General features: G+C 45.6%; 3 protein-coding genes across 12 annotated transcripts; 2 read left to right on the top strand and 1 right to left on the bottom strand.

Moving 5' to 3' along the window:
- Positions 1-3,340: 3,340 nt before the first annotated feature.
- Positions 3,341-15,263, bottom strand: LOC118081355 (uncharacterized). Of its 10 annotated transcripts, none has more exons than XM_088664216.1 (5): positions 14,896-15,263; positions 8,227-8,353; positions 7,774-7,851; positions 7,211-7,294; positions 3,341-5,122 (listed from the first exon to the last, which is right to left on the bottom strand). In XM_088664216.1, the coding sequence occupies exons 2-5, from the start codon at positions 8,297-8,299 to the stop codon at positions 4,452-4,454; spliced, it is 906 nt and encodes a 301-aa protein (XP_088520342.1). In that variant the 5' UTR covers positions 8,300-8,353; positions 14,896-15,263; the 3' UTR covers positions 3,341-4,451. The 10 variants fall into 10 exon arrangements, with proteins under 10 accessions (XP_088520342.1, XP_060125340.2, XP_060125343.2 ...); XM_060269357.2 differs by having other exon boundaries at positions 3,341-5,125; positions 14,896-15,261; XM_060269360.2 differs by lacking the exon at positions 14,896-15,263 and adding an exon at positions 11,700-11,831.
- A 68-nt stretch (positions 15,264-15,331) lies between these two features.
- LOC118081148 (uncharacterized) lies at positions 15,332-42,654 on the top strand. Its single transcript, XM_088662549.1, has 10 exons — positions 15,332-15,388; positions 16,084-16,163; positions 17,052-17,204; positions 18,655-18,708; positions 20,983-21,840; positions 29,955-30,137; positions 31,798-31,970; positions 35,057-35,183; positions 38,223-38,294; positions 39,265-42,654. The coding sequence occupies exons 3-10, from the start codon at positions 17,171-17,173 to the stop codon at positions 41,256-41,258; spliced, it is 3,495 nt and encodes a 1,164-aa protein (XP_088518675.1). The 5' UTR covers positions 15,332-15,388; positions 16,084-16,163; positions 17,052-17,170; the 3' UTR covers positions 41,259-42,654.
- Positions 42,655-45,409: 2,755 nt separating this feature from the next.
- LOC148687192 (uncharacterized) lies at positions 45,410-53,318 on the top strand. Its single transcript, XM_088664133.1, has 4 exons — positions 45,410-45,517; positions 47,026-47,163; positions 48,362-48,465; positions 49,667-53,318. The coding sequence occupies exons 3-4, from the start codon at positions 48,402-48,404 to the stop codon at positions 50,956-50,958; spliced, it is 1,356 nt and encodes a 451-aa protein (XP_088520259.1). The 5' UTR covers positions 45,410-45,517; positions 47,026-47,163; positions 48,362-48,401; the 3' UTR covers positions 50,959-53,318.
- The last annotated feature ends 923 nt before the right edge of the window (positions 53,319-54,241 follow it).

Below are 54,241 nucleotides of genomic sequence, written 5' to 3'. Positions count from 1 at the left end.
TAATTAAAAAATTATTTTTTAAAAAAATCACCACTTTGATTTTGTTGTTTACTTTAAGAATGCAGTACATAACCAATTCCCCGCTCCCCAGGCTATAAATGGCTGCGGATAATACAATAAAATAGGAATACATGCACAGCTTCATGAGCGGAGGTTCAGTGGAAATGCAGCTACGCTATTCCCTCTGGAAATGGTGGTCTTGTATTTTTATAGTGAATGATGATATATAATCTGGCTCTGGACTGACCACCCCACAGGTATCTGGTTGGCAACTGTGAGAATAGGATGCTAGACAAAATGGCCCATTGGCATACCTGCCAAGTTGCTGTCAGAGAAATAAGGGACCGGGCCGGAAATAGCAGACCGGAAGTAGCGCTGCCGCCATTTTGGAACTGGGCGGGGCATGCTCAGAAGTGACTTTTGATGCTGCTTTGCCCACTTCCAAAATGGCCGTCGCGCCAGAATAACTGGGGAAAAACAAAAAAATCCGTTTTTTCAGCTGGAAAAACGGGGATTTCCCAGGGAAAACGGGAGACTTGGCAGCTATGGCCATTGGCCTGATCCAGCAGGTTCTTCTCGTGTTATTATGCTGTTAAATCTCTGAGAAATTATATTTGTATACTACCCTTCATCGATAGCTATAGATATCTATAGATCTCAGGACAGTAGATCTCAGAACGAGCCTCTAAACCTACAATTTAATTCCTGTGTCCAGTGCTTTGTTTTTGGGGGGACATATTAACCCATATTTTAGAGCTCTTCAAATATGAGGCATAGGTCACTGAAATGTCTTGATTTGTTATTATGGAAGGAGTGACCTTTCAGGAGAAAGTCTTGGATTAAATATTATTTCATTTTGCTTCAGATTTACAAGTGATCGTAGAATTGTAGATTTGGAAGGGACCCTGAGGGTCATCTAGTCCAGCCCCCCGCAAAGCAGGAATATGCATGTGGCCTGTACAGGGATGAAACCCACAACCTTGCTGTTATCAACACCACGCTCTAAGCAACTGATCTGGGAAGAAATCCAGATGGGAGGTTGGCATCAGTGAAGAAGTCAGCAGTGAATGGGCTTGGCAAGCCCTGTTGCAAATCGGACCTTTTCCTTACCTTTCCGCACCAAAACGGAACTTCCTTTCTTCAGTGCAGGCTACGATTCTGATAGCAAAAGCTGTGTTTAAGAGGGGTGCTTTGTAACTCACATTAAATGAAGTGTGACAGGTTTTTCTTTTTCTTGGCAAAAGAGTTCCCTTGGTATGCTGCATGTTTTAAGGACCCACCTTATTTCTGTCATTTTAAGTTGTTTCAAACTGTTTCGAATATTGTGTAATATTGTATCTCAGTACAGTGGAACCTTGGTTCTCGATCTTAATTCGTTCCGGAAGTCCATTCGACTCCCAAAACCGTTCAAGAAGCAAAGCGCGGATTCCAATTGGCTGCATGAGCTTCCTGCACTCAAGCGGAAGCCGCGTCAGACGTTCGGCTTCCAAAAAACGCTGAAAAACTGGAACACTGAAATGACCATCTTCCCCGAGTGGAAAGGATTGCTGTTCCACAACCTTTGGCAAACAGGATTTATTGAAATCTGGAGAGTAGCTACTTGGCTTCTCCTGGTAGTACCTTTGTTACACGCAACCAGATGCGTCCTGCAGAGAGTAGCAGCCTTGGGTTAAAACTGTTTTGTCCATCCTATATGGCCAGCTTGGGTGAGTCCCATCATGATAGCAGATTAATCTGCACATGAGATAGTCATTATGACACTCTGGCACCCTATTTGCAAAATTTAATAGTTCCAAAATACAGGCGCACTTTCACTTTCACAAGATTAAACATACAGCCTTCAGCTGAACTTGAGGGTCGATTGCAAAAAATTCTGCTGGAAAAACGGTTATGGACCTGTGGAGACGGGACCTGTGGAACCGGACGCAGGTGGCGCTGTCGGTTAAACCAGAGCCTAGGGCTTGCCGATCAGAAGGTCGGCGGTTTGAATCCCCGCCACGGGGTGAGCTCCTGTGGCTCAGTCCCAGCTCCTGCCAACCTAGCAGTTCGAAAGCACATCAAAGTGCAAGTAGACAAATAGGTACCGCTCTGGCGGGAAGGTAAACGGCGTTTCCGTGTGCTGCTCTGGTTCGCCAGAAGCTGCTTAGTCATGCTGGCCACATGACCTGGAAGTTGTACGTCGGCTACCTTGGCCAACAGAGCGAGATGAGCGCGCAACCCCAGAGTCGGTCACGACTGGACCTAATGGTCAGGGGTCCCTCTACCTTTACCTTACCTGTGGAGATGGTAGTATTGAGTCAGTAGCTCATGTGCTTCTGGCTTGCACTTTTATAAAGATTGAGGAGTGAGCTTATTACCCCTCTATTATCGTCCATGCCAGGTCGCTCAACCATTGCTGCTGTGTCCTTTCTTTTAGCAGATCAAGATGATCAAGTGACAGCAAAACTTGCAAGGATTTTAGCAGGAGCAATTAGAATTAAGATCTATTATTTAATTATTGATGTAAACCCCCAAAATGTATTTTCTATAGTTAAGCTTTTACCTCTATCTTCAGTACATTTTATCTTATTTTATTGCTATGGCTAGTGGCTGATGCAAATAAAGAGTCTTCTTCTGAGATAGAACTATTAATCGTACCTGCGAAGGGGATTGTCTGTGCGCATGTATGTCTCCTGTCATACTTCTCCCATTTTCATTTTTACCGGTCTGCCTACTGGTCCATTGTTAAGCCACACACAGTTCTTGTCATCCGAGTCTGTCATTGTCCCCCCCCCCCCCGGATTTCACTTCTCTTTGCAATCGAAACAAATCCTCATGGGAGAGTGTGGCAAAAACCTTCATCTGAGCAGCAATTTTGTAAGTCCCACTGCTTCTTTGCCACAAAATTTGTCTCAAATGCTGCACAGCGTTTGCAACAGAGGATGGTGACTATCATGCAGAAAGCCTCCACAGATACACAAGGACCTTTTGTGTGGTGGCCCTTCCATTACCTATTAGTCAGGTACTACTGTCTCTATTGGGACATGGGTGGCGCTTTGGGTTAAACCACAGGGCCTAGGGCTTGTTTCCGTGCGCTGCTCTGGTTCACCAGAAGCGGCTTAGGTCATGCTGGCCACATGACCCGGAAGCTGTACGCCGGCTCCCTTGGCCAGCAAAGCGAGATGAGCGCTGCAACCCCAGAGTCGTCCGCGACTGGACCTAAAGGTCAGGGGTCCCTTTACCTTTACTGTCTCTGATACAGTCTTCACGGCATCTACCAAACACTTTCCAATGTAAACAAACCTTTTAAATTGCAGCTTTTTATTCCCAGCCTGCCCCTGTATGGCAACCGTTAAAACTCTTTTTTTAATATATATTTATTTATTTTATTTACATATCGCCTTTCTCCCAATGCAGGACCCAAGGCGTCTCACAGCGGAAATTGAAACAGATACAACAAAAAGCACACTATATGGATATTTAAAAGCAATTCAGTAAGTGACCCTATTAAAAACAGCGATGAAAACCATTTAAAAGCATTGCTTTCCCCCCAAAGGTCTGTTTCTTCTTAAAATATGGAATTGGTTTTAATCGTTTTATCTATAACGTTTTTACACTTCTCATGTGTAATTATTTCATGTAATTATTGTTGTAATTATTGTTTTGTTGTTATTTTCTGTAAGCCTGCCAGGGAGCTTATGGTAAAAGGTGGGTAATAAATCTAACGAATAAACAAATGAAACAAAGCCCCTCCCCCAACCTTGCAGAAGAAACCCCGTTATGTCCAAGAGGAGCTTTTGCCACGCTCCAGGAATTTACATCATTTGTCCTTTGCAGGCTCTTTGATATGAAGCTCTTTTCATATTCTAGGCAATTTCAATCCCGACGTGAAATCCAGATGTGGATTCTTTCATGGGAAGGAAGGTTGCAACTCCCAAGACTTTTTCCACACTCCGTGCACTGAAAACGGCTTCTCCCCTGTGTGCCTTCTTTGAAGTACTGTAAGGCAGTCATTTACAGTACAACTTGCACTGAAGCTTTTCCCCACACATTTAAACCATTTAAAAGGGTTTCACCCCTTTGTGAGTTCTTTGATGTACATTAAGGGCGGTGGTGCAGCTGAAGATATTCTTGGGGTTGGTTCAGAGGATGCAGCCAACTTCAAGGTGTTGGTACTAACATATAAGACCCTATACAATTCGGGACCAGGTGACTCAAGAGACCACCTTATCCCTTACACACCCAGCAGATTGCTGTGGTCTGCAGGAGTTTCTCCTGTTGAGTCCCAAAAATCCCAGAAGTTTGTTGTTGTTTTTTTGGTGGTTTTAACTGTTTGCCATTATCTTATGTGTAAATTGCCTTGAGACGGTGGTTTAGAAAGCGATTAATAAATCAACAGTGGCGGTAGTAATAATAATACTAAGAAGAAGAAGAAAAAGTGTAATTAAATGCTTTCTCCCCTGCGTGGATTCTTAGATGGCCAGTAAGGCCACCACTCTGGCCGAAGCTTTTTCACTCTCCATGCATTTAAATGGTTTCTCTCCCGTGTGGGTTCTTTGATGTACTGTAAGGCTGCTGCGCACACTGAAGCTCTTCCCACACTCCATGCACTTGAACGGCTTCTCCCCAGTGTGGGTTCTTCGATGTTTAGTAAGGTGATGACTCCGCCTGAAGTTCTTCCCACATTCCAGGCATTTGAACGGTTTCTCCCCTGTGTGAGTTCTTTGATGAGAGGCAAGGTTACCGCACTGGCTAAAACACATCCCGCACTCCATACACTTGAAGGGCTTCTCCCCTGTGTGAGTTCTCCGATGAGCAGTAAGGTTGCCGCTTTGACTGAAGGTCTTCCCGCATTCCATGCATTTAAAGGGCTTCTTGCCGGTGTGTGTCCTTTCGTGCAAAGCAAGGCTGCTGCTCACTCTAAATCCCTTTCCACATTGCATGCATTTAAAGGATTTATCCCCACTGTGCGTTCTTTGATGTAAACCCTGAGAAGAAGAGGGTTTCTTCATCCCGTGCTTTGTCAGGTTTCTTTCAGGCGTTTTTGGCCCCTCGCTTTCCCCACACATCTCTTTTTCTGCTTCGCACTTGACAGTTGCTGCCATCTGTTGTTCCCTGTAAATTTCATTGGCCTGCCCGGCATCTGCTGGGGGTGGGAAGGGGAAGGGGAAACACATTTGAAAAGCAAAGGATCTCATCATTGACCAAGTCCAATTAGATGTTTCTTGGATTTTTGCATCTCTACAATTTCCCCTCTTTTCCCCTGCTGAAATCAAGGCTGCTTTCCGTATATGTTACAGTCTCAGACAGCCACCTCAGTTCCTTTCCGATCCATAGATCACTTGATGTCACTAATCTGCCTGCCCTCGACCCCTTCTGCCCTGCAGGAGTGGTATACCGATACTCGGGTTTTTGTGTAGTCCAGCAAGGCCAAATTTCAAACCCTCATAACTCAAAAATGGGATGAGATAAAAAAAAATTAAGATTTAAACTTAGTTTTGATCGTTCAACAACTGTACAAAATATTAAGAAAACTGGATGACATGGGGTAACAAAATTGGATCACTTGATATTCATATAAAACATCTGAGCGGTTTACAATTGTACATAAAACCGGGCAATTAAAAAGAAATAAAGAAGTTAGAAACAGGCATCAATTAACCATTTTGCGAAGATGTATTCTCAATCACTCGCCTAGGCCTGGTGGAATAGAAAAGTTTTCAGCAGCCATTTAAAAGCTGAAACAGAAGGCACCTGCTGAATCTCTATTGGCAGAGTATCCCACAATGAAGGCTCAGTTTCTTTTCGTTGTCATGTGACCCTCGCCAATTTGAGGAACGGCTAATGACACTTCTGCTGATGATCTCAGAGAATGAGGCGAGATACAAGGATTCAAGCGGTCCCTGAGGTAACCGGGACTTAAGTTGTTTTGGGCTTTGTAAAATAATACAAGGACCTTGAACCTGGCAGCCACTGCAGATGTTTTAACCATGGTGCCACATGTTCTTGGCCACATGCCTCCATCAACAGTCTGCCTGCCTCTTTTTGCACCAGCCAGAGCTTCTAAACCAGGGGTAGGTAACCTAAGGCCCGTGGGCCGGATGCGGCCCAATCGCCTTCTCAATCCGGCCCACGGACGGTCCAGGAATCAGCGTGTTTTTACATGAGTAGAATGTGTCCTTTTATTAAAAATGCATCTCTGGGTTATTTGCGGGGCCTGCCTGGTGTTTTTACTTGAGTAGAATACTGTATGTCCTTTTATTTAAAATGCATCTCTGGGTTATTTGTGTGGCATAGGAATTCGTTCTTTTTTTTTCTTCAAAATATAGTCCGGCCCCCTACAAGGTCTGAGGGACAGTGGACTGGCTCACGGCTGGAAAAGGTTGCTGACCCCTGTTCTAAACCAGTCTCAAAGCAAGCCCCATATAGGGCACATTGCAGTAATTCAGGCTTGAGGCTATCTAAGCACAGACCACAGTGGTCAGGCTACCCCTGTCCAAGAATGGCTCTAGCTGGCAAACCTGAGGGATCTGGTAAAAGGCACTCCTAGCCACAAAGGGCACTTGATCCTCTAGTGACAGAAATGCAATAAGAAGAGGGTTTGAGGGGAAATATAAAGTGCAGCAAGGCTGTGGAAGAGGCCATAGGGGGCACAGCTCACGGCTCCATGGTTCCTATAAATTTTGGCTGCAGTCAAAACAGCTGGCTGGATACAAATAAAGGAACACAGGAAGCTGACATGCATGGTCCAGGGAACTCAGTACTGGCTACCCTGACTGGCAGCTGCTCTGAAGGGTTTCAGACAAACACCCTTCCCAGCTCTACTTGAAGATTATAGGGATTAATCCTAGGAACATCTTCATGCAAATCAAGTGCTTTACCATTGAGCTATGGCCTTGCCCCCAGGGCAAGGATGGTCCAAGTCGAACACTGTGCAGATTTACAATGTTGCTCTAAACCAGGCATAGGCAAACTCGGCCCTCCAGATGTTTTGGGACTACAACTCCCATGATCCCTAGCTAACAGGACCAGTGGTCAGGGATGATGGGAATTGTAGTCCCAAAACATCTGGAGGGCCAAGTTTGCCTATGCCTGCTCTAAACTATATGGGGAATTCCTCACCGGTTAACTAACAGCTGGCTTTGCATTTCACTGGCAACCTTTGAATTTAGCCACAGATATGGAATCACGGTTTTCTTCCCAAGGTATCTCCTGTTTTCAAAATCCGTACCTGCAGACCTCTCCCCTTCATTAGAGCCCCGTCCAAGTGGATCTCGTCCTTGCAGCCAGGAGATGAAGTGCGGCTTGGAAATTTCTTTAAAATAAACAGACAGGCTTGTTGGTCCATCCGACACTTCTCACAGGTGCTCCCTATACAGCCGCGGCGCTGTGGAAGCCAATCTAGCTAGTTTAATTTTGGGGATATCTCAGCAGATGGAGGGGAAAGTTCAGCCTGGGGACTATCCCTTCTCTTTTATCAAAAGAGCCCTGGCTGGATTAGACCAAAGGCCTATGGCCCAGCTTCCTCATCACCCCTCTGTAACTTTTGCTCCCTTGATTCCAAAGACAGCGTATAGCCATCATGGCACCCTGGGAGAAAGGATGGGATTGAAATTTAATAAATGAATGGTAGCCGCCATTGAGAACTTTGTTCTTAAACCCCTTTTAAAGCCATCCACTAGGAGAACACACAGCCTGATGGGACAATCGCTCCTGGATGATTATTACTCAGGAATGGAGAAAATGCTTCAATTCCCAGACCAAAAAAAGGGAATTGCACAGCTAAGTATCTACCTGCCGATGTCTCCCTGTTTTTTGGTTCCTGGATAAATGGATATTCTCCTCCTCCCCAACAGGAAGTGAAGTTTGGTTCTACCAAGGAAACAGACAAGACTAGTTAGTTCGATTCGCACTCAGCCATTCCAGATCGAGCCTTCTGAAGGTTAAGAAGAGTTATAATTCTTCACCACCTGAAGAGGGCTGTATAGTCCCAGCAGCACTGGTCAGGCACGGGCTGTCTCAAGACAGACGGATGCCAACAAAATCACACTAGGATTAAATCACAGAGTATTGTTATGTTAGCTAGGACCAATGGGGCATGAATCAATAGCACCACCAGTTTAGAGGGGTCACTCAAATTCTGCAAGGTGAGATGATAACCAAAAAAAGAGCACAGGGATGAATGGCACCAATAGTAAATTTGTACCTTCGCCATCAATGGGTCAAGAGGGAAAATGGTGCCCTTACCTAGAGAGGCCACCGTCTCATAACTCCTCTCCATGACTTCCCGCTGCAGAGCTCTTTGGCCGGGATCCATCATAGCCCATTCCCCCACCGTGAAGCACACAGCCACCTCCCTGAAGGTCGCCAGACCCTGGAGGAAGAGCAGAAAATGTACGACATTCGTCAACGTGCACAATTCTCCAGATTCAAATGGGGAATTGCTTATTCAAGAGCTTGGAAGAGGCTGCGGCTTATTAGAAACCTGCAGTTCCCCAAACCAAGAGCAGGCATGGCAACTGGACTCCCGGCAGATGGATGTAGATGGATGCATTTTACTGGTTAGTGGTGTGTGTGTGTGTGTGTGTGGAATTGACAAACACCTGGAAATGTAAGGAAAAAGAAGGCACCTTTTATCATATGTGGTGGAAGTGTAAGGTAATAAAAGAATTTTGGGAAATGATACATAAAGAGTTGAAAAAATGTTTAAAATAATTTTTTCTTAAAAACCCGAAGCCTTCCCTTTAGGTGCCAAAATCCCAAGGGAGCAGAAAAGACTATTTATGTATGCGACCACAGCTGCGTGGATGTTATTGGCCCAGAGATGGAAAGAAGATAAAGTTCCTACCAGAGAATAACGGAACAATCAGAAATCAGGAAGACCAAAATGTTAATAAGGAATGGGGAAAATTTATCTTAAAAACCATTGTAAACAGTTAAAACCGTTAGCAGGATTGGAATAACGCTCGTTTAGTGGTGAATTTTGGACACAATGGAGGGGTAAAAGATTTGGATTATTAAAAAATATGCAGGAGGAAAGGACTAACAATAGGATCCACAAAGGGGAGGAGGGAAGCCCAGGAGGTTCTTTGGAATCTTGTTTCTATGTTGTATATGTGACTGTAAAACTTCAGTCTGAAAAACCAAATAAATAAATCGACAAACAGCCTTCTCACAGCACACATTTAAAAATATGGAAGTTACTCCCCCAGGAGGCAGAGATGGCTACCAAGTTGGACATCTTTAAAAGAGGATTAGATAAATTCACGGAGGTTAAAGTAGATATTAGCCACGATGGCTATGCTCTGCCCCCATCATGGGAGGTAATAATAATAATAATTCATACCCCGCCCATCTGGCTGAGTCTCCCCAGCCACTCTGGGCAGCTCCCAATTTAATATTAAAACAATACAGCATTAAATGTAAGGTAGTAATGTTCTGAATAGCATTTGCTGGAAGCCGCAGGAGGGGAAAGGTGTCCCACAGGTATCTGGTTGGCCACTGTGAGAAGAGGATGCCGGACTAGAGGGGCCACTGGCCAGATCCACCAGGGATCCTGGAAACTTACAGGTTAGATATTTCAAAACTCTGAAGGTGGGACTCAAAAGAGAAGACATCTTCTTGTGCTTAAGACATGTCTTTTATAGGTTCAAAACTCTTTTAGATCCAGCCTCTATACTGCCAAGCTTTTAGGCTTTGTGATTATCATCATCATCATCATCATCATTAATTGAATTTATATACCACCCTATACCTGGGGGTCTCAGGGCAGCTCAAAGAATAAAATCCATATCTATGAAGTCATGTAAACCCTCATTTCTCATGATCTCAGCTAAGTCCATGTCTCCTAGGTCCTACTCCTGGTCTGAAACTAATTCTCTGACACCTGAATTTAAATTTTAACCTATTTTACCTTATCCATCCCAGGAGGGAGATTTGTTCCGAACCAGACCCACCACAGCTCCTCTTGACTCCCCCCCCCGGCACCTGTTTGAAAACCACCTTTTTATTTTAAGTGCCAGCTGTCTGGTTCCATCCCGGTTCAAGTGGATAGTGCATATTTTTATGAAAACTGCTTAGAGGCTTTTACACAGCAATTCTGTTTAATACAATAAAATGGAATTGTTTTACCCAGGCCTGTGGTCTGACCCCCTCCCTCCACCAGCACCTTTTCCTTCACAACAAGTCTGTAACTGGGCCCAGATCACCGACTGAGATCCATTCCCCAGCAGAGATTTGGACCCAAGTCCCTTGGGAGACACACGTTTAAGAGGCCCTCCTGTAAACATGGATATGCCCAAAGGAGAGCCTGGCAGCTCAGCACCCCTCTGCCTGGGCCAATCCTGCAAGAATAAGCCAAGATTCCCCACCCCAAACAAATATCATAGTTGACACCTAGAAAAAAACGCCCCTTCCCTTCACCAAATCCAGCTGAGGAGGCATTTCATGGATCACAGAATCACACAGTTGCAAGTGAAACCAAGGGTCATCCAGCCCAACCCCCTGCGATGCAAGAATCCCAGCTAAATAATCCCTGGCAGACAGCTATCCAACCTCTGTTTAAAAACCTCTAGTGTGGCAGAGCCCACAACCTCTGGAGGGAGGTTTGATGTTGGAGGCAGCAGAGGTTGTTTTCTGCTGCTCCAGAGAAGCGGACACGGAGCAATGGAGTCAAACTACAAGAAAGAAGATCCCACCTAAACATTAGGAAGAACTTCCTGATAGTAAGAGCTGTTCGGCAGTGGAATTTGCTGCCAAGGAGTGTGGTGGAGTCTCCTTCTTTGGAGGTCTTTTTAAGCAGAGGCTTGACAGGCATATGTCAAGAATGCTTGGATGGTGTTTCCTGATTGGCAGGGGGTTGGACTGGATGGCCCTTGTGGTCTCTTCCAACTCTATGATTCTATGAAATCCCCTCCGGCCCAGGCAGAGGGAAACGGTCCGTGCATTTTTTCAGCGGGGGAGGGGGGCGGAGGAACCCGGAAGGCACCTCCCGCCACCCTCTCCTCCTCTCTTTGGGGTGCAAACAAAACCAGCACTGCCCTTCCCGGCAGCCTGCAACCTGCCCACCTCCTGAAAGGCTGTTTCCTAGGAAAACAGGAAGCTGCTTTATGGACCGCGGGTCCATTTCGCTCAGTGCTGTCAGCAGCAGCCCCGGGTTTCAGGAAGGGAGTCTCCCCCACCCCCGGGATGGAAGTGGGGGCCTCCTGAAAGCAAAAGTCTTGGCTCCCCAACCTCCCCTCTTCCTTACCCTTTGAGGAATCTGGCGCCGCCGACTTCCTCCCCCCGCTGCCTATCCTATCCTAACCTCCCCCGCCTTTTTAGCAACCTCCTTCCTCTCCCTAGGAGCCCATAGGCGTCTGCCTCTTGCAGCTCGCAAAACCAGCACAGCAACACACACGCACTATGCACAACCCCACCCACCGCAAAGCTGCTTCCTCTGCACCAAGAGCTTCCCCGCCCCCCCCCGCCCCGCAAAATAATAATGATAATAAAAATAAAATAGCCCCAGCTGCACGTTCCCTTGTTTGGACCTGCAAGGGAGAAGCTTGCAAAGGCGCTTTTTTGCAACGGGATCAATGCCGCGGATCCGGCCTGGCTGCCTGCGGATTCCCGGCGAGGAGGAAGCGGGCAGGGCGGATCTCTTCCTCTCCTCGACGCCCCCGCACCCAAAAGCAAATCCCCACCCGCAGCAAGATATCCCCCCCTCTAAGATTTTGCACCTCTTTGTCCTCCCGACTCTCCAGGACTATTTCTCTTCCCGGAATATGCAAGGGAAATGGGGGTGTCCTCTTCCCCCTTCGAGGCTGCTGCCTGTCCTCCTCCTTTTTTAATATAAAAAAATAATAATTTAAAAAAATTCCCAACTTCCTGCCTTTCTAGGAAGCACAGCTCGACTCGTTTTTACCATTGGGAGGACTGAGTGGCAGAAGGCGCCTCCCCCACCCCTCCCTTCCCTCTCCGCCCGCCCCCGCCAGTTCTTGCAAGGCAAGGGGGTGCCCAGAAGTTTCTTTCTCCGCACCCCATTGTTAAATGCATAGAATCACAGAACTGGGTTCCCTGGAGATCATCTGGTCCAACCCCCTGCAATGCAAAAAGATGCAGCTTTCTCATTTGGGGATCGAACCCTCGACTGTCAGCAGCACGCTCTAACCAATTGAGCTATCCAGCAGGCACCATCTGTGCTGCTGTTGTTTCTATATATATATTTTTTAAGTAATTCGATTTTGCAAATTGCAGTAAAGGACATCAAGAACAAGCCTTCCCAGATCTCTAGTGTGTCCTTGTTAAAGAATATGGTTGGAAAGAAGGGATCTGTAGCTCAGTGACACAGCGTCTGCCTTGCATGCAGAAAGTCTCAGGTTGAATTCTCAACAGCATCCCCAAGAAGGGCTGGGAAAGATCCCCCTGCCTAAAAGATCCCCCTGCCTAAAGTCCTGCTGAGTTGCTGCCAGTCAGGGCTCATCCAGACTTGCCCTTGCCCTGTGCCAAGGGTCCGAATGGTTTTCAGTTTGTCCTACGATTCCTAGGCATGGGTCCGAGTGGCTTTGCCCTTGCCCCTCCGCTTTCCCCAGGAAAACCTGCTCTTTAGTGGTAAATCTGATGGCAGAAAGCGAGGAGGAATTAAAGAACCTTTTAATGAGGGTGAAAGAGGAGAGCGCAAAATATGGTCTGAAGCTCAACATCAAAAAAACCAAGATCATGGCCACTGGTCCCATCACCTCCTGGCAAATAGAAGGGGAAGAAATGGAGGCAGTGAGAGATTTTACTTTCTTGGGCTCCTTGATCACTGCAGATGGTGACAGCAGTCACGAAATTAAAAGACGCCTGCTTCTTGGGAGAAAAGCAATGACAAACCTAGACAGCATCTTAAAAAGCAGAGACATCACCTTGCCGACAAAGGTCCGTATAGTTAAAGCTATGGTTTTCCCAGTAGTGATGTATGGAAGTGAGAGCTGGACCATAAAGAAGGCTGATCGCCGAAGAATTGATGCTTTTGAATTATGGTGCTGGAGGAGACTCTTGAGAGTCCCATGGACTGCAAGAAGATCAAACCTATCCATTCTTAAGGAAATCAGCCCTGAGTGCTCCCTGGAAGGACAGATCGTGAAGCTCAGGCTCCAATACTTTGGCCACCTCATGAGAAGAGAAGAATCCTTGGAAAAGACCCTGATGTTGGGAAAGATTGAGGGCACTAGGAGAAGGGGACGACAGAGGACAAGATGGTTGGACAGTGTTCTCGAAGCTACGAACATGAGTTTGACCAAATTGCGGGAGGCAGTGCAAGACAGGAGTGCCTGGCGTGCTATGGTCCATGGGGTCACGAAGAGTCGGACACGACTAAACGACTAAACAACAACATAGTGGTAAATCGGAACAAATATCAATCATGATTGACATCGGCTCCGATTCGGCAGTAAAGATTAGGTTTCCCCAGGGGGAAGGCTAGTCTGGAGATGAGTTCTTAGTGTAACCAGGGTTTCCCAAACTTGGGTCTCCAACTGTTTTTGGACAACAATTCCCACCATCCCTGACCACTGGTCCTGCTAGCTAGGGATAATGGGAGTTGTAGTTCAAAAAGCAGCAGAAGTGTAAAAATACTGAGCTAGATTGACCAAAGTTATAAGGCAGCTCCCTATGTTCGTTGAAATCAAATAAACAATAAATAAAACAACGATATAATATGGATCCTCGCAAAACCCAGCGTGGGTAGTTGGGGGGCTGCGAACTGAGCAGATGTGACGTGGCCCCTCGCTTTCCACATACTGTGCATTATTTTATTTTCTGCATGACAGTGAGAAGCAGAACATGCTAATACCAATTAGCAAATAAAGCCGCCACCCCCAACTTTTCCAGCCTCCAGCTATTGACCTGGCTCCAATCAAGAGGAAATTGATAAGACCTTTACGGAGGAGTTTTGGGCCAGTGAAAATAGAGAGAAGAGCTAAGGGGGTCTACTTTTGGGAACAATGCAGTTATTTATTTACATTTAAATTTGCGGCACACCCCTTCATCCGCAGGTCTTGGGGGCACTTCGCAGCGAGAAAATGCACAGCATAAACCACAAAACACAAGAACAAACCAATAACCCCACTCTCCACACACCATCGTATTTTAGAAACACAACCGAAGATCAAATCCCAAACGCTAGATATGTGTGTAAGTGGGAACATCCTTCTGAGCTACTCTTAGGGGCCTCTGGGAAGAGTGTGTGTGTGTGTGTGTGTGTGTGTGTGTGTGTGTGTGCAAATTTGCCCATATCTGACCAGTCTGGAATTTCCAGCTTTTCCTGTTCTGGGGAATCCCCTGTGCAAACACATTTTCCTGGGAAAACAGGGGCTCTGGCGGGGGATCCTAAGAGGCTCCTTGATCAACCCAATGGCCCATCTTGTCTAGCATCCTGTTCTCACAGCTGTCAAGCAGATGCCCCAATGGGAATCCCATGAGCAGGACATGCTATCTCTCTCCTCCTGTGGTTCCCAGCAACTGCAATCGGTCAGCATGAGTGTTATCACGGTTGGCAGCCATTGATAGGCCTCTCCTCCATGTATCTCTCCAATCCTCTTTTAAAGCCCACCAGGACGGGTGGCCTGGCCATTTTCACCTCCTGCGGAAGCGAGTTCCACAGTTAAACCAAGCACTGCGTGGAACAGTCCTTTTTTATATATATAATCTGTCCTCAATCTCCCAACATCCAGCTTCGTTGGAGGTCCGCGAATCATGGAATTGGAAGACACCCTACGGGTCATCTAGTCCAACCCCCTGCAACGCAGGAATCTTTTGCCCGACGCTTGACCCGCAGAGCTCTCTGGTGTTGTGAAGAAGAGGGCAGGGGAACTGTGCAACGCCTTGCACCCACTTTTCCCGCGCCACGATGCGTGATTCTGCAAACTTCCACCGTGTCGCCTCTCAACTCACCTTTCCTCTGAACGGAAAAGTCCCAAGCGCTGCAAACCTTTCTTCGCAGGGGAGTTCCGCGTCTGCAAAAGCTCGGCCTGCCCTCCGCGCAGCGGTTGGGGGGCGAGGGAGAGAGGGGTTTCTCCCCCCCCCCTTGCAGAAGGGAATAAGAGGGTGGGAATCCGGGAGATCCCACAAATTCTACACCCCCCTCCCAGCCCCTTCCCTCGGAGCAGAGGACCAAGCGGAGGAAAAGCTTGCAAAAGGAAGAGGAGGAGGAGGAGGAGAAGAAACCTTCAGGCTTGCACAGAGTGGGGGCTCAGCTCCTGCCACTCAGTCCTCCGGGGTGAGGGGTGGGGTGGGGTGGGCAAAGGAACCGAGTCCTGGTTCCTAGAGAGGCAGGAAGCTGTCATCAAAGTAAGGGAGGGTGGCATTCTCTCCATACCCCCCCCCCCGGAAGAGATAGGCAATAGGCAAGGAGAGAAGGAGGCTAGACCGGGCAAAGGTCAAAGAGGTGACTACAGGTGGGGTGGGTGTGCAAAGGATAGGGAGAAAGATTTGCGGGGGGGGGGTCAGGATTGAGAGGGGGAAATCCCCCACTTCCTGGTCCATAATAGGATGCTGGATCCACATATATATTGGCCTGTTCCAACCTCTTTTCCTTAATGGCTCCTGCTGTTGCTCAAGCTGCACAGAAAAAGCAGTTTGGCTCCAGAAATTCATTCCGGTTGTGCAGATAAAATATAACTGATAGAATTCTACAAGATGGGGGGGGGGTTGTGTGTGAAAACAGTCCAGATTCAATGATTCCCATCCTGGCACCAAAGCATCTTCTTTTTGTGCCATCCTTGGCGCCAGGATGGCACCTGGCAACTCCACTTGGTCGCAAGTGGTTGAAAGCCAGGTGCAAAATGCAAAATTAACCTGGTTAATTTCGAACACTGGGAAGGGGCAGTCTCTCCTCCCCTGCCTCTGGTACACTGTTTTCCAGATCCCCCAGAGCGGATTTGGGGAGAGCACGAGGACAATGTGGGGGGAAGATTAGAGAAGCCTCCTTGCGCTTGTGCTGGATTCCACTAGTCCAATTGGGCAATAGATTACCTCCCATATTTTTTAAAGTTACCGTGTTTCTCTGAAAATAAGATACCGTCTTATATTTATTTTTCCTAAAATAATAATAATAATAATAATAATATGGTTTATTTTCAGGGGATGTCTTATTTTTTTTCCTCCTCCTCCTGCCACGGCCGGCATTGCTGCTGCACCTATCACTATGTCTTATTTTCGGGGTATGGCTTATATTCCTTGAATGCTTAAAAATCCCACTATGGCTTATTTAAAATAGGGGAAGCAGGGTATGTCCTAGACTTGACGAAAAGGGTTCACTTACAAAGCCTGAAATTGTTGACAAGCTGGAGGAGAAACTCTATTGTGGGCAGGAAGGAAAGGCTTTGTGGAAGCAGGAAGTGGAGATGAGATGGAAGGGGAGTTGAGATGGTTGGACTGAGTGCAGGGTTGGCGAAGAAGGAAGGACCTTTCCAAGAATGTAGGACAGTCTAGAACTACTGTTTGATCGCGGGCTGTCCCCGGTCGATCTTAGGACCCTTAGCGATCTCTAAGCATAAAATAAAGCTCATCAACTCTGGCGCCCTAAAAAAAGCCCAACAACTCTGGTCAATCGCAGTCTCTTGGGAGTCGGACATGCCTAGTCTAGAAGAAACAGGGGAGAGATTTAGGTCGTAGATGTTAAGGGAGGCCAGCCATCCTGAAGTCACATGCCATCTGTTTATTTAAAGCAGCTACCCCAAAGATTGAGGCAGGCTTTGATAGTTAAACTCCTGGAACCCCCCAAGCTGAACAAATTCTTCCCATGCCCTTTCTGTCCTCTGCAGGCAGTGCAGTGACCCCGCTTGAGAGCTAGGAACCCCAGAAGTGGCTGAGTTTACATCTCCTTGTTCCGGCACAATGGCCTCAGAGGCAAATACCTGGGTCCTCTCTTCTCTTGGGTGGAGTAGAAACAGCTGCCAGGCATCTGCCTCAAGTAGGGGGCGGAGAATCAGTCTGCATACCTCCCTCTCTGTTCAGTGATTATCTGTTTTGCATTTGGCCCTGCAAGATGTCGAAATCACCTAATAAATGAAACCACACATATGACTACCCTGCTATTCTTCTTCCAGGATCTGTTGACCGTCCAGGCTCTCTTGACCTTTGAGGAGGTGGCTGTTGTTGTTCTTTTTTCACGGAGGAGGAGTGGGCCCTGCTGGATCCCAGCCAAAGAGCTCTGCACAGGGAAGTCATGGAAGAAAATTATGAGACTGTCACCTCTCTTGGTAAGGACATATATGTTTGACTGATAAATGTCAAAGGTATTAATTTAGTGCAGGTGACACCCCACTTCTAAGGGGGTTATATTCCCTGGAACCAGGCATATATGTGAAATCACGTATACCAAGAAAAGAGACTTGATTTGAATGGAAATGTTTTATTGAATACATGAAAACTGATCGTATACATTTACAATTAGCAGGATGGAAGTAAAAATGCAGTGAGAAGCTATATAGAATTATAAGGGTAAATAATAAACAGGTTTAACTTAAAGATGCGATAGGAAAAAAGATATAACATATGTAACCTCAGAAAAGAGGGGAAGGAAGTTGATGTGGGGAGGCGAGCTCTTTTCCTTTTGATTGTATAATATAAAATTTGGTAGGATGATATAAAATGTAAGTTGAAAAATCAAAATTAAAATGGGGAGGAATTCCCAGATTCGCACCCCTATTCCATCCCCTATTTATTTTTATTTTTTGCCAAGCACATTAATCTGAATGCAGAAAAGTCGGGGGGGGGGGAGTGCCTGTATTTGCAAATTTACTCCTGTGCTGTTTGGATGTTATGATAGAAATGGGTGTCTGGACCATGTGTCCTGGATCAGAGCTCTGCTTTGCAAGCAGAAGATTCTTGGTTCAATCCATGACATCTCCAGAAGGGGGTGTTCATTTTTTGTTTCCCCAAATTGTGATGGAAAAGCACAAAACAAGTTTTGACATGTTTCAATATTTTCAAAAATATACTGCATAGTAGTTATATTCCGGTCCTGGGCAGTTTGCAGTTACACGCGTAAGAACATTTTGCACAATTTTTGTTCCTTTTGCAGCTAAGCAGTCAGTTCACTTTTTGTACCACGTCATCCTGCTTTCCATTTTTTACTGGGGCAGGGTTCAGTATCTTTAATCCTCAGTCCTAAACGAAACCTTTGGATTTCTCTGACATGTATGACATTAAAGTCATGTGCACATGTGATGCATCGAATCCACTTAAAAGTGTCATGTGTTGGGCAGGGAATTTTGAGATATGCACATACCGGTATGTTACACTGGCTTAATTTCCATGAATGATGATTTCCCCCATAATTTTTAAATGGAAATACATTCCCAGATAACTTTTGGAGGTGGAAAGGCCACTCGCAGGCTGGGCTTTTTACTTTTGGTGTGATAAAATGATGAGGCCCAAATCAAAACAGCTACTTTTACTAAGTTCTAGCAGTATAACCCCCAGGAGATGGTTTGAGCCAAGCTCCAGATCCAGTGAGCGGGTTCATATTTACAAGTGCCAGGCTGAACCTCCGTGGGACCACACATTTGTCTCCTTTTTCTCTGGTGCAGAAGTTATAAAATCAGAACAACTCTACTCATCAACCTTGAGGTCATAGAAATGACTCCGTCTGAAGTGGCTGAATATTTTGTGGTCAAAAGTAACCAGGGTTGTCTGTTTCCTTCAAAGGACCAGCCCTGAATTACTGTTCAGAAGATCCCAAAGAAGAAGAAAGTGCAGCAGGTAAATGTTTAGCTGTGTCGTGGAGCTCCTTTTGGTCTGGGAGTAGTAAGAGTTTGTCCATTCCTGTGTAAAATCATCTGGGGCAAAGGGTGGGTGGGATTTGACCCATCAGGATTTTACCCAAGTTCTCCTGGTTGACATCTTCAAGGGTTTATAAAAGAGAATGGGCAAATTCATGTAAGATCTGAATGAAAGTACAGTGGTACCTGGTTCTCAAACTTAATTCATTCCGGAATTCTGTTCCAAAACCAAGGCGCGCTTTCCCATAGAAAGCAATGCAAAATGGATTAATCCGTTCCAGACTTTTAAAAACAACTCCTAAAATTTAACATGAATTTTGCTATCTAACAAGGCCACTGATCCATAAAATGAAAGCAATAATCAATCAATCAATCAGTAGCTGAACTTGGGTTCCACATAATCACAAAAACAAAACAAAAAAGAGCTACAAAAACGCAAAATAAATAGCAAAAACAGACAGATCTCAGTGTAACACTCAAAACAGAAGTGTAGCATTCAAAAGGGAAGTATGGCACTCGAATTGGAAGCGTGACACTCAAAATGAAGCACGTTCAGCTTCTGAAAAATGTTAGGATTTAAATAATCTTGCTGTTAACCATCTTTTTTTGCTTTTTTTCTTCTTTTTCTTTCTATATCTTTTACTCAAATTTTCTAAATTATCTCTTTTTCCTTTCTTTATATCTTATGACTTTTTTAATTTTCATTGTCTATTCTTTTATTTTTCTATCTAATTATCAATAATAAATTTGCTTAACAGTTTAATTAGCCATTGTACATTAAGATTAAATATGTAAGGTATATAAGAAACAATGCAATGTACAATGAATGTAAGTTTTATCTTTATTTTATTTTTATTTTTTCCAATGTATTTGTTGTGAATTCTGTGATTGAAAACTTTAACAATTTTTTTTAATTTTTTTAAAAACAAACAGAAGTGTAGCATTCAAAAGGGAAGTGTGGCACTCAAATTGGAAGCGTGACACTCAAAACGAAGCACATTCAGCTTCTGAAAAATGTTTGCAAACCGGAACACTTACTTCCGGGTTTGCAGTGTTTGGGTTCCAAGTTGTTTGAGTACCAAGGTGTTTGAGAACCAAGGTACCACTGTAGTTCTGGTTGACATCTTCAGGAGTTTATAAAAGAGATTGGACAAAATCATGTAAGATCTTAATGGTTATTAGTTATGATGACTATGTGCTAAAAGCTCTGGAATCAAGGGAGGAGGAGGAGAAGTCATCTGCTGTCTTTATGTAGCAATGATAATCCAATAACGAGTTGTGAGACAAGGCTGAGTTCCCCAAAGGCCAACCCCAGGCGGAGCTCGGGAGCCTGTATTTATTGACAGCAATTTTGACAGCTAATGATTAACTTGTGATGCAGCTTCCAACCAATTACAGAGTACAACCTCATGCATAGTAATGTACAGGTACATGTCACTTCCTGCCAACACCCCAAACTTTCCGCCATTAAGGAAGTGGTGAACTGCACATCCCACACATCATGTACCTGTCACATGCCTTGCTCTTTAAACATCCCCCTCCTCTCAATCTTGTGACTCTTCGTACTTTTCCATGCTATTACCTGCTTGCATTGTTTTCTCCCTAACCCAAGTGTGACCCATCCTGGTCTTCTCTTGTCAAGCCTGCTTCAACCAGATCTATCCCAATCTTTCCAGATCCACCAAGCCTCACCCAGTACAACTGACCTGTGCCTTCACCTCCTGACCTGTCATTGTACTGGCTTGCCAGTATTACACTTCCTAATCCTAAAGGACCGGCGGGTGTGCCACGCCATCTAAATCAACCCCACACTTTAAGTTCTGCTAGCAGGGTAGGCTACTGTGGGGATCCTGAACTAAATAGACATTTTTGGTCCGATCCAGAAGGGCATTTGTTAAAAAGAGGAGGGATGGCTTCCCTGTTCAACGTTTCCCTTCAATGTAGTAAGGTATACCCTAAATTAAACATTACGAAGAACTTCCTGACAGTAAGAGCTGTTCGGCAGTGGAATTTGCTACCAAGGAGTGTGGTGGAGTCTCCTTCTTTGGAGGTCTTTAAGCAGAGGCTTGACAGGCATATGCCAGGAATGCTTTGATGGCGTTTCCTGCTTGGCAGGGGGTTGGACTGGATGGCCCTTGTGGTCTCTTCCAACTCTATGATTCTATGAAAATAGCTCACTAGGCATCCTGAGTGCCACTGAACTTGACTTAATATACATTGAGTTCATGATTTTCTTCTCCCTCCCCTCTACCAGATGAGGGGCAGAACACTGGGAATTATGGAGTGCCATCTGCGGTGTCGTTGGAAACATCTGTGCGTGAAGCAGGAAAAGAATTGTTTGGGAAGTTAAGAGGACAAAAAAGGGACGAAGGAAAACAATCAAAGAATGGGAAGAAGAAATCTGCAGGTTCTTGGGGTACTGATGTCCGTGAATTCCTGATCTTACAAAAAGATCTCAAAGGAAACAACACAGGGGGAAATAGATATAAATCAACATTAAGAACATGTAGCAGAACCCACACAGGGGCAAAGCCATTTAAATGCATGAAGTGTGGAAAGAGCTTCAGCAGGAGCTATAGCCTTACTTTGCATCGAAGAAGCCACACAGGGGAGAAGCCTTTTAAATGCAAGGAGTGTGGAAAGAGTTTCAGTCAGAGCAGTAGCCTTAGTACACATCAGAGAACACACACAGGGGAGAAACCATTCAAATGCGTGGAATGTGGAAAGAGCTTCAGTGTTAGCAACAGGCTTTCTTTGCATCAAAGAACACACACAGGGGAGAAGCCATATACATGCACAGAGTGTGGAAAGAGCTTCAGTGACAGCTGTAGCCTCAGTAGACACCAGAGAACACACACAGGGAATAAACCATTCAAATGCATGGAATGTGGAAAGAGCTTCAGTGATAGCAACAGTCTTTCCTTACATCAAAGAACACACACAGGGGAGAAACCATTTAAATGCAAGGACTGTGGAAAGAGATTCAGTGAGAACAGGGCTCGTATTGTGCATGAAAGAATACACACGGGGGAGAAACCACTTAAATGCAAGGAGTGTGGAAAGCGCTTCCGGTCTCACAGTAACCTTACTGTACATCGAAGAACCCATACGTGAGAGAGGCCGTTCTCGATATAGCTGTCCATGGAGGCGCAGGTTAATTCTGTATCCAGGGCAGCTGTTTATCAGGTCCATCTGGTACGCAGGCTGAGACCCTACCTGCCCGCGGACTGTCTCACCAGAGTGGTGCATGCTCTAAGTTATCTCTCGCTTGGACTACTGCAATGCACTCTACGTGGGGCTACCTTTGAAGGTGACCCGGAAACTACAACTTATCCAGAATGCGGCAGCTAGACTGGTGACTGGGAGCGGCCACATAACACCGGTCTTGAAAGACTTGCATTGGCTCCCAGTACGTTTCCGAGCACAATTCAAAGTGTTGGTGCTGACCTTTAAAGCCCTAAACGGCCTCGGCCCAGTATACATGAAGGAGCGTCTCCACCCCCGTTGCTCAGCCTGGTGGTTCCCTCACTGCGGTTCAGAAGGCGGTTCCCTTCTGGCGGTTCCCTCACTGCGAGAAGCAAAGCTACAGGGAACCAGGCAGAGGGCCTTCTCAGTAGTGGCACCCGCCCTGTGGAATGCCCTCCCACCAGATGTCAAAAAGAAAAACAACTACCAGAATTTTAGAGGACATCTGAAGGCAGCCCTGTTTAGGGAAGCTTTTAATCTTTAAGAAATTAGTGTATTTTAATATTTCTGTTGGAAGCCGCCCAGAGTGACTGGGGAAACCCAGCCAGATGGGCGGGGTATAAATAAATCATTGTTATTATTATTATTATTATAGCCTCCATAAAAGCTCCACCACGCCCTTTTTTGGTGCGATTTTGCCAAAAACTTTGGGCAAAAAAAAGGAAAAGGAAAAAGGGAAGCTCAACAACATTGCCCAAGAAAATCTCAACAACTTTTCTGTTCAGATTTTCACTGTTGGAAATATGGCAACCCTAGAGTGGCACAAACATCAGAGAGGGCACATCAAGAAAGAAATCGTTTAATGTGTGCAATGTGGAAAGAGCTTTAATGTGAAGTGGTAACTTCACATTTAATTGCAGCTTAATAGAAAAGCTCAGTTAACGCATGGAGTGTGGAAAGAGCTTCAGTTACAGTGGACTACTTACTGAATTTCAAATAAAATGTTAGAGTGGGTTTTAGGGTGCCACTTGAAGGAGGAGAGAGATCTGCGGGTAGGAGGCAATGTGCTCAGGGAAAGGAGGGATAGTGAGAACAAGTGTATTACAGGCATGTTAGATTAACATCTGTTTCATGAAAACTGGTAGAAAACATTATTAATGACAGAATTCCCTAATGTGTGGAAGACCAAGTCTTGCTGAAGCAGATAAAAGCCCTTGAAGAAATGGAATTTGGAGAAGAATTCAATAAGGGAATCCAATCTATATACTCAGAACAGAATGCAAAATCAATCATCAATCAGGTGATAACAAATCAATGTAAAATACAAAAAGGAACCAGACAAGGATGTCTGTTATCACCACATTTGTTCATCCTGGTCTTGGAGGTTTTAGCAAGAAATATCAGAGCTGACAAAGAGGTGGCAGGAATAAGAATAAAGAAAGATGATCACAAATTGAAGGCTTTTGCTGATGATATGGTTATTACAGTAGAGCAGGCATCCCCAAACTTCGGCCCTCCAGATGTTTTGGACTACAATTCCCATCATCCCTGACCACTGGTCCTGTTAGCTAGGGATCATGGGAGTTGTAGTCCAAAACATCTGGAGGGCCGCAGTTTGGGGATGCCTGCAGTAGAGGATCCAAAGAAGTTTCTCCCTAGAGTAATAGGAAAAAAATCCAAACGTTTGCACAGGTGGCAGGATTAAAACTCAGCAAAAATAAAACGAAATTGATAGTTACAAATTTTAAAGAGAAAAGAAGGAGTTATCAGTATCTATAGATATAGAAATCCACAAAAAGATAAAATACTTGGGAATATGGTTGACGACAAAGAATCTCAATATTTACAAAGATAATTACGAAAAAGTCTGGAATGAAATAAAAAGGAATCTAGAAATATGGAACAGGATAAATCTTTCCCTCTTAGGAAGAATTGCAGCAATTAAAATGAATGTACTACCAAAAATGTTGTTCCTATTTCAGACAATACCGATAATAAGTAATAATGTCTGCTTCAAAAAATGGCAGGAATATATCCCAAAATAGGCCACGGATAAAACATAAAATACATATTTAATAGAAAGAGGAGGCTTTCCCCTTCCAGATTTTAAGATTTACTATGAGGCAGCATGTCTTACTTAGATTCGGGATTGGATAAAATTGGGGGATGGAGAGGCAATAGCGTTGGATGGCCACGATAACAGATTTGGTTCGCATACGTACCTTGGTATGGGAAAACTAAAGTACACAAAGGATTCCATAATCATATAATAATAAAATCATTAATAAAGGTATGGGGAAATATACGTAAAGAATTACTAGAACCCAACACTCCGTGGTGGTTATCACCCACTGAAGCACTATCAATTAAAACATCAACAATGAAAGAAGGTTAACAAAGAACATTTAAAACGATAAAGAAATGATATAGTGGACTCTTAAGAAACAGCGGTATGAAATTGTTGTTTAGTCGTTTAGTCATATCCAACTCTTTGTGACCCCCTGGACCATCGCACGCCAGGCACTCCTGTCTTCCACTGCCTCTCGCAGTTTGGTCAAGCTCATGTTGGTAGCTTCGAGAACACTGTCCAACTATCTTGTCCCCTTCTCTTTGTGCCCTCAATCTTTCCCAGCATCAGGGTCTTTTCCAGGGAGTCTTAGTATGAAATAAGGGGAAACAAAACAGAAGTGGAAGTTGGGGAAAGCCCAGGAGGGGAGGGGAGAGGTGTTGTAATATAAATGTTATTGACATGAGATGTATGTAATGATAGAAAATTTAGGAAGGTGAATAAAAATTTAATAATAATACTAAAAAGGACAAGAGCTGCCGAAATAAAAGCGAACATTGTTGTATGCTACAACAGCAGCAAGAATTCTAATAGCACAAAATTGGAAGACTGGAGACGTACCATCTAAAGAACAATGGCAAGAAAACTGATGAACTATGTAGAGTTAGCAAAGTTAACAGACAAACTGCAAGAAAAGGACAATAGGGACTTTGAAAAAGAATGGGAACCTTTTACAATATATTTGCAGAAACAACAAAAAAATGGACTTGTTGGCAGGATTTAAATGAACATTTACAACTTTATTTACACAAAACAATAAATATAACAAAGTGATAACATAGTATTATACTGTATACAAACAACAGATCATTTGATGTAATAAACCAGAAATGGAAGCTGAGGGAAGTGAATTGAAAAATGAATGTTTAGTATTGATATTGGAAATTTGTTTTGAAAATGTAAAATCAATTTAAAAATTAACAAAACAAAAAAAATCAAAATAAACAAATGCAGGCAATTTAGTGTCTTGCATCCTGAACACCATTATGATGTCTGCTAACCTGCCTCTAAGCCCACCGAAGCCTGTTCCCTAGAATAATACAGTTAGGACAGCCGGAAATGTAGGAAGCTTTAACTAAAGTGTTTGTGGAGTTTGGGGGAGCCAATCAAGAACTTAGCAATGGGAAAGTATTGTACTTACTTTTAATCTTTGTATGTAATTGGGTCCTTGCCAGATATTTTGATATCGTTTCACAATTTATTTTCCCATACAATCAATATATCCCAATGTTATTTATATATAAAGTGATTTTGATTTTCCTTTCAAATTCTCTGCATGGCAGCAGAAACTCTTTGATGTGTTCATTTGTTTCAGCATTTATATCCCTCCTAACTAGGGGACCCAGGTGGCGCTGTGGTTAAACCACTGAGCCTAGGGCTTGCTGATCAGAAGGTCAGCGGTTTGAATCCCTGTGACGGGGTGAGCTCCCGTTGCTTGGTCCCAGCTCCTGCCAACCTAGCAGTTCGAAAGCACGTCAAAATGCAAGTAGATAAATAGGAACCGCTACAGCGGGAAGGTAAACGGCGTTTCCATGTGCTGCTCTGGTTTGCCAGAAGCGGCTTTGTCATGCTGGCCACATGACCTGGAAGCTGTACGCCGGCTCCCTCGGCCAATAATGCGAGATGAGCGCGCAACCCCAGAGTCGGTCACGACTGGACCTAATGGTCAGGGGTCCCTTTACCTTTATCCCTCCTAACTATACATAATACCAGGCGCCAAACCCGCTCCGTAGCACGCAGCGTTGCTCTGTAGTGACCTAGGGATGCATCCATTCGTCACTACGGAGCGCCATGGCTCTGCGCCACGGCTTGCTCGGCTCGCGCTTTGATTCTTTCTGGTCGGGCGAGGCGAGGGGCAGGCCAGAGAGGGCGCCAGCGGCCCGCCCCTCACCTCGCCCAAGCAGAAAGAATCAAAGCGTGAGCCGAGCAAGCCACCTTGTCTGCTCCAGCAAGGCAAGGGGCGGGCGCATGCGGCGCCATTGGTGGAGGTGGCGAGGTGGCGCCGTGCTGCGCCCTGCAAAGTGGAGCCCAGGGCGCCCTGCCCCCCCGCCCCTATTGCAATGCCCCTGACTGCCAGTTAGTGTAGAATAGATAATACTGTGTTTGAGGGACTTGACTCAGCATAAGGAATGCTTCTACCTTGTTAAACTCCCATGGAAGCATGGAAACGATTGTGGAATATGGAAATAAAATTTACAGCATGCTATGGTTTAAAGGAAAATTATATGAAAAAATGTTATAATGATGGTATCTAACACCGAGTAAATTGGCAAAAATCTATAAATCAAAATAAAACAAGTGTTGGAAATGTAAATAGAAAGAAGGTTCTTTTTATCATATGTAGTGGTCTTGAAGTAAGATGCTAGAAGCTAATGAGAAACAAATAAAAAATAATGTGAAGATGAAACAGAGATGGTGAAAGAGGACAGTGGCAACACAGTTCATCACCTCTGTGATATTTAGGGTGGAGGAAGTTCATGAAATTCTAATTTGGGTTCAGATAGGCTCAAAAAGATGCCATGGACATTCCATTCCCTAATATCTTGGAGAACACAGGCTTATTTCTGAGCCCATTCTTAGTAAATGCAAGGGCTCAGCCTGGTTCAGGGTCACTTGAGTGCTCCCAGGTGATGCTCCACATTGCTGCCGTGGCGAACTGTGACATCATCTGCATGGTGTTTATGAGGGAACAATGAGCCTAGTCAGTATCTGTCCTGTGAGTTGCAGGCTATTCTATCTCAGGTTTCATACTTGACCAGAAAGACAGGGAATGAGGGTTGCCACAACTCAGGATTCTTCCCCAGGATATGCTCCCAGCCCGGGATTAAAGCCAAAGGGAAGATATCGAGGAGTGGAGAACAGGTAGGGGATCTGTTCCTGATCTTCCTGAGAGCCCACCTGTCTGAGAGACCCCACATACAACCTTCCTCTTGGACCTAATGCATTTGCTAGACAGAGACTTTTGGGCAGGTTGTCCATAGCTCATTCAGTTGAATGAGCAGGAGGGTCCCCAAACACAGTAGGAAGGGCGTGCCACAAATACACCCAGTGAAGTAATACCCAACTGTCAGACTCCCTTTTAGGGATTCCTCCGAGTCCCAGCACATTCGCTTATTTCAGAATCCAACGGGTAGGACCCTAAGTCCCGACAGGTGGGGAGAGGGACCATTCTTTTTACAGGATTCCTGTTGGCTATGTTTTTAAATGCTCTACTTCACCAAGACTCGCCACTTGGCTGCCTACCCAGAATCCCTTTGGTCTCTGTGGGTCTACACCAGGGGTCCCCAAACCTACTGCGCTTCGGGCCAGTGCCTGCAGCGCTGATCACGCGGAGGGTTGGAGGGCAGGAGAGTGCGCGCCCATATGCGTGCACACAAGCTATTTCCGACGCACTTCTGGGTCGCAGGGACACCGGAAATAGAATAGCTTGGGGAAAGAAATTCCCAGTATTAGGGAATGGCAAGAAAAGGTGATTAGTTATATAGAATTGGCCAAATTAACAAATTCTATCAGAGGGGGTAGTATTCAAAAGCTTAAATACAATTGGGATTTATGTCAAATATTCTGTAGAGATCCCAAGATGATAATTAAAAGAAAGCAGTCCAAAAAGAAGTAAATTTATTAGCCCGGGAGGATGATGAGTGGAAGTCAATCTGAATATGAATTTATATAACATTAACATTAAGTCATTAACATTAAGACAGTTTATGTGATTTAAATATATGATTTCGATATTTGTTAGTAGATTTATGCAAAAAGAGGTATGTATGATTTGTTGGTTTTGCTTATATATTTTATTGGTTAACAATTATTGTTTGTATGCATTTTAACTGTATGATTTTGTTTGAAATTTCAATAAATTTGTGTGCACGGGCGCTCAAGCTATTTCCAGTGTTCCTGGGACCTGCAAGTGGGTAGCTACAGTGCGCCACGCTGCGCCGGTAAGAGCAGCGGGCCAGATAAAAGAGCCCTTCGGGCTGTATCCAGCCCTCAGGCCGTAGTTTGGAGACCCCTGGTCTACTCCATTCTTCCTATTCCTCCTTTACCTTTTCTTCCTTCCTTTCCACGTTCCCTAACAGATGTACCGAGCTGCCACCAACATTGGGTGGGGACTGTCACACGTGCATGATGTCACAGGTGTGCACTCCCTCAATCTGGCTAGGCCAACCCTGCCAGCCGCATTACCTTTGTAAAAGGGATGTGCCAGTGCAAACAGCCCAGAAGATCCCCAGAGAGAGGAGAGAGGAGAGTAGAGAGGAGGCTGAGGCAACAATCCACAAAGGAGGGTGTTCAAAAAAGGGTGAGAGGCTGCCAGCTCTGCAGGGATGGGGTAACCTAACTGGGCTCCTGAGCCACACAGGTGTGCCGCAGAAAGTACGTACTGTAGTTGGTCAAGGAACGCCGCAGTAGATAAACTATCGAAGTTATTGAAATGGAGGCAGTGCGGAAAGTGGTTTAATGTGAACAGTAATTGAAGGGAAAAGTAGAATCATAGAGTCACAGAGTTGGAAGAGACCACAAGGGCCATCCAGTCCAACCCCCTGCCAAGCAGGAAACACCATCAAAGCATTCTTGACATATGCCTGTCAAGTCTCTGCTTAAAGACCTCCAAAGAAGGAGACTCCACCACACTCCTTGGCAGCAAATTTCACTGCCGAACAGCTCTTACTGTCAGGAAGTTCTTCCTAATGTTTAGGTGGAATCTTCTTTCTTGAAGTTTGAATCCATTGCTCCGTGTCCGCTTCTCTGGAGCAGCAGAAAACAACCTTTCTCCCTCCTCTATATGACATCCTTTAATATATTTGAACATGGCTAGATATCACCCCTTAACCTTATCTTCTCCAGGCTAAACATACCCAGCTCCCTAAGCCGTTCCTCATAAGGCATCGTTTCCAGGCCTTTGACCATTTGGTAGGATGAATACAGGAGGAGTTGCGTATGAAAAGATGTAAATACTGAAGCAAACACATTTTTATTTTATTTCTAAAAATTATTTGAGAGAGGACATGCACTTCAGTAACATAAAGAACAAAGAAAGGAGAACTGAATTAAAATTAAAACTGAACATACACGTAACATGAAAATTTGGCTCATTTTGTTCACATTCGCTGGAAATGAAATGAAGTAACTAAATAAATAAAAATGGTGTAGATACCAGGGGGGCAGGATCCACAAATACCACCGGAAAGCATTGAAAGTATGCAATTATCTGAGGTTCTGCTCCCCGCTCCCAGTAGAAGCAGCCCTGTTTAGGCAGCCCTGTTTAGGGAAGCTTTTATTGTTTAATAGATTATTGTATTTTAATATTCTGTTGGAAGCCGCCCAGAGTGGCTGGGGAAACCCAGTCAGATGGGTGGGGTATCAATAATAATAATAATAATATATTATTATTATTATTATTATTATTATTATTATTATTATTATTATTATTATTATTATTATTATTATTATTATAGAAGCCAGCCCCACGCAATGTCTAAATAAATAACTAACTAACTTATCTACAGGGCATTTTTATCCGTGATTTCTGAAGAAAAACTTTGATTCCTTAAAAAAAAACTAAAAGAAACCATTGGCTGCCCCCCCCCCAAATCCTGGCTATGTCAATGTTAACTGACCAATTGCGTTGCAGATAAGTTTGTTCTGCCTCCCCCCCAACATAAAACCTGCCCCCCCCAAATAAATCCTGTCTACTTCCATGCCTCTCTCCGGTGACGCGGAGGCGGCGGCTGCTGCCAGGTGGCGCTGCCGCGCAATCGAGCTTGGGGCCGTCTCTAGGCGGCCACTTCCCTTCCCTCTCTATGGTTGCCACTTCCTGTTTGGCGGACGGAGGCGGCGGCGAAGGGAGGAGCGGAAGGGCCGCTACCTGCTCCGAGGTGGACGGCAGGGAGGTCCCAGGGGCTTCCTCATCCCCTTTTGCCCGAGAGGGGGGAGGGGCCCTCCCTGCCTAATTCGGGAGGGGGTGTCTTTGTATCTCTGCTCAGCAGAGAGATATTCCCAAAATTTATCTTCCTCAATAAACTGAAACATAAATGATAAACTGAAATTTCCCCCCCAAACGGCCCTGGAGGCTTGAGCTGAGATTCCTGGGTTGCGGGGGTGGGAAGGGTGAGTTGGGGGTTGGACTAGATGACCCTCAGGGGTCCCAGCCAACTCTGTGATTCTATTATTCTGTCTTGAAGGGAGGCAGAAGAGGGAGAAGGCGGTGCTCGGGAGCCAGGGCGGCAACCCAATGATGCAGCCTTCTAATGCGGTGACCTTAAAAATAAAATAAAATCAAAAGGTGAATCAGGGTTGCCAGGCTCGTGCTCACCCATTTACAGAGGTTTGCTGGCCCCTGGCCTTTCCTCGGAGACTCCCCGGGGCCGAATGCCTACCTTGGCTGGAAACCTGCAAAGAGGACCTGAGCGCTACAGCACTCTCCCCACTTTTAAAATAAAAAAAGCTTTTAATTAATGATTTTATTGATTTGCAAAAGTATGTGCATTGTCTCTTTTCTGCTCAGGTTGTGCTTTGTACAAATGGGTTGCATTTGTTGTTTGATTCCCAGCAAGTGACATCGCTGGCTCCTCCCTGGGGAGAAGGTCCTCTCTTGGACCTTCTGAGCAGGCTAGTAGCAGTACAATTTGTCACCTAATCTGTACTCAATAGATAGACACCATCACCCTTATTTCTGACACCTGCCTCCTTTGTGGCCATTCAGTGGAAAGCAGGTCTATTTAAGCATCTTCTGTTGCTCGAGTTGCCCTTTTTCCGCTTGCTCTGCTTCAGTCTCCTCTTCCTCAGCCTCTTCCTTGGACAGCTGGATTTTTCTTCCTCTAGCCAGTTCAAGGATGGGATGTTGTCTGGTAGATTCGCTCTAGGATTCCTCCTAGGAATGTTTCTTTAGTGGGTCTTCTTTTTTGGCGGAAGGGTCTATCAAGTTCTAGTGGGGCTGAGTTGCTTTCCTGTGGGCTTTGACATGGAGAACTGTGACTCATTTGGGTGTCTGTTTTTGTAGTTTCTCACCATGGACAAGGGAGCCTGCTTTTGACTTCCAATTTCTTCTCTTTTCTCAGGAGTTTAGAATCAGCAGAACAGCGATAGGGAGATTGCAAATGCATCTTTGGGAAGTCCTGAAGCATCGTTTATTTACAATATGTACGAAGAGTATGCCAGGATATGACATTTGATGGGTGTGCATGAGGACTTATTTTTTAATTTGTTGCGCTGTATGTGATGAAAAGGACCCAGCTACAAAGCCGGAAATCATTCAGAGGTTGGAGGAGAGACTCTCCGGTAAGCAGAAAGAAAAGGCAGGAGTGTGGATGAGATTGGTGGGGGATGGAGATCTAGGGCAGCCATAAACATTAAGGCAGGTCAACCGTATTGAAGCAAACTCGGCAAAAAGGAAAACAATGTGAGAAAGGCAATTGCAGTGGATTTAAATTCAGAGCAGTTAAGGCTCCCCAAATGTATTCTATAATATTTTAATCCATGAAACCCACATTTGTATAAAGGTTTTAAATCTTCCTATCCCTTTTCTGTCCTCTGCAGGCACTGGAATCGCCCAACGTGAGATCTTTCTCTCTGCTTTGTGTTGTGGCATCATTGTGAGAGGCCCTAGGTTGGCGTGGTTTATGCCTCCTCCTTCGCACCCCGAAGGCAGCACGATGGCCTCAGAGGCATCTTGGGGCGGAATGGAAAGAGCTGCTGGGCAGCTACCTCAGGTAAGGGAAGGAGAATTGGGGAGAGCCATCAGGGCAGCCTGGGTGCCTCCCACTCTGTTGAGTGGGCAAAGCGGTTGTGTCCAGGGCCGCCTTAAGCATATCTGGTGCCGTGGTGCAAAGATCCCTCCAGTGCCCCCCCACCCCGTTTCCCAGCACCCCCCTGGTGCCCTGCGCCCCCCAGCCTTGTCGTAGGACCGGCCCTGGTTGTGTCATGCACACCCTTGCTGTGAGATGTTCTGGCATTCCCTTGTTGTTGTTGTTTAGTCGTTTAGTCGTGTCCGACTCTTCGTGACCCCATGGACCATAGCACACCAGGCACTCCTGTCTTGCACTGCCTCCCGCAGTTTGGTCAAGCTCATGTTCGTAGCTTCGAGAACACTGTCCAACCATCTTGTCCTCTGCCGTCCCCTTCTCCTTGTGCCCTCAATCTTTCCCAACATCAGGGTCTTTTCCAGGGAGTCTTCTCTTCTCATGAGTTGGCCAAAGTATTGGAGCCTCAGCTTCACGATCTGTCCTTCCAGTGAGCACTCAGGGCTGATTTCCTTCAGAATGGAGAGGTTTGATCTTCTTGCAGTCCATGGGACTCTCAAGAGTCTCCTCCAGCAACAAAATTCAAAAGCTTCAATTCTTCGGCGATCAGCCTTCTTTATGGTCCAGCTCTCACTTCCATACATCACTACTGGGAACACCATAGCTTTAACTATATGGACCTTTGTAGGCAAGGTAATGTCTCTGCTTTTAAAGATGCTGTCTAGGTTTGTCATTGCTTTTCTCCCAAGAAGCAGGCGTCTTTTAATTTCGTGACTGCTGTCACCATCTGCAGTGATCAAGGAGCCCAAGAAGGTGAAATCTCTCACTGCCTCCATTTCTTCCCCTTCTATTTGCCAGGAGGTGATGGGACCAGTGGCCATGATCTTGGTTTTTTTGATGTTGAGCTTCAGACCATATTTTGCGCTCTCCTCTTTCACCCTCATTAAAAGGTTCTTTAATTCCTCCTCGCTTTCTGCCATCAAGGTTGTGTCATCTGCATACCTGAGGTTGTTGATATTTCTTCCGGCAATCTTAATTCCGGCTTGGGATTCATCTAGGCATTCCCTAACAAGATATAAAGCTCAGAGTTGGGTTTGGGTGGGAATTTCTATAACCTTCCTTCCATTCCTGCTGCCACCACATATCCTATCTGAATACTCCTTACTGAATACAAATGCATGATTACTTGGTATACACAAGTGCTTTGTGTCAGACTGTGTTGTTGTTTTTTTAAAGTTTTTCTTTATACTTTTCCAGTTTATACATTTCATTAGTTTCACAATCAATTTAACATTTCAAAGTTTGACTTTGACTTCTCCCTCTTTCTGCGGTTCCTTAAATTAATGTTTTGAATATCTTCTGCATATCTAAATTCATTTAATTTGCTCATTTACTTATCTACTTTAAATATATACTCTTACAAAACTTCAGGTTATCACAATAATCCTGCCAATGTGTTTATCTGTTTGCAATTCATCTGTAAATACTCAGTAAGCCATTTCCATTCTTTTATAAAAAGTTTGTGATCTTGATTTCTTATTCTTCCGGTAAGTTTTGCCATTTCTACATATTCTGTAAGTTTTTGTATCTATTCTTCCTTTGCTGGGACCTCTGCTTCTTTCCACTTTGGGGCAAGTAGCTACTACAGCTTTGTTTCAGACTTTTGTTATCTTAATGCAGATGCAACAGTTGACTACTAAAATGCTGAAGCTATACTGATAAATTAGCTCTGCTTCACATCCACCAGCAAGTCTCTCAACACCATCTCCCAAACTCCACTCTCAACTCTCTGCTTGACTCTGAACTGAACTACTGACAGTCTTGCCATCGGCGCTCAAACTCCCTTTCAAACTCATATCCCAGGCATCCCCAAACTTCGGCCCTCCAGATGTTTTGGACTACAATTACCATCATCCCTGACCACTGGTCGTCTTAGCTAGGGATCATGGGAGTTGTAGGCCAAAACATCTGGAGGGCCGCAGTTTGGGGGTGCCTGTCATATCCAATCGTCAGTCACTACCAATATTCCAAACTCACTCACTCTCCCTCCCTGATTAGCGAGGTTTCTGATGTTTGATGTTTTATTATGTTTTTAATATAATGTTGGGGGTGGCTTGGAAGGCCTGTCCAGATGGGCGGGGTATAAGTAATAAATAATTATCATAGTGTCATTCAGCCCGTTCAGTAAACGGGCGCTAGTCGGGCGGGAACAGAGGGGAAGCCCTGGGACCGCGCAGGCATCGCTTCCGTCGATCGCCTGAGGCCCACCGGCCCCTCCTCCGCCTCCTCCCGCTGTCCCGAGTGGCGACAGCCTCCTCCACCTCCCTTCTCCGCCTCACCTGAGGAGAAGGAAGAGGCCCCTGCCGCCGCCTCCCGCAGCGCACCTCAGGTAAGCGCGCTGCCCCTCGCTCTCCCACCTCGTCACCCCCGCGTCACTCCACCGCAGCTCCCGCTCTCGCCCCACCCGCAGGCGAGCGCCTGAGGCCCACCAGCCCCTCCTCCGCCTCCTCCCGCTGTCCCGAGTGGCGACAGCCTCCTCCACCTCCCTGCTACGGCGGAGTGACGCGGGGCGGGAGGCGGCGGCAGAGGCCTCTTCCTTCTCCTCAGGAGAAGGGAGGTGGAGGAGGCCGTTGCCACTCGGGACAGCGGGAGGAGGCGGAGCAGGGGCCTGTCTCTGCGCTCCAAGTCTCTGCGTCCAATCCCTGTGTCCGTGGGGCACATGTGCAGTAGCGCGGACACAGGGACTGGACGCAGAGACACAGGGACTTTATTATATAGGATTACACCTCCCTAACATTTTGATTCCTCTAATGTGCTGAAAGCCTCCCAGAGTGCCTGCTGAAATCCAGCCCAATGGATGTGGCATAAACAATAAAATAAATAATAATAATAATAATAATAATAATAAGTAATGTACTTTCCTCTGCATTTCAAAATCTCAGTCACCTAGTGGTCAGTAAATGGAACTACACATAGAGCAACATTAACTGTTTTTTTCTTTTCAAACTGGGATAATTGTGCAGTTTTGGGTCATTTGTGTTTCATTTTTATTCCAGGCCCTCTTGACCTTTGAGGAGGTGGCTGTGTTTTTCACGGAGGAGGAGTGGGCCCTCCTGAATCCCAGCCAAAGAGCTCTGCATAGGGATGTCATGGTGGAGAATTATGAGATGGTGGCCTCTCTAGGTAAGGACACTTCCTTCATGGATAGATGCTGAAGGTATGAATGCATTGTGCTCCTCCAGACATTCACCTTGGTTTATCCTCATAACCCATGTTATGTCTCCAAAAAAGTTTCCCACCTCTAATGCTTTGGCTGCAATTGATTTCCTCTTAAAATCTCGTAGTATTCCGTACAGTTGTTCGGTGTTATATTTGTTTTTGAAGCCCTGCAAGTGTTTCTTTACTGCCATATTGTATAACGGGTTGCCATCCTTTGGGGCCAGTGGGTACATTTGTGAGAGAATGCTGTGAGAAACTATACGGCGAATTCTTAATACAGTCGTACCTTGGAAGTCGAATGGAATCCATTCCGGAAGTCCGTTCGATTTCCAAAATGTTCGGAAACCAAATAACGGCTTTTGATTGGCTGCAGGAAGCTCCCGTTCCAAAAATAGTGTGCAAACCAGAACACTCACTTCTGGGTTTGTGGCATTTGGGAGCCAAAACGTTCAAGAACTAAGCTGTTTGAAAACCAAGGTACAGGCGACTCCCCATTTATGCAAGTATTATTATTTATTTATTTATTTATTTATTTATTTATACCCCGCCCATCTGGCTAGGTTTCTCCCGCTACTCTGGGCGGCTTCCAAAGAATACCAAAATACATTAAAATATCACAGATTAAAAACTTCCCTAAACAGGGCTGCCTTTAGGTGTTTTCTAAATGTCAGGTAGTTGTTTATCTCCTTGGCCTCTGATGGAAGGGCGTTCCACAGGGTGGGCGCCACTACCGAGAAGGCCCTCTGCCTGGTTCCCTGTAGCTTTGTTTCTCGCAGTGAGGGAACCACCAGAAGGCCCTCGGCGCTGGATCTCAGTGTCCAGGCTGAACAATGAGGGTAGAGACGCTCCTTCAGGTATATAGGACCGAGGCCGTTTAGGGCTTTAAAGGTCAGCACCAACACTTTGAATTGTGCTCAGAAATGTACTGGGAGCCAATGTAGGTCTCTTAGGACCAGTGTTATGTAGTCTCAGCGGCCGCTCCCAGTCACCAGTCTAGCTGCCGCATTCTGGATTAATTGCAGTTTCTGGGTCACCTTCAAAGGTAGCCCCACATAGAGCGTGTTGCAGTAGTCCAAGCGGGAGATAACTAGAGCATGCACCACTCCGGTGAGACAGTCTGCGGGCAGGTAGGGTCTCAGCCTGCGTACCAGATGGAGCTGGTAGACAGCCGCCCTGGACACAGAATTAACTTGTGCCTCCATGGACAGCTGTGAGTCCAAAATGACTCCTAGGCTGCGCACCTGGTCCTTCAGGGGCACAGTTACCCCATTCAAGACCAGGGAGTTCCCCCCCCCGTCCCCCAAAAACAGTACTTCTGTCTTGTCAGGATTCAACCTCAAGGCACCACACGTGTAAGTGAAATTGCGTAAATTGTGAGCACCATAGGGAGTCCTAGTGTCTTGCATGGAGACCCACCCCAGAGCCGGAAGAGGACGTCCCCACATCTCAGCTGAGCTGCTCAACAAAGCCCCATTGTCCCTCTGGCATGAGTCAAGGGGGCAGCGGGGCAGGCTCAGCTGATGCATGGGGAAATGGGTGGGGCAGAACCAATATTGACTACTGTCTCTAATGTTGTGTTATGTCAGCCATGTCAGATAGTTATCCCTGTTATTTAATAGAGCAGCATATAAATACTCTACTCTGCTATGTATTTTCTATTTCTGAAAACTGCTTGGAGATTTTATCTACAATCACATAGTACAGTTGTACCTCGGAAGTCGAACAGTCCGTTCAACTTCTGAAATGTTCGACTTCCAAAGCACAGCTTCTGATTGACTGCAGGAAGCTACTGCAGCCAATTGGAAGCCTCGGAAGCCCATCAGACATTCAACTTCCAAAAGAATATTAAAAAACCAGAACACTCACATCCGGTTTTTGATCTTTCGGGAGCCGGAACGTTCGACTCCCAAGGTGTTTCGAGAGCTGAGATATGACTGTAGACTAATTTTGTTTAAAAACTAAATATTTGCAGCTTCGGCTGCTTCGCCAGCTTGAGTCCCTCTTGGATAGAGGTGAATTTCTCTCTGTGCTTCATTTTCTAGTAGCCTCCAGATTGAACTATTTCAATCTACATTACATGGGACTGCCTGTTATGAAACCATTGAAATACTTTAGCCACTCCAAAATGCAGCAACCCAATAATTGGCTGGCTTAATAGAATCATAGAGTTGGAAGAGACCACAAGGGCCATCCAGTCCAACCCCCTGCCAAGCAGGAAACACCATCAAAGCATTCCTGACAGATGGGTGTCAAGCCTCTGCTTAAAGACCTCCAAAGAAGGAACATGCATAATCCCTGTTTCAAAGCAGCTGCGTTGGGTGTTGCCAGTTCGTTTCTGGGTCCAGGTCAAGATGCTCAAAGTGTTTAAAGCCCTAAATAACTTGAGCCTAAAATATTTGAAAGTTGGTGTCCTCTTGGTATTCCTGCTGCCATCGCTATTGTGGGAAGAAGACTTTCTTTGTGGCAGTTGTGGAACGCTCTCCCCACATGTCATGCATCTATCATCTTTAGTGTGGAGTTTTCACCCTTTGTCTTTTGTAGAACCCCCTCCCTTTATGAAATGATATGGTTCTGTTCCATTTGGAATGGTTGAGCTCGGTTTAGAATTGTAGCTGCCTACCCTGTTTCTCATATTTTAAGACATATCCATAAAATAAGCCATAGCAGGATTTTTAAGCTTTCAAGGAATATAAGCCATACCCCGAAAATAAGACATAGTGATAGGCGCAGCAGCAATGCCGGCCGTGGCAGGAGGAGGAGGAAAAAAATAAGACATCCCTTGAAAATAAGCCATAGTGTGTTTTTTTGAGGAAAAAATGAATATAAGACGTGTCTTATAATATGAGAAACACGGTATCTGTTTTTATGCATATTACATTGTTGTAACTGAGCCTGGCGCAGGCAAGAAACCAGTAGATAAAGCGCCTTTCAAGTTGCTTGACTTGGAACGGATGGATGTTTTGTGGTCAAAAAGGTAACTAGTATTGTCTGTTCCCTTGATAGAATCAGACCTCCGTTCCTGCTGGGGAGAATATCCATTTATCCAGGATCCCAAAAAAGGAGAGACATCAACAGGTAGCTCTGCTTAGATGTGTTGTGGGGCGCTTTTTGGTCTGGGAATTGAAGGATTTCCCCATTTTGGAGTAATATACCAGGCAAATTGACCCATCAAGCTGTAAGACCCTCCTCCTGGACATCTTTCAAGGGGGATTTGACAGATTCATTGAGGATAAGACTGTCAGTGGCTGCTACCTATGTCAGCTAGGTGCTCCTTCTTGAAACAGGGAAAGCCATATGGCCCTCAAAACTCTTCCCAGGTCCCATCACCTCTCGAGTGTCTCTACAGGACATCGCAAAAATGTCACTTGCCATTTTTAATCAATACTGTGCACTGAGGATTGGGGTTTCGTCTACAATCACTTTGCATCATTTTGAATCAAGATGGCGTGGTGAACCTTTCGAAACTGCAATGACTATAACCACTTACAGTAATAGGGCTGTGCACAGGATTCGGCCAAAGCCCTAGAACTCCTGGTAGCAATGCCAGGCATTTCCTGCTAGCTTAAAATAAATATCGCAAGTGTAGAGAATAATATGCCTACAGGAAATGTGATTGCCCTGGAAGAAAGTGACAGAAGTAGAAAGTTGTAAAGTTGACACCTTTTTATTCTTGAGTATTTGAATGGGAAATTGAAAGGAAAATGGACAGAAAGTGGGAGATGAACCATAAAATAAATTTTATGTGATTGCCTTAGATTAACATATTCAGAAGGCAACCTTGGTTTCAGCTGGGGATAGTCAAAGGAGGGGTTGTCCATGTGTGAAGTTGCTAAAATTGGAGAAGCAGCTACTTGGATTTTATGATGGTGATGATGATTTTGTTATTTGTACCCCGCCCATCTGACTGGGTTGCCCCAGCCACTCTGGGCAGCTTCCAATGTATATAAAAATATAATGAAACATTGCACATTAAAAAGCCATTGATCCCAAAGGAAGGCCTTGAAATTCAAATGCTGTTTTCTTTTGTCTATCTCCACACAAACAGATTATGGGCAGAACAACTGGAATTATACAGAGCTCTCTGAGGTGCCGTTGGGAAGAGTGAAGAGTGAATCACAGAAAGAGATGTTTGTAGATCTTGGAGAACTCAAAAAGGATGAAGGAAACCTGTTGGAGAACCAAGAAAAGAAATGCTCTACTTCTCTGGGCGTTGATGCCCATGAACCCCCGATCTCACGGGAGGGTCACAAAGAAAACAGCAGGAAATTACGTCCACTACGTGGAGAGATATTTCAATATGAATCACAATTAAATATACGTTACAAGATCCACACGGGGCTGAAAACATTTAAACCAATAGAGTATGAAAAATCTGTGCCCAGTAGCTTACCAAAATATCAAAATCCCCACACAGGAGACAAAGCGTTTAAATGCATGGAGTGTGGAAAGAGCTTCAGTCAAAGAGGTAACCTTATTCGTCATCAGATGACACATTCAGGAGAGAAACCATTTGAATGCAGAGAGTGTGGGAAGAGCTTCAGTCAGAGCAGTCACCTTACTGCACACCACAGAACACACACCGGGGAGAAGCCATTTAAATGCATGGAGTGCGGGAAGAGCTTCCGATTGAGCAGTCTCCTGACTTTACATCACAGAACGCACACAGGGGAGAAACCGTTTAAATGCACGGAGTGTGGGAAGAGCTTTGCTGTGAGATCGTGCCTCACGTTACATGAAAGAGCCCACACAGGGCAGAAATCATTTAAATGCATGGAGTGTGGAAAGAGCTTCAGTCAGAGCAGTAACCTTATTCGTCATCAGATAACACATTCCGGAGAGAAACCGTTCAACTGCGTGGTGTGCGGAAAGAAATTCAGCCAGAGCAGTCACCTTACTGCGCATCACAGAACCCACACAGGGGAGAAACCTTTTCAGTGTGTAGTGTGCGGAAAGAATTTCCGTTGGAGCAGTCTCCTGACTTTACACCAGAGAGCTCACACAGGGGAGAAGCCATTCAAATGTACCGAGTGTGGAAAGCGCTTCACTGTGAGATCTTGCCTCACTTTACATGAAAGGACCCACACAGGGCAGAAATCATTTAAATGTGGGGAGTGTGGAAAGAGCTTCAGTCAGAGCGGTCACCTTATTCGGCATCAGATAACACATTCCAGAGAGAAACCATTTAAATGCATGGAGTGCGGCAATACCTTTACTCGGCATTCTCAACTTATTCGTCATCAAAGAACACACACAGGAGAGAAACCATTTCAGTGTGTGGAGTGTGGAAAGAGTTTCTGTTTCAGCAGTCACCTTACTCAACATCTGAGAACCCACTCAGGGGAGAAACCATTCCAATGTGCAGAGTGTGGAAAGAGCTTCAGTTTCAGCAGTCACCTTACTCGACATCATCGAACCCACACCGGGGAGAAGCCATTTCAATGCCTGGAGTGTGGAAAGAGCTTCAGTGAGAGCATTAACCTTACTGTACATCTGAGAACCCACACAGGGGAGAAACCGCTGAAATGCACGGAGTGTGGAAAGAGTTTTAGCCACAGCAATAGCCTTGCCACACATAAAAGAATCCACACCGGCGAGAAGCCATTTCGATGCATGGAGTGTGGAAAGAACTTTAGCCACCTTGCTGGCCTTCATGCACATAAGATAACACACACCGGGGAGAAACCATTTCAGTGCATGGAGTGTGGAAAGAGGTTCAGCTCCAGCAGCCACCTTACTCGACATCTTCGAACACACTCGGGGGAGAAACCGTTTCCCTGCACGGAGTGTGGAAAGAGCTTCAGTCAGAGCAGCCAGCTTAGTACACATCAAAGAACCCACACAGGAGAGAAACCCTTTAAATGCACGGAGTGTGGAAGTCGCTTCAGTGCAAAGAGTATCCTTACTAAGCACCAGAGAAGCCACACAGGGGAGAAACCTTTCAAATGCATGGAGTGTGGAAAGAATTTCAGCCGGAGCAGCAACCTTACTAGACATTATAGGACACACACCAGAGTGATGGCAGGGAGGCATTTAAAATAGCTTCAGCTGATATATCAAGGGATATATGCCACTGGGGGGTAGTTGTTTAACACTTCTGGGTTATGGGAAAGTTTTGCCAGACATCTACAGTGCATCACTCCCCTCCTCCAGCCTCTCCTGCGGTGATGGAAGACTTGCAAGCACGTGGAGGGTGATCATACGTGTAGTGGCTGACACACGTGATACAAACGTACCAACAGCTCCAGCATGTGAATGGAATGCTTAACGCGGAGACAATAAGCGCCGCTCAGCCATCTTAACATCATGACTAAGGACGCTGGAGATGATCATTTTTAAAGGACTATTCCTCATGATTTCATTTGATCTATCACATTGCTTAAGCGAAGGCAAGCATGAGGAGTGCGTGGCTCACCAGACGACTAACCATTGGCCATAAGGAGTGAGGCTGTTGGGAATCTTGACATTCGGAAAGCCACAGGTTTCCTGCCCATGACTTAATAGATCCTTGAAAGTGGATGCATAGAGTTAGGAGCTGTGGGCTAATTTGGTGCCCGGCAGCAGAGTTTGGGCTAAAGACTGGGCAAGACCACCTGCGCTGTGATGAAGGGATGGTGAGGGGTAAGGGGAACTGGCAGCCATCAGTGATGAGCTTCATCTCCTTCATTCTCAACTACTTTGGCAGTTGGGGCAACTGGACAGCTCAGTCAGTAGAGCATGAGACTCTTGATCTCAGGGTCATGGGTTCGAGCCCCACATTGGGAAAAAGATTCCTGCATTGCAGAGGGTTGGACTGGATGACCCTTGTGGCCCCTTCCAACTCTATGATTCTATGATTCCTTCTTAGCACCCCATCATTATGGTAGCCACTGGCATCCTGTGGCACAAAGCAAGACACTGTTAAGAAAGGGAGGACGAAGGTGTCAGTATATTGTATGGGAAAAGTATGAGATTTTGAAGACAGCAAAAAAGCCCCTTTTTCATCTTGATGCTTTTCATGATTTTACACTGGGTTGGGACCCTAGACTGACCCCTGACTGAGTGTTTTATCTTAGATTATCATGGAGGTGATTTCTCCTAACCTGTAGAAGCTTGTTCCCTAGAACGTGATACTGTTAGGACAGCCGGAAAAGCAGGAAGCTCTTTGAGTGTAGGCGCACCAAGGTGGGTTTTAGGCATGGTTAAGTGCAAGACAGGAGTGCCTGGCGTGCTATGGTCCATGGGGTCACGAAGAGTCGGACACGACTAAACGACTAAACAACAACAACAAGTCTATAGTCATTTTTAATCTTGCATGCTAAAATCCTTGTGTGCAATATTGTTTATTTACTCATAGAGTTGTAATCTAACTTTTTTATGTACAGTGCACTTTTGATTTACTATTGATATTCTTGATGGACTATGTTTGCTCCTTTCATAAACAAATGCATTCGCTGGTCTTCTGATGATGTGCTTAAGGGAAGGAGCCGGCATTTGTCCGCAGACAGCTTTCTGGGTCATGTGGCCAGCAGGACTAAACTGCTTCTGGCGCAACAGAACACTGTGACTGAAACCAGAGCGCATGGAAATGCTGTTTACTTTCCTGTCACAGCAGTACCTATTTATCTACTTGCATTGGTGTGCTTTCGAATTGGTGTGCTAGGTTGGCAGGAGCTGGGACAGAGCAATGGGAGCTCACTCCGTCGCAGGGATTCGAATGGCCGACCTTCTGGTCGGCAAGCCCAAGAGGCTCAGTGGCTTCGACCACAGCATCACCCAAGGTAAACAGTCCTCAGCCAGACATATCAATGGGGGTGACCCACTGGAAGGCAACTTCCAGTGTGCGGAATTTCTAGGGATAACAAATCCATTTTGCCAGATTGTCACTTTCCCTCCATTGTACAGTCACACATGGTGGTCTTATGCTAAGTGGGAGGTCAGTCTAACAGGGTCATCCATATCCTACACCAGGAAGGGAATTCTGTATACTGGAGGTGGGGGAAACGATTCCCCAAGTTGCCCAACAGTTCAAATACATCCTCAAGCATTGTATAAAGCCCTGCATGGCAGAGGGACCAGATTTATCAAAGGATCATCTGCACCCACATAGTCTTGCCTGCAACTTGCAATCCAGCTCCCAGGGACTGTTTCAGGATCTATCAATAAACACGACTGGACAGGTAAATGGACACAACTGTGATTTTTCCATAGCGGCTTCACAACGATGGAATGCAATTGTTCATATGAGGCTGGCCCTGCCTTTCACATATATAAATCTCTTTCAAACGTGTTTAATCCGTTGTTTTCTTCAAAAGATTTTTTTTGGAGCCTATGAATGGGAGCAGGTAACAAACACAAGGCTTTGCTCCATAGCAACTATTACAGGTTAGATTAAAAAAATTAACCAGAAGACGTCCCATAGAAAGGGTTCAAAATGATATAGTCCAAGCGGGAAGGCCTGATCTGTATCAGGATTTGCCAGAATCTCTTAAGGGGCTCCCAATCCATTGTAGGAAGTATGAGAAAAAGTGATACTTTCAGACAAAGGTTTTCTCCTCTCTCTTCCGCACATTGCAGGGCGGAGGAAGGAGGGAAAGGAAGCAGAATGGAAATAATGAAGCCAGCAGGGAAAGGTTTCAGAAAGCTCAATCTAGCTGCAGTTTCAAAGAGGGAAGGAGGGGGGCACAAAGGCTTTTGCCCGCATTTGAGAGTCTCTCTCCCCCCCCCCCGGCCCCCACCTTTCAGCAGGGAGAAGGTCCAGGGTGCTTTAACTGATTTTTTTTAGCTGAGATTCTTGCACTGCAGGGGGTTCCAACTCTACAATGCTACGAAATCCAAAAGCTATCTCGCCCTCCAGCTCTGGAGCATGAAGCAGCATGTAGCCAGTGGGGCCCCATCCCCAGAAAATGTGCATCCTTTCCCCCTGCCCAAGCTGCAGGTCTTTTTTCATCCTCTCCTCTGCAAAAAAAAATAAACTCAACATTTCCTCCCTCACCCCCAATTATTGCACCTTTTTCCTCCTCTGCAGCCTCCTCCTTAACCAAACCCGTATCTCCTCCGAGGCTGTGAGCGGGGTGCCTCTCTCTCCCCCCACCCCACCAAACTGTCTTCCCTCCCCCCCTTCCTTTTGATGGGCAACTTCCTGCCTCTAAGAACCAGAGCTCAGTTCCTTCGCCCAGGAAGAGAACTGAGTGGCAGGAACACCTCCCCTGGTGCAAGCCTTAAGATTTCCGACCCCTGCTTAGTAATGACTATCAGGCTTGGAAAAGTTGGGCCACCGTTTTGCTGAGTTAAACTAAATCGTTTTGACTGGATTTTGAACAAGCGTGCAATTAACTTGCTACAGTATTTTGAATTTATCTTTCTTAGTGGGTGGTGCAAAGTGTCCCTATTTTCCAGATTTCCCGGATTTACATAAACTGCCCCAGTTTCTTGACTTTATAGAATTATAGAATCGTAGAATCGGAAGGGACCCGAGGGTTATCTAGTCCAACCCCCTGCAATGTAGGACCATGCAGCTGTCCCATGCGGGGATTGAACCTGCAACCTTGATATCCCTATTTCCATAGGATTCGGGTTCCCTAATGGCTAGGGAAACCCAGCTGGATGGGGAGGGGTAATGATGATGATAATAATAATAATAATAATAATAATAATAATAATAATAATAATAATAATAATAATAATAAACAGTCCTGTATAGGGAACTTTTTTATGTTTTATGTTTTATTATAATTTTATCTATGCTGGAAGCCACCAGGGTGACTGGGGCAGCCCAGTCAGATGGGATGGGTATAAATAATACTGTAAAATTATTACTATTATTATTATGGAATAGGACGTCCCTATTTTCATTGATGAAATGTTGCAGGGTATTCTGATTAATGCTTTTAATAGGATATTATTATTATTATTATTATTATTATTATTATTATTATTATTAACAATTTATTATTTATACCCCGCCCATCTGGCTGGGTTTCCCCAGCCACTCTGCGCGGCTTCCAACAGCGGGTTGGACTAGATGACTCACGGGTCCCTTCTCGCTCGACAATTCTATGATTCTATGAAAGCGCATGGAGCGCGGAAGTTGCATTGCAGTAGTAGGCAAAGGTGTTGGGGGGGGGGCGAGGGTTGCAGGGGGGGAGGGGGGAACTCGGTCCTCCGCTGGACGACAGACCCGGGGCTCTGTTTCCCAGGGAAGCAGGAAGTTGCAATCCAAAAGAGGAGGCGGCGCTGGGGGCGTTGCAGAAGCGCCCTGCTCCCTCTTCCGCGGAGGGAAACGCTCCTGCAGAGACGAGAGGCAGTCAGGAGGCGAAGAGGTGAGGCTTTTGTGGGGCAGTGGGAGGAAAGGCGGGGGAGGGAAGCCAAGGGGGATTTGCGCGAGGGGTAATGAAGGGGAGACACCCACACCCCCTCCTCCCACGCGGAGTACTTTCCCTCAGGAAAATGCCCCGGGTGGGTGGGGTCGTGGGTGGTCCGCGCTGTGCAATCGCGTCGTGTGCGGCCCAAAGTGCTGAAGGATCGCCAATGCAAGACCCCCTTTTCAAACCTCCCCACGCCCAGCCTCTGAAAAAAGGGGGAAGGGGGAACATGCAGCCCGGACAGAAGGAGGAACCCGCTATGGGGGAAGCAGCCTTGCTGGGGTGGAGTAACATATATTTCTTAATGCACCGACTTGAACAAGTCAGTATTTCCAAGCAGCGAGCTCAGGTGAGGGGAGGAGAATTGGGGTAGGCAGGGCAGGCGGGCTGGGCTCCGCCTTCAGTCTTGAGTGCTGGATATGCTTTTTAAAAAATTGTCTTTGCTGACCTAGTTATAGGCCAGGGGCTAGTAGTGATTTGCTGGGAGGCTGTTATCACCTCCCCTTGGAGTTGGCAGGATGGAGGACACACAAGAAAAGCCTGCTGGGTTGACCACGTTTCAGCTTAAGAATACACAAAATGATGAAGGATCATTTCCGCGACAGATCCCTTTCGAACTTCTCTCCATCCCTCTTTGTTTTAGCCGCCCTGAACAGTTGTGTAGCCGCAGCTCATGTGTTCTCATTGCTCACCCTGAACTCTTAAATCATTCTTCGATCTGTTTTAAAAGCACAGGTTCCGAATACTTATACTTATCCCACAAGAGAACAGATTTTTCTCTTCTAAATCCTTGCTTCAGCAATACTATCTCGCAATGTTCCCAGTATATTGGTTAAGCTCACAATATATATATATATATATATATATATATATATATATATATATATATATATATTTGGGTTTTCAGATTAAAATTTCACAGTCACATGTCCAACATTCAACATAGAAAGAAGATTCCCAATAATCTTCTGGACTTCCCTCTTCCCCTTTGTGGGTCTTATGGTTAGTCCTTTCCTCCTGCATATTTTATAATAATCCAAATATTTTACCTCTCCATTGTGTCCAAAAATTCACCATTAAACTACAAGTGTTATTCCAATCCTACTAACGACTTTAACTGTTTACAATGGTTTTTAAGATAAATTATAAATTTCCCCCCATTCCTTATTAACATTTCGGTCTTCCGGATTTCTGAGTCTTCCGGTCATTTTAGCCATTTTGGTATAACCCATCAACTTGATCTGCCATTCTTCTCTGGTCAGGACTTTATCTTCTTTCCATCTCTGGGCCAATAATATCCGCGCAGCCGTGGTTGCACACATAAATAGTCTTTTCTGCTCCCTTGGAATTTCGGCACCTAGAATTCCTAAAAGGAAGGCTTCAGATTTTTTTTTTAGAAAAGGTTTTTTAAAAAACATTTTCCCCAAACTCATATAGCATTTCCCAAAATTCTTTTACTACCTTAGGTGTGTTGATCGTCCAGGCTCTCTTGACCTTTGAGGAGGGGGCTGCGTTTTTCACAGAGGAGGAATGGGGCTCTAGTGTTGAAAGAGCTCTGCACGGGGGAGCCACGCAGGAGAATTATGAGACGGTGGCCTCTCTAGGTAAGGACGATTTGCTGCTTCTTTGACTGATAGGCACGGAATGCATGAAATTCCTTTTTGCCCCCATTGATCCCTTGTCTAGGCTCTGTGCTCTGGATGTTTGGGGAGGGGGTGCAGCTCAGTGGGAGAACAAATTAAGAGTGGGTGAGCAGCATCTGAATCAGAGATGGGGGGGAGCAGTAAACTATCAGGGAGATTTAAGAGGTCTAAATCAGGGGTTCCCAAACTAAGGCCCGGGGGCTGGATGCGGCCCAATTGCCGGATTTAGAAGGCGATGGGACCGCATCCGGCCCCTGGGCCTTAGTTTGGGGACCCCTGGATTAGAGGGACAGAAAGTCACCCCTGATAGAAGGCAACTTCCTGTGGACTTAAAGCAGAGGTCAGCAAACTTTTTTCAGTCCACTGTCCCTCAGACCTTGTGGGGGGCCAGACTCTATTTTGGAAAAAAATATTAACGAATTCCTATGCCCCACAAATAACCCAAAGATGCATTTAAATAAAAGGACACATTCTACTCATGTAAAAACATGCTGATTCCCAGACCGTCCGCAGGCCGGATTTAGAAAGCAGTTGGGCCACATCCGGCCCCCGGGCCTTAGTTTGGGGACCCCTGACTTAAAGGATCTTTGATTGTTAGATGCAAACACTTGAAGTGCGACCACCCCAGCCACAATCTGCTGCCCCTGGTCCAAAAGGCTCACCTTGAAGCAGGAGCAGGGGATGTCAGGTACTCCCAAGGCCCAGCTAAGGAACCTCTCCTGGCTCTCAGTCTGCATCTTCTCATCAGTGGGAATGACGTGCAGAGAGAGAATTTTTATCATTGGAGCTGCCTTTTAGTCCAGAACCCCTAATGCAACTTCCAACAGTTTATGAGCAGTGCTGGGAGCAGCTGGATCCTAGCTACAAGTACTGGACTCAGAATCGCTGTCAAGACTCATGGCATGCTTAATAAGGGACAGAAATTCTGGAAAAACAACAACAACATTGTTGTCTTCCGTTGGAAAAGGGAGATTCTCTTTTCCAAATTCACACATGTTCAGGTTCATAATTTGCATTGCTTAATCCGGTGAGTTTCTTTTTTGGGGGGGGAGGGGGAGCATTCTCCCTAGCATGATTTTTGCCCAACTGTGCCTCCATTTCTCGATCCCTCTTAATACTGTATACAGATTAAGAAGATCCCTGGATATTTTGTTCCCAGAAAGATCTATCCTTGGAAAGAAATTCTCCCGGTGGACTTGATGTCTTTGTTGGAAGGAAAAGAAGCAGTTTGCCAAGTCTCTGAGGAAGGAGAGAGAATGGCAGGTACAGATTTTTTTAACCCATAATGGGAAAGATTATAGCGGGAATAACACATAACCTGCGGACCTGGGTTGCATTCATCTTAGGTCAATCCTGCCTTGGTGGTGAAGAACTCAGAGATCAGTGATAGAACACCATCTTTGGATGTAGAAATCCGAAGGTTCAGTCTTGTCCTTGCCATCAACAGTCCCCATCTGAAACCCTGCAGAGCAGTGGTTTTCAATCAGTGTGCTCTGGCACCCTGGGGGTGCCTTGAATGATGCTCAGGGGTGCCCAGTGCAACACTGGCCTCTGTCCCTCTTTCCTTCCCTCCCTCACTTGTGGGGTGCCTCAGGGTTCTGTCCTCTCCCCCATGCTTTTTAACATCTACATGCAGACGCTGGGAGAGATCATCAGGGGGTCTGGGCTGGGTGTTCATCAGTATGTGGATAATACCCAGCTCTACCTCTCTTTCAAATCAGAACCGCTGAAGGCGGTGAAGGTCCTGTGTGAGTGCCTGGAGGCGGTTGGAGGTTGGATGGCACTTAACGGATTGAGGTTGAATCCTGACAAGACAGAAGTACTGTTCGTGGTGGACAGGAGGTGGGCAGGTGTGGAGGACTCCCTGGTCCTGAATGGGGTAACTGTGCCCCTGAAGGACCAGGTGTGCAGCCTGGGGGTCATTCTGGACTCACAGCTCTCCATGGAGGCGCAGGTCAATTCTGTGTCCAGGGCAGCTGTCTATCAGCTCCATCTGTGTCCAGGGCAGCTGTCTATCAGCTCCATCTGCCCGGACACTGAGATCCAGCGCCGGGGGCCTTCTGACTGTTCCCTTGTTGTGAGAAGCCAAGTTTCAGGGAACCAGGCAGAGGGCCTTCTCGGTAGTGGCGCCTGCCCTGTTTAGGGAGGCTTTTAATGTTTAATAGATTATTTTATTTCATTTTTCTATTGTAAGCCACCCAGAGTGGCTGGGGAAACCCAGCCAGATGGGCGGGGTATAAATAATAAATTATTATTATTATTATTATTATTATTATTATTATTATTATTATTATTAGATGGAGTTTATATTGTCCTCCTGGAGGGCAGCATATTCAGAAGGTAAACCCAGCTTTTGGTGTCTGCAAATAACATAAAATAATGCACCCATATACACAGAGTTTGAAATCCTTTGTTTTCTGCTGGAAATTTAAAAATGTTTTCTTTTTCTCAAACTTCACCGCAGCTGATGGGCGTAATAATGGGAACTCGAAGGAGACACCTATGCTATCATTGGAAACTCCTACAGCTGAAGAAGGAAAAGAGATGGTTGCAGGTGAAAGTGAACCTAAAAAGCATGGAGAAGAGAAATCCTCACCTTCTCTGGAGGTTAATGTCCATGAACCCCAAATCCTGCAGGAAGACGGACAAGGAAACAGCCAGAAAGTTTGTCCCGTGTGTGGGAAGATATTTAGATACGAATCAAAGTTAAACAGGCATTGCAGAAGCCACACGGGAGAGAAGCCATTTAAGTGCACGGAGTGTGGAAAGAGCCTCAGTTCCAGCTGCAGCCTTCTTAAACATCTGAGAAGCCACACTGGGCTGAAACCGTTTAAATGCATGGAGTGTGGGAAGAGTTTCCGCGAGAGCAGTACCCTCCTTACGCACACGAGAACGCACACTGGGGAGAAACCCTTTAAATGCACGCAATGTGGGAAAACCTTCAGTAGGAACACTCAGCTTACTTTGCACCAGAGAACACACACAAGGGAGAAGCCATTCAAGTGCTTTGAGTGTGGAAGGACCTTCAACCAGCTCATCAATCTGACTTCCCATAGCATTATTCACACAGAGGAGAAGCTCTTTAAATGCATGGAATGTGGGAAGTGCTTTGGCGACAGCAGCGGCCTTACTCAACATCAGAGAACCCACACAGGGGAGAAACCGTTTAAATGTACAGAGTGTGGAAAGGGTTTCAAGCAGCCCAACCACCTTACTATACATTACAGAACGCACACCGGGGAGAAGCCATTCAAATGCCTGGAATGCGGGAAGAACTTCAGCCAGCTCGTAAACCTTACTTCCCATCAGAGAATCCACACAGGGGAGAAACCCTTTAAATGCATGGAATGCGGGAAGAGCTTCACTGATAGTAGCGGCCTTGCTCAACACCAGAGAACTCACACAGGGGAGAAGCCCTTTAAATGTACAGAGTGCGGGAAAAGCTTCCAACAGCCCAGCCGCCTTACTCTACATTATAGAATCCACACCGGGGAGAAGCCGTTTAAATGCCTGGAATGTGGGAAGAGCTTCACCCAGCTCATAAACCTTGCTTCACATCGCAGAACGCACACAGGGGAGAAACCCTTTCAGTGCAGGGAGTGTGGGAAGAGGTTCTGTAACAGCAGCAACCTCATTTCTCACAGCAGAACACACACTGGGGAGAAACCATTTAAATGTGCAGAATGTGGGAAGAGCTTCGCAAAGAAGAAAAGCCTTACTTTACATCACAAAAAACACACAGAAGGAACCATTTAGATGTATTAGATGTGGGGAAAGCTTACTTTCCATCATGGAACACAGGTTTCTTGGGGGGGGGGGGTAGCTTTTACACGCAGAGAATGTGGAAGGTTTAGTGTGAGCAGTAGCCTTCCTTTAAATCGAAGAAGACAGAGGATAATGAACACATAAAGAAGTGTCTTGGTGGATCAGGCCCATAGTCTATTTAGTCCAGCGTCTGATTTTCACAAGCAGTAAACACATTTGAATGTAGAGTGTGGAAAGAGTTGAGTGTTAGCAATGCCCTTCCTTTACATCAAAGAATGCCCAGTGTGGAATTTTCTTGAGGGTACAGGCCTGCCTTACTATAGAAAGTACTCCGCTTTCTCTTCCTCAAAGGACCCACAAAGAGAAGGGAACCTATAACTATGAAATGGGGAAAGCGTTTCAGGGACAGGAGTTCTCTTCCATGAAAGAATGCACCCAGCAGGAATCCAAACAAATTAATTGAACCTCAAAAGAGCATCAATGAGGAGCACACTTGTTTCACATGGAAGAAGCTACCTGAGGAAGACAGTAAGAATGAAGGGGGGTTAGAAAGAGGTCATTCGACATCTGAAAATCTAAACGCATTGATAAAGGAGCACGCTTTCATTTCCTACAGTCAATTAGATGCTGGACTAGTGGTTCTGTAAACAGTAACATTTGAGAGAAATGAACTGCAATGTAATACATGCAAAAGTATTATGAACTGTAGAAAACAGAATGTTTGACCATTTAGTTACTAGCGTTCCTATGTCAATTATAGGTGTAGTGGGATAGTAAACCGTGAGTGGATTGCAAAAGAACTGCTTGACAAGTTCTTATCAGGGTCAGCCCCAGGCATCCTGCAACTTAAGGAGAAGTGGCCCCTTCCCGTTCCCTGGAGAGAACCCAACAGGACTGACTTTAATCTTTCTTCTGCACTGGAGAGGTGACAGCATCTTGCACTTCTCTGGAGCCAGCAGGCCGGGAATTTTGACCCTAGGATAGGCAGTGTGGCCATAGAGAGGAATGACTTCCGGGGTGGGGGGGTGGGGGCAGGAGAAATAGTATGTGGGAAAATAAGCTGTAATAATGAAATAAAAAAAATCCTTCCAGTAGGCCCTTAGAGACCAACTAAGTTTGTCATAGGTATGAGCTTTCATGTGCATGCACACGAAAGCTCATACCTATGACAAACTTAGTTGGTCTCTAAGGTGCTACTGGAAGGATTTTTTAATTTTGTTTTGACTGCGTCAGATCAACACGGCTACCTACCTGTAACTTGTAATAATGAAGTGAGCAGACATTGTAGAATTTATTGCAAGGGTCTTCAGCTTATTTTAGAAGGGATGATCAAGGATCTAAGAGGAATGGTTGAAGGAGCTAGGTGTGTTTAGCCTGGAAAAGAGGAGAGGAGATACAATAGCCATCTTTAAATATCTCAAGGGCTGTCACTTGGAAGATGGAGCAAGCTTGTTTTCTCCTGCTCTGGAAGGTAGGACTCGAACCAGTGGCTTCCAGTTACAAGAAAGGAGATTCCGACTGAAGCACAGGGATGAAAGCTTTCTCAGGCAGCTCAGCAATAAATCTCAACGAAGCTGACATTTCCCTGTAGCCAGCAAAACTTGGCAAAGCATACAGCAAAACCTAGCAGAACTTCTGGGGCGGAAAATGAAGATTTAGTTGGGATGGGGATATACCTATCCTTTGCAAGTTGTGAATTGTGGCAGGAAGGGAGGGAGAAGAAGGAAGGAAGGAAGGAAGGAAGGAAGGAAGGAAGGAAGGAAGGAAGGAAGGAAGGAAGGAAGGAAGGAAGGAAGGAAGGAAGGTTAAGTAAGTAAATAAGTATTGGAGAGAGTGGAGACTAACTTTCAGGAAGTGATTGGGGGGATGGCAGTGGTGAAGAGGCAAAGTTCTGGACCATGTGAGTTTTTTTGAGTATGTAAGAAAATGGGAGCCAATCCATTATCTTAATTCCTGGAGACCAGACTGCTATCCTGCGTGTAAGATCCCAGAAGCCTGTTCCCTTCTAATGCTTTGCAGTCAGGGCAGATGAAAATATAGGAAGCTTTCCCTAAATAGTCGAGGAAGTTTAGATGGGCCAGCGTAGGATTTAGCAGTGGATAAGTTTTTTAAAAAAGTTGCTTGATGTAGCACGTATGTATAACAGCCTCTTTACCTAATACATTGATATAGTTTACCGTAGTTTTCCCACATAATCTTGGCATCCTAATAGTTCCTATGTATAATGCACCTTTGATTTTCCTTGATACTTTGTGGGTTAAACTTGCGTCTTTCATAAACTGAATTGCATTCATTGGTCTTTTGTTGACGTGTTTTAAATAAAGCAGATTTCGAAAACCACAGAAAAAGAATACTGTTTTTAAGGATGTTGTACAGCACACAGCCGATGTTCCAGGAGGTCCTAATCCAGGCATCCCCAAACTGCGGCCCTCCAGATGTTTTGGCCTACAACTCCCATAATCCCTAGCTAACAGGACCAGTGGTCAGGGATGATGGGAATTGTAGTCCAAAACATCTGGAGGGCTGAAGTTTGGCGAACCAGAGCAGCGCACGGAAACGCCGTTTAGCTTCCGGCCAGAGCGGTCCCTATTTATCTACTTGCACTTTGATGTGCTTTCGAACTGCTAGGTGGGCAGGAGCTGGGACCGAGCAACGGGATTCAAACTGCAGGGATTCGAACCGATGACCTTCTGATCAGCAAGCCCTAGACTCTGGTTTAACCCACAGCGCCACCTGGGTCTTACTGGGAGCCAATGTAGGTCTTTTAGGACCGGTGTTATGTGGTCTCCCAGTCACCAGTTTAATGGCACGCTCCAGTGTGCTGTTATATGACCAGGTGAGCCACAGTACTGGTTCAGTTTTAAAAGCTTTATTAAACATGTAACTGGTTTTTTCAGCCATCAGTGGAGCTGGACCCTGGGGCCTTGGGATCAAAGTCACAGGCTTCACTTAGACCAGGCTTCCTCAACCTCGGCCCTCCAGATGTTTTGAGGCTACAATTCCCATCATCCCTGACCACTGGTCCTGCTAGCTAGGGTTCATGGGAGTTGTAGGCCAAAAACATATGGAGGGCCGCGTTTGAGGAAGCCTGACTTAGACAAAGTGGCTCAATCACTGTAGCCAAGGACAGCCCAGCAGAGCTGGGGAGGAGGAGCTCCACTATAGCCTGCTGGGAGACATCAGAGGCATAGCAAAGTAGTGAATATATGCTGGAAGCTGCCTAGAGTGGCTGGGGAAACCCAGCCAGATGGGTGGGGCAATAATAATAATAATA

The sequence above is a fragment of the Zootoca vivipara genome, chromosome 2, assembly GCF_965207765.1.
Source record: "Zootoca vivipara chromosome 2, rZooViv2.hap1.1, whole genome shotgun sequence".
Lineage (NCBI taxonomy): Eukaryota > Metazoa > Chordata > Lepidosauria > Squamata > Lacertidae > Zootoca > Zootoca vivipara.
This window is presented reverse-complemented; position numbering and strand designations above follow the sequence as displayed.

Excerpts from the sequence above, each read along its gene's own strand:
- LOC118081355 (XM_060269357.2), bottom strand. The coding sequence starts at position 8,299 with ATGATGGATCCCGGCCAAAGAGCTCTGCAGCGGGAAGTCATGGAGAGG. Across the intron at positions 7,852-8,226 it reads TGAGACGGTGGCCTCTCTAG|AACCAAACTTCACTTCCTGT; the intron begins GTAAGGGCACCA and ends TTTCCTTGGTAG. Across the intron at positions 7,295-7,773 it reads AAACAGGGAGACATCGGCAG|AAATTTCCAAGCCGCACTTC; the intron begins GTAGATACTTAG and ends TTTATTTTAAAG.
- LOC148687192 (XM_088664133.1), top strand. The coding sequence starts at position 48,402 with ATGTCTTTGTTGGAAGGAAAAGAAGCAGTTTGCCAAGTCTCTGAGGAA. Across the intron at positions 48,466-49,666 it reads GGAAGGAGAGAGAATGGCAG|CTGATGGGCGTAATAATGGG; the intron begins GTACAGATTTTT and ends ACTTCACCGCAG.
- LOC118081148 (XM_088662549.1), top strand. The coding sequence starts at position 17,171 with ATGGAAGAAAATTATGAGACTGTCACCTCTCTTG. Across the intron at positions 18,709-20,982 it reads AGAAGAAGAAAGTGCAGCAG|ATGAGGGGCAGAACACTGGG; the intron begins GTAAATGTTTAG and ends CCCCTCTACCAG. Across the intron at positions 30,138-31,797 it reads GGGCCGCTACCTGCTCCGAG|GCACTGGAATCGCCCAACGT; the intron begins GTGGACGGCAGG and ends TGTCCTCTGCAG.